The sequence below is a fragment of the Sminthopsis crassicaudata genome, chromosome 5 (assembly GCF_048593235.1).
Source record: "Sminthopsis crassicaudata isolate SCR6 chromosome 5, ASM4859323v1, whole genome shotgun sequence".
In the NCBI taxonomy this organism is placed as follows: Eukaryota; Metazoa; Chordata; class Mammalia; order Dasyuromorphia; family Dasyuridae; genus Sminthopsis; species Sminthopsis crassicaudata.
This window is the reverse complement of record NC_133621.1, coordinates 39,756,674-39,828,762: the sequence shown is the minus strand read 5'-3', so window position 1 is coordinate 39,828,762 and position 72,089 is coordinate 39,756,674. Positions and strand designations below refer to the sequence as shown.

The 72,089-nt window shown below is 38.2% G+C and overlaps 2 protein-coding genes across 2 annotated transcripts in view; both read right to left on the bottom strand.

Annotated features, from left to right (window-relative positions):
* Window positions 1–6,018, bottom strand: part of SLC6A20 (solute carrier family 6 member 20) — a 54,188-nt gene extending 48,170 nt beyond the window's left edge. The window contains exon 1 of the mRNA XM_074271329.1: window positions 5,655–6,018. Within this exon, the coding sequence (XP_074127430.1) occupies window positions 5,655–5,784 (130 nt within the window). The 5' untranslated portion in view covers window positions 5,785–6,018. The remainder of the gene's footprint in view (window positions 1–5,654) is intronic.
* Window positions 6,019–22,056: 16,038 nt separating this feature from the next.
* LZTFL1 (leucine zipper transcription factor like 1) lies at window positions 22,057–46,632 on the bottom strand. Its single transcript, XM_074271327.1, has 10 exons — window positions 46,380–46,632; window positions 40,703–40,827; window positions 37,669–37,863; window positions 35,536–35,596; window positions 33,313–33,387; window positions 31,795–31,860; window positions 31,630–31,707; window positions 30,661–30,837; window positions 26,188–26,291; window positions 22,057–24,416 (listed from the first exon to the last, which is right to left on the bottom strand). The coding sequence occupies exons 1-10, from the start codon at window positions 46,380–46,382 to the stop codon at window positions 24,398–24,400; spliced, it is 903 nt and encodes a 300-aa protein (XP_074127428.1). The 5' UTR covers window positions 46,383–46,632; the 3' UTR covers window positions 22,057–24,397.
* Window positions 46,633–72,089: the final 25,457 nt, after the last annotated feature.

Genomic DNA, 72,089 nt, shown 5'->3' with positions numbered 1-72,089 from the left:
TATCCAGTTCAATCCAATCCTGACCAAGAGATTTCCTGATTCCTCTGTCTCTGTCTTTGTTTCTGTCTGTCTGTCTTTTTGTTTCTGTTTCTGTCTCTGTATCTTTTTCTCTTTCTTTGCCTTTGTCCTTATGTCTCTGTCTCTGTCTCTTTCCCTTCATGTGTGTGTCTCTCTCTTTCTCTGTCTCTCTCCCTTATTTTTTCTCTGTCTCTGTCTTTCTCTTTGCCTCTTCTCTTTGTCTCCATCTCTCTGCTCTCCTTTCCTTTCTCTCTCTCTCTCTCTCTCTCCCTTCCTCCTTCTCTTTGCACCTCTCCACTCTCTCCCTCCCTCTCTTCCCCTCTCTCATTGTCTCTCTGATTTCTCTCTCCTCCTCCTCTCTTTTTCTCTCTACCTGTCTATTTTTTGTCTCTCACACACATATATTTTCCATGAACCACATCTTCAGAGATGGAGAAAATAGAGAAAATCAGTCTTATCTATAAAGATAGAGTCCATAATACATGCAATGAAAGCATTTAGGATTTGGAGTCAGAAGAAATGGGTTAAGATCCTTTCTGTTTTGTAAAAAGCAAATCATTTCTCATCTCTGTACCTCAGTTTCCTCATTTGTAAAATGAAAGAGTTGATTTAGATGAACATTCAGGGCTCTTTTAGCCCTCAGTTCTAGAATCCTTCCGCTTCAAGGTATCATTGACTTTAGACATTTTTTTTATTTGTCATGGGCCTCCTTAGCAGTCCTTGAAGACTATGGACTCCTCAGAATAATATTTTAATGCATAAAATAAAAAGCATCATATTACAAAGAAAACCAAGAGTTAGTACAAATAAAGATGTCATTTTTTTTCTCATGCAGTTCAAATTCAGTCATTTTCAGTCATGTCTGACTCTTTATGATCCTTTTTTTTGTTGTTATTTTTGTTGTTGTTGTTGATTTGTTGCAAAGATACTGGAGTGTTTTGCCATTTCCCTTTCCTGTTCATTTTTACAAATAAGGAAACTGAGGCAAACAGGGCTAACTGACTTGCCCAGGATCACACAGCCAGTCATCTCAGAGGCAGGATTTGAACTCAAAACTTCAAATCCAGCTTTCTAGGAACTATGGTACCCTCTAGCTGCCCCTGAAATCTATTCACAGACCCCAGGTTAAAAACATTTGGTCTAGAGGTATAGGAATATCACTCTTCCCCAGCCAGCACCAACTCCAGCATGGACAGCTCCATCATGTTTTCCCTTGGAAATAACCTTTGCCAGAGACCTTGCTTGAAGCCATGTCCTGAGGACCTGCTGACTTGACCAAAAAGGGATTTGATGAAGGCTTGGTTAGTTGATTTTTTTTTGAGGTCACACTGATGTTCTTTATTTGGAGTTTAATCTCCAGAATTAACATTCCTTCCACTGGGTTGGGCCTTGGAAGGCCTGCAAAGAGATGGAAACCCAAGGAAACGAACCCTGCTCTCTAATCCGTGTTATTCTGGGATTTATGTCCTGGCTGTGTGGTTCACAAACAAGTCCTTTGTTTGGAGGGTGGCAATAGGCAAAGGCTCACTCTGCAAGGCTTGCCACAACCTTCAAGGTTCCCCCATCTCTCCTGTGGTCCACTTATATGGACAAAGAACGGGGTTGCAAGGTCTCTGGGTTTCAAATTGTAGTCACAATAATAGCTCAAATTACACAGGCAACCTAGTGTAATAGGAAGAGCAGGTCTCAGATCTAGGAACACTTGGGTTCAAGTCCCCACTCGGGTGCCATGTGATCCCAAGTGAGCCTTTTAGTAATCTAGGCAGCGTTCTAAGACTATATACATAGCAGACAAATGCTGACCTGTACTGGGAGAGAAAGTTGTCTTTTTTCAACCACAAGTTTCTGTCATCAGGGAAATCACAGATCTAGTCCCAATCCCAGAAGTCTTTAACCTATATATATATATATATTTTTTTTTTTGGTCTCTGGGCAGACTCCTGAAACCCATAGACCCCTAATGTTTTTAAGTGTATAAAGTAAAATACAAAAGATATTAATTATATTCAAATGCAATTGTCAAAATATTTAAAAACAAATTACCAGCCCCCCAAAGTATTCATGGACCCCAGTTTAAGAACTCTTGCTCCATCCTCTTTATATGATTCTTTATAGATTGCTTGCAAAGCATTTCCCCCATATTTTCTCACTTGACTTCCATTATTCATGCCTGTGCCATATTTTACATTTGAGGAAATTGAGGCTCAGAGGGAGTTAAAAGACTTGCTTGAGAATTATATAAGATTTTGACTCAGGTCTTCCCAATCCCAGTCTTGCTTTCTATCGACACCATGGCTGCCTCTCAAAGCAAATCACCTATCTGCATATTACTTAATTATGAAGTAGGAGGACCAGGGACAACAAACATGATGATTCATACTTAAGTAACACTTTGATGAAAGATAATTTCAAGATCATGGTTCTAGAACTAGAAGAGACCCCAAAAGTCATCTAGTCCAACCCTCTCATTTTACAGATGAGGAAACAAGGATCATGTAGATGAAGCAACCCAAAGTCACACAACCCAGGTCTTCTGATTCTAGATTACCATGAATATTACAAATATCATTACCTTCATTTTATTAAAAATAGGAAATGGAAGATATTTACATGCAAGGGCAGGGAAAGTAGGGGCATTTATGGCCAGGCTGATACTTCCACAAAATAAGCCTTCCATATAAACCAGAAAAATCAAATTCATCAAGCATTTATAAAAGCACCCACTATCTGCAGCACTTTATGCTGGATGCTAGAGAGAAGAGATGGATTCAGACAAGATCCTTGCCTTCCAGGCAGAGGAAAAGATCATGACTTAGATGGGGCAGAGAAGGAAGAATCAGAGAAGGCTTTCTGTAAGAGGTGGTACTTGAATATCTAACAACTTTGCAGGATAAAAAAGTTCCCATCTTAGCTTGTGCTGGATGAGAGAGCCTCAGACGTTGTGCAGAAGAACAATCCTACTTTCCTTACTCTTTCCCTTTTCTCCCCAGACCTAATGAATATTTGAGCTGGAAGGGATTTTGCTGATAAATTGGTACACCCCCTTCATTTTAGTCACTTCAGAGAGATAAGGTGACTTGCTGGAGATAACAAAGCACAAGAGTCACAATTCCCACTAAGGTTTCCTACCTGCTTATCTAGTGGTATAAGTTCATTCAGCCATTCATTCTGTATTAATTTCTCTCCAAAGCTAGGCAAGAAGTAATTGCTTGTACAAAGGTCAGGTAATCTCCTTTCTTTTAAGAACAGAGGTCTTGGACTATTTCCATAAGCTTATATTACCTTCACCTGCATATTAACAACAGTGAACTACTTTGCAGAAAGTACAAACCAAAGGTTTCCACATAGGTGTGCATCTTAAGTGCTTTCCCAGAAAGGAGCCACGATGTCTGGAAGTTTCCTTGGTAGCATTCTTACTCAGAATTTTATTTTAATGCCTCACAAAGATGGGCAAATAGAGCCATATCTCCCTGGATTCATTCACCCACAGGTGCAAATAACAGAGCATTTAGAAAAACAGTGTGTAGAGTAGTGGATCATATCCTTTTGGCATTGTGTGGGTGTTTAACCATCATGGTGGTGGAGAAAGATGGTGAGGAAAACTAAAAGAGAGGGGCAATCTGATTTGGAGATTTCACCCTGAGACCTTTTATTGTGTTGCTGGGCCATGGAGAGCTCGATTCATTTCACATCAGGATAGTAAATCACAGAATCAAAGGTTTAAACTGGAAGAGACCTTGGAATTCATCATATCTATGAGTTTTTAATCTTGTTGTTTCATGGAGCCCTTTTAAAATATTGTTTTTATAAATGCATAAAATAATATACAAAGAAAACCAAGATGTAATTTTACGAAAAGCCTATGGACCCCAAATTAAAAATCACTGAGCTACATAAAAAAGGGAAAAGGACCCACAATATTAAAATGTTTGTAGCAGCCCTTTTTTAGTGGAAAGGAACTGGAAACTGAGTGGGCGCAAAATCAATCGGGGAATGGCTAAATAAGTTCTGGTCTATGAATGTTATGATATATTATTGTTCTATAAGAAACAATCAGAAGAATGATGTCAGAGAGGCTTGGAGAGACTTACATGAGTTGATGCTAAGGGAAGTGAGTAGAGCCAAGAGAACATTATGCAAAGCAACAATAAGATGATGTGATGATCAATTCTGATGGACCTGGCTCTTTTCAACAATGAAGTGATTCAGGCCAGTTCCAATGGACTGGTGATGGAGGGAGCCATATGCACCCAGAGAGAGGACGGTGGGGACTGTGTGTGGATCACGACATAGTGTTTTCACCTTTCTTATTGTTTGCTTGCTTTTTATCTTTCTCATTTTTTCTCTTTTTGAGCTGATTTTCTTTTCAGCATGATAAATATGGAAATAAGTACAGAAGAATTGCACATGTTTAATATATACTGGATTGCTTGCTATCTAGGGGAAGGGATTGGGAGAGGGGAAGGAGAAAGGTTTGGAGCTTGAGGTTTACAGAGGTGGATGTGAAGACCTATCTTTGCATGTATTTTGAAAAAAAACCAAACATTATTAAAATGAAGTCCAATAACAAAGAATCCCCGATCTAGTCCAGACACACATCTTACAGATAAGGAAACTGAGGCTTGGGGACATTTATGACTTGCCCAAGGTGACACAGATGATCAGTGGCACAATTGGAACCCATATCTTCCGACTTCAAATCCAGCATCGTCTCCACTGCACCATACAACTTCCTAGATATCTGTAATTACCTGTGCTTTTCAAATACAAAAGTAGTGTTGAGATCCCCTGCTTTAACTTTGGAAAAGATCGTGGTTACTTTGTAGCCTCGGTTGTTCACTGAAATGTCGGAGCATTATTTCCTCGCCTTCTGGAGCATCTCCTCAAAAGGAGGGGAGCTGGACGGAAGGAGCTCGGGAAGCTCTGCCTCCTCAGGGTTCCAGAACTCCCCAACTCCACCAAACTCCCAGACTCTCTACTGAATTTTTTAAAAATTGGGCTGAGATCAAAGCAGTTCATTCTCTTTCTCCAAGGCCGGCAGCAGGCTCTAGTGCCCGCTGGCCAGGGTCCTGGAGGCCGGGGGCCAAGTTTCAAAGTTGGGAAGGCATGGTAGGAGCCAACACGATCCTCCCGAAAGTAAGGGTTTCTCCACTCCTTCTACTGGCCATTGTCATGTAAATCTCGGCCTCCTTACTCTGCTCCCGAGAGCGACCTGGCTGCCCGAGTCCCGAGTGCCCGAGCCCGGGCTCTCGGCAGAGCAGAAGCTTGGATCTCCCGGGGAGCGGGGGAAAGTGTCCGCGGCCCCGGGAAAGCCTTTTCGAGAGTCGCTTCCCCCCTTTCTTTTGCAGAGAGCTCAGCTGAAAAGAATGAGAAAGAAGGTTTTGGTGGAAGTTTATTTAGGGAAACTAAAGACCTCCGGGGGGAGAGGAGAAAGGCGGAAGGAGGCTGGAGCAGGGACACCTGTACTGCGGGACTAAGAAAGAACTCCCAAATAAGCACAACCACGAGGCAAGCGGCCAAACGCGCTTCGGAGAGCCGGGCTCCGGGACGGAGAGCCGGGCTCCGGGACGGAGAGACGGGCTCCGGGACGGAGAGCCGGGCTCCGGGACGGAGAGCGGGAGCCCCGCGTCACCTACCTCCTCCGTACATTTGGCACAAGTAGGGAAATCTCCAGACGTTCCCGAGCCCCACTGCATAGGAGATGCAGGCGAACACGAACTGCAACGGGTTGTCCCACTGAGGCCGGGCTTTCTCCACTTCCACCATGGCGGTGCCCGGCGCTCGGCCCCCGCTCCCCGCGCGCTCGCTCCGTGCTCCCGCCGCTCGCTCGAGGCTTCCCGGGCCGGGCTTGGCGAGCGTCTGGGCTCCTGCAGCCCCCGGGCTTTGTGGTGTCAGATGCTCCGCCGGCCCAGCCCGAGCCGGCCGGCCCAGCCCACCAGCGCCCGAGCAAAACACACTTGCCAATTGTTATCAAGCATTTTAATTACTAATCTTATTAACGGGCACGCACTGGAGTAGGAATGCTGGTAAATGGGTTATAGACCCGCACTCCACCCAGACGGGCCCGCCAATGCTCGGAAAGGGACACTCGGGGAGAGGGCTGGCTCCCTCCCCTTGCCCCCTCCCCCCGGCTTTGTCCGGAGAAAAACCGCCGGGGCCAGTTGGAGTTTGGGCTGTTCCTTGGCCCGGCTGACAGGGGACAGAGGAGGAAATGAAGCTTGGCAGAGTCCACTCTCTTCCAGCATCGGGCCAGGGCAAGCACTTCGGGGGCTCCCGTCCCTGGGGCATTTCATGGTAGCGAAAGGTTGTCGGGGAGACACGTCCCTTCCACCCAACTACCCTAGTGCAGACGGTAGTGCAAGTCTTATTAGACCCATTTTAGAGATGAGCAAACTGAAGTTCTGCTGTCATACGGCATCCAAGGCAAAGGGCATCCCCGGAAGACAAGTCCAGGACTTGCTCCAGCAGCTTCTAAGGTTTACAGAGTGATTCCCTTACAACCATACTGTTTGATCAGTAATAATAATAATAATAATAATAATAATAATAATAATAATAATAATAATAATAATAATAATCTAGTACTCATATAGCATTTAAAATATTTAATTCAAATATGTTTACGTATATTGGATTTAACATGTATAACATATATTGGATTGCTTGCCATTTAGGGGAGGAGTGGGGAGAAAAAGGGGAACATTTGGAACACAAGGCTAAGCAAGGGTCAGCCTTGTGTTCCAAATGTTCCCCTTTTTCAGTGTTGTCCGATTATCCGTGCATATGTTTTGAAAATGAAAAACTTTAATAAAAAAGAAATAATAAAAAACGTAATTATTTTAAAGGAACTTGACTGTCACACTAACTCTGTGAGTCAGGTGCCATAATTGAGTAATCCCCATTTTAGAGTATCCTCCTTTTTACAGGTTGGGAAAGTGAAGCTAAGAGCCATCCAAATCATTTGCCCAAGGTTAGTTGGATGTCTCAGATCTTTCAGATTCCCATCCACGTATTCTACCCACTGTTACCACCCAGCTCCCACTAACATGATTAGCCCTTCATCTCTCTAGGGAAGACACTTCACAGGCTCTCAAGTTAGAGATGACACTGCTCAAATCTTTTATTTTCAAACTTGTTTTAACCCTCGTAGAGGCTCGGTCTTCACACCTGCAAAATGGGAATGAGCATTCTTGTCTTATAGACCTCAGAATCATGCTGATGCTCACATGAATTAATGTGATACCTAAATGAAATACTTTCTTTGCAGATTGTTGTTGTAATTTCGGATTCTTCATGAGTCTCTTTGGGCTCTTCTTGGGAAAGATCTGGAGTGATTTACCCTTTTCTTCTCCAGCTCATTTTACAGATGAAGAAACCAAGGCAAATAGGGTTAAGTAACTTGCCCAGGGCCGCCCAGTTAGTAAGTGTCTGAGGCCACATTCGAGCTCGGGAAGATGAGTTTTCCTGACTTGGCCCTCCATCTACTGCAAAACTCCTTGCAGATTTCCAAGTGCTTTACTAGGAGTCCAAAGCTTAAATCTGCCTTAAGTATTTTGGGGCACCCATTGCAGGTGAAGAGGACAGCTTGGAGTGTGGAGGCAATAAAAGGCAATTGGTAATGAGGAAGAATGGTGAATATTATAGTCAATATATATATTTTTTTCCCGAGGCAATTGGGGTTGTGACTTGTCCAGGTCATACAGCTAGGAAGTGTTAAGTGTCTGAGGCCATATAGTCAAAATTTCAAGAAGGGATTAGAGCTTGTTTTGTCCAACTCCTCTACTTTGGAATAAGCAGTTTTCCCTTGCTATCTTTTGTTTCCAGATTCCCTCCCCAAATCAGCACTGACCTTCTCTTGCAATAAAGAAAAATATTTAAGGAAAATGTACTGATAGCACAATGGAGTCTGAATAATACTTAGTATAGTGCCAGACACATAATAATAAAAGGAAAAAGGAAAAAAATACTAGCAGTTCCTTCCCTTTCATGCAAATAAATACATCAAGTATAAAAACAAGAAGAGCCGGCTCCACTGCATAAGAGATGCAGGCCAACAGGAACTGCAAGGGGTTGTCCCATTGAGGCTGGGCTTTCTCCACTTCCACCATGGCAGTGCCCGGTACTCGGCCCGAGTACTTAATACATGTTTATTGAATGATCAACTCTGCAACAAATTCACCCAATTCTGTGCCCATGGTCCCCCACCTCTTGGGCTTCATTATCTTGGGACCAAGATTGATCATTTCACTTACTCAAAAATGACTTTCCTTCAAGTGTCCTTTTCTAATAAAACAATATAATAACAGTATATTCCCTGAGGCTTTTGCTTTCTTAATGCAAAGTATCTGGAAATCTACCTGCCAAGACAAACCCAGGAACTATATGAACATAACTACAAAACATTTTTTTAAACAAATAAAGTTGGATCTAAACAATTGGAAAACCATCAGTGGCTCATGGATAGGCTAAATTGATATGGTAAAAATGACATTTCTACCTGATTTTGCTTTCTTTAGCTTCTCATCAGTTCATCGTGTGTCTCCTCTTAAAAACAACCCTCAAAAACCCAGGTCTCCCGATTCCTCCCTCTGCTCTGTGCTGTGCTGCTGGGGGGTGGGGAACAATTTGTTTAGAAGAGAAGGTTCCTACAGGGGAAATGAGTACAAATTCTTCCCTAGGGTTCACAAGGGCCTCCGAAGTTGGGGATAAGCCACATGGGACATTCTCTCTGGCCTTTGTGCCCACCTCATCTGATAAAGGATAAACAAGCAGATCTCTGTGTATGAAAGCCAAATTTATGGGAATGTCTGATTCCCAGCAGAGATAGGGAAGGGGAGGCTTTGCCTTTCCCCCAACTATGCAGTATGTAGCTCTGTCGTGTGGGTGCCATATCTAGAATTCTTTTTTTTTTTTTTGGTTTGTTTCCATGTGTATTCCTAGTGCTCAGGATATAAACTTAATAAATACGTTACCTAATCTAATCTAACCCAGATTGCCATAATTACAATAATCATTAATCATATGGGACAATAAATGGTAGATCATTTGAATTCTATATTAGGTCAAAGTCGATCCAATAAGAGATAAGAGATAAGAAATCTCCCAGAGTTTTTAAGGATCAATTAATCTGGCCTTTTTGATGTATTAATCAATCAATCAATTTATTCTTCAGTCATGTCCTCATTTGGGGTTTTCTTGGCAAAGATTCTGGAGGACTTTGTCATTTCCTTCTCCATCTCAGTTTACAGATGAGAAACTGAGGCAGATTGGATTAAATGACTTGCTCAGAGCCACACAGCTAGCTCAGCTTGCTCAGAGCCACACAGCTAGCAAGTGAGTAAAGCCAGATTTAAACTCAGGAAAATGAGGCTGCCTGACTTCAGACCTGACACTCTATCTAGTCCACCATCTAGCTGCCCTTATGAAACCATTAGCATTTAAGTGCCTACCGGGTAGCTAATTGGCATGGTGTATAGATCACTGGATTTCAGCCCGGGAGAAGAAAACTCGGGGTTCTAAGCAGTGGAGGCGAGGAGGGGTGCATTCCAGAGAGGTACAAAGATCAAGGTCTGGGATGTGTTAGCCAAAGGAGGGGCATTATTAGCCACAATCCATCCAGTGACCTCATCTTTTACACACTTCAGTGTGTTTGGTCTTTACTTTTCTGCAGGTTCACAGATCCAGTGCTGAAGGAAACCTCAGGCCATCCAGTCCAAACCCTTAGCTTTACAAATGAGGAAACTGGGCTCCAGAGAAGTGACTGAGAGACCTATTTAAAGTCATTCTGGTAATATTTGGCAGGAGTAGAGCTTAATCCCAGGCTCTCTTACTCCAGAATTGGTGCTCTTTCTCCAAATGATGTTGCAATGGGTCTTCAAGGCATGATGGGTATGTTCAGGCCTATCCTTTATACTTTAATTTCAAGTAACAATGAAAGAACCATTGTTTCCAGCACCTCACCCCACCTCACAATATTTATTGTATAAAAGTCATTTTTCTATTTCTACTGAGGGCATCATCCTTCCTCACCCAAGTTTACAACTTTTTCTTCAGCACCCATATCCAATCAATTATCATGACTCATTTTCTATCTCCAGGACATCTCTTACATCCATTCCCTCTCCTCCCATTCACAACTGACATTGACCACCCTACTCTAGATCTTCAGTACCTTTCATTTGGACTTTTCTAATAACTTCCTAACTGGTCTTCCTGTATCCAGGATTTCCAACCAATACGCCACACAACTGGCAAATTGTTAATTCTTTAAAAAAAAAACCAGGAACAAGTATTTTATTTTTCCAATTATATGTAGATAACTTTTATCATTCATTTTTTACAAAATTTTGAGTTTCAAAATTGGCATCTGTATAGCAGAGATTGACCAGTCACTGCCCTGCTCTAGAAGCTACGGTGGATCCCTATTGCTTCTAAGATAAAATACAGTCCACTATTTGACATTTAAGCCCTTCATCATCTGGTTCCAACAGATTTCAAAATACATTTCTCTACATACTCTGTGCTCCATCCAAACTGGACTATCCAACTAATAGTCCATCTTTCTCATACACTGAACAGTCCATCTTTTACTTCCACAGCTTTTCCCCATGTAAAGAATGGAGGGTAATCTCTGCTTCAAAGGCAAATGACAAGGAAGAAGCCAAGGTCAAAGTTGGGTATTGCATGGTGTAAAGGGCTAGAACTGAGCAATGCACTTGGATAATGAAGCACGTGAGACTAATTGCCAATTGGACAGTTCCCTATTAACTTGTTTGAAGGCTGACCCTCCCCAGCTGTTCTGTGCTGACTTGATTGGTGGGACAAAGAGGGGGAAGTGACGGGTGTGGGAGGAGCAGGAGGAGGAAAAGGAATTGAGACGAAGAAGCTGACTCAGTCTCTCCAAGCATTTGAGGGAGGAAGGTGTGTGTGAGGTTGCTAGGCCTAACCCCCTGACCTTGACCGTAAAAGATCAAGAATAAAGACGTTTAGTGATCCTGCCTCCAGCTGATTTCTGGGAAGACAGAGTTCCAGCAGCATGGTTAATAATCAAGATGGTACTTTCTCATCCCTTGAGTCCAGGTGAAGTTGTTGGTCTAATTTTTCATTTCACAATTATTTGATGCAATAAGATTTTGCCATAAAATGGATGGTGATGAATTGATCCAATCAATCAGAAAGCAAACAGTAACAACCCAGAAATAGCCTTTCCAGCTGTCTTCTAGTCCTGATTAGTGACTGATTCCTTCACACTACTGCTTTAAGAAAAGCCCTATTCATGCTTCACTTCATTCTAAACTCTCTGACCATCTTCTCCACAACCTTACATGGATCTTGATAAAACCTTGGGTGCTCTCCCCTGCTCCAACCCTTTCTTTCCACCCTCTGTTCTGGAAATATGATTGAAACAACTCTACCAAAGTTCTTGAATGAAGTGCATTGATCTACTTGCTCCCTCATAGCCCCATTCACCATCCCTGTAAGTGTGACCGAAAGTTAGAGACACCCGCTGATTAAGTGGATAGAGTGCAGGGTCTGGAGTCAGTTTCCTCATTTATTATATAATACCTTGACCACAATAAGTACTTATTAAATGTTTCAATCAGTTTGCAAGCTACTATGTACCATGCACTATATAATGTCTAAGGATACAAAATTCCTGCCTTCATGAAGCAGACATTTTAATGGGAGAAACAACATGCAAATAATTAATATTAATATTAATAAATAATATTAATATTCTATATATAGAATAGATGGAAGGTAATTTCAAAGGACAAGATTATAGCAAAGGGGTGAGGGTGGGTGTCAGAGATAGAGGCTGGGAAGGGCAGGAGGTAAAATTTGAATCGACTCTTGAAGGAAAACAGGACAACTGAGAGATAGAGGTAACAGCTGAGGGGAAGAATTTTTCAAGAATGAGGACTGGCTAATGCAAAGGCAAAGAGAGAGGAGATAGAATGTTGTGTTCAGGGAACTACCAGTAGGACAGTATAGCATAGCTTCCCTGGAGGGATATAAAGTATCAGAAGATAGGAAACATAGTTAATGGACAGGATATGGAGAGTTTTCAGAGCCTGGAGATAATAGGGAGCCACTGAAACGCTTTAAAAAAATATATATATATTATATATATATATGTATATATATATATATGTGTGTGTGTGTGTGTGTGTGTGTGTGTGTGTGTGTGTGTGTGTATGTATACATATATATATTTAATTTATTTTTAATTTATGGAAGAAAACAAACATTTCCATAACATGGTATAATAAAAGAGAATTGCATATCATATGAACCCAAAAATCTATTCTATACCACTTGCTATTTCTTTAAATAAATAATAAAGTTTTCATATAAGTTTCTTTTTTTCCTCCTTCTCCTTCCCTGTCCTAGAGATGGCTATTATTAGACACAAATTTGTGTACACACACACACACACACACACACACACACACACACACACACAAAATTATTCTATAACCAAACTCTGAAAATAAATGACCAAAGTTGTTCTTAAAACAATATTTCTATGATTGTATACCACCTTCTCTTGGTTCCACTCATTTTGCTTTTCATTATTTTGTAGAAGTCTTAAATTTGTTCCCACCTTGGGAATTAATTACAGTTCTGAACCATAGTATTAACTCATGGGATTAACTCATCCAGGCTCTACAGTGGGAAAAGACAAATTACCTTCGAGCAAATACACATAACTCTATCTCTACCTATGTCTTTCTTTCTCAGTATGCATATATATATATATATATATATATCTTTTGGAGACTATTTTCTTTCTTTTAATAGTATTTTATTTTTCCAAATACATGCAAAGATATGCACATTTGCAAAATCTTGTGTTCCAAAATTTTCTCCTTTCTTCTTCCCTTCTCCCTCCCCAAGACAGCAAATAATTTAATATAGAGTAAACACATGCAATTCTTCTAAACATATTTTCATATTTGTCATGCTACACCAAAAAAAAGATCAAAAAGGAAAGAGACACAAGAACTGAGGGAAAAACAAGCAAACAAACAACAGCAACAACAAAAAGAGATGAAAACACTATGCTTTTATCCACATTCTGTCTCCATAGTTCTGTTTCTAGATGTGGATGGCTCTTTCCATCCCAAGTCTATTGGATTTGCCTTGATTCACCTCATTGTTGTAAAGAACCAAACACATCACAGTTGATCACATAATATTGTTATTACTTTGTATAATGTTTTCCTGGTTCTTCTCACTTCACTCAACATCACTTCATGTAAGTCTTTCCAGGCTTTTCTGAAATCAGGCTCCTCATCATTTCTTATAGAAAAATAATATTCCATCACTTTCATATATTATAACTTTTTTAGCCATTCCCCAACCGATGGGCATCTACTCAATTTCCAGTTCTTTGTCACTACGAAAGGGTTGCTACCAACATTTTTGCCCACGTGGGTCTTGGGACCACTGCATTTTAAAATTTTCATTATTTTTCTTTTTAAATGATTCCTTATACATTTAACTTTAACTCCTGAAAATCTCCCTCTTTAAATTAAGGACATGGATGATCACATCATAATCACATAATTGCTTATGAGATCTGCAGGTGATATGAGACTGGAAGGAAGAGTGAGAATGTTGACTTACTGAACCAGGAGCCAAAAAGGGCACGACAAGTCTGACTAATGCGTTTCTTCATCTGAAAAGATGAACTAGAATAAGAGTCAATATAACCATCCGAGTTTTGGTTCGGTAAACACTGATGCAGAGTGGAGGAGACATGCCCAGACTTGATGGTTTCTAAGGTCCTTTTGGTTGTAAATGTAGACTATGACACCAGTCTATATGGAAAGTCTCTCATTTCAAGCTCCCATTCAGTCTAATGGAGAGACCAGGTGCCTTCTTAGTGTTACCTCTGGCAAAAACCCTCATGGAGGCACTCAGAAAAACTGAAATGGATGAACTTGAGTTGGACTTGTTTAAAGAACCTTCTCGATTTAAGAACCTGGGATGTTATTAGATTTTTACCAATTTCCTCAAAGAAAGCTCTGGTGTGACGGTGATTTTCTAGACACATATCATTAACAAAACAGTTGGTGTTCCCCATTATCCCCATATCTACTTAAGAATACAAATTTATGCAAGATGATCAATTATGATAGACTTGGTTCCTCTCAAAAATATAGCAATCCAAGACAATTTCAACAAATTTTGGATGGAAAATGCCATCACATCCAGAGAGAGAACTATGGAGACTAGATGTGCATTAAAGCATAGTATTTTCAACTTTCTTTTTTTGTGGCAAAAAAAAATGGGTTTATTACTCTGAGAAAATAACTCCGTGGGCAAAATCTTGTTAGGATTTTTTGCCAAAGCATAGTACTTTCAACTTTCTTTTGTTTTGTTTTTCTTTCTTGTGATTTTTCCTTTTTTTGTTCTGATTTTTCTTTCCCAACATGATTCATATGGAAATATGTTAAAAGTGAATGTACACATATAACCTATATCAGATCGTGTGCTAGCATGGAGACGGGAATGTAAGGGAAAGAGGGAGAAAGGAAAAAATTTTGGAACTCAAAATCTTACAAAAATGAAAGTTAAAAATCATCTTTACTTGTAACTGGAAAAATAATATGCCACTAAAAATCTTTTTAAGAATACAAATCTAAAGTCAGAGAAAACCAGCAGATACCATACCACATATATCATCTTTCTTCCACAGTCATTTAATATTCACTTAAATTCCAGCAAAACAAAGAAAAATCATTTTCTTTACATTATACTATAAGCCTGACAAAGTACTTTACACACAACAATCCTGAACAGATTAGTACAGATATTATTATTTTCATTTTGCAAAACTGAAGTTTCAGTGAGGTAGAGTGACTTACCTATGGTCACATAGCCTGTGTCAGTGGGATTTGAACACACTTCTCAGTTTCACATAGCGTTGTAATGTAACTTGTGGTGGCAGCTAAGTGGAGCAGTGAAGCATGGGGGAGGGAGGGAGGGAGGGAGGGAGGGAGGGAGGGAGGGAGAGAGAGAGAGAGAGAGAGAGAGAGAGAGAGAGAGAGAGAGAGAGAGAGAGAGAGAGAGAGAGAGAGACAAAGACAGAGAGATAGAAACAGAGACAGAGACAGAGAGACAGCAACAGAGACAGAGAGAGAGACAGAGGGAGACAGAGAGAGAGAGACAGAGAGAGGGAGAAAGAGAGAAAGACAAAGACAGAGAGAGAGACAGAGACAAAGAGACAGCAACAGAGACAGAGAGAGACAGAGAGAAGAAAAAAGAGAGAGACAGACAGACAGACAGAGATAGAGAGAAGACAGAAACAGAAAGACAGAAAGAGACAAAGAGACAGAGACAAAGAAACAGAGAGAGACAGAAAAAATCATTCTTTTAGTTTTGGGAATAGCTTCCTTATGATAGCTGGGAGCCAAACATGCCTTCAGCCAACCTTTATTAAACATCTCTGCAGAAGAAAGGTGACGTGGGCTAGTGGACAGAACACTGGAGCTGGGGCAGGAAGGCCTGAATTCAAATGTAGCCTCAGATGCCAGATGGGTGGCCCTGAATAACTCACTCAATCTGTTTTCCCATGTACCAGATAATAATGGTACTTACCTCCCAGGGTTACCGTGAGGATTGAATGATGCAACACATTTTGTAAACTTTAAAGCTTACATAAATTGAGGAAAGATGCTGAAGTTGGGACAAAATTTAGGTCAGATACAGTCCCTGCCCTTGTGGAGTTTCCAAGTCTATTGGAATGAGGTGGGGCAGACACACAACTAGCAGGATGCAGCATCCCGTGAGAGGTAAGTGCAATAGAGGAGTATGACTGGAAATACAAGGGGCTTTCCCTGGGGAAAGCTTGTTCCTGATAGATGGGGAAATCAGGGAAAGCTTCCTGAAGGAGGTAGTATTTGGGTTGGGCTTTCAAGACAGTCAGCAGCCTCAGAGTCATAGTTTTCGTTCGGCCCTAAAAGATTTATATGTTGACCATCAGTACACCTCAATGATCTGTGGATTGGACCATTTCCAGTTTCTTGAAGATGCTCTTTTAAATTGTCTTCAGATCATGATCCTCTTTATTTTCTTAAGGATAATCTGAAAAACCTATTACACTCTCCAGGGATTGGGGACTAGGTGTTTCAGAAATCCCAAGCTCTTTCCTTTCCAGGTTCGACTTCCTTGCTATGTTCCAGCCCTTCCTCTGAAGGCTCTGCAAGCCTAGAACTTGACACACTGAAAGTACTTTTTGCCCACTTTTCCCTCTGATTTAGTAATGTCCTGATAAAAAGTACTTAAACAACAGGCTCTTCAGGAGGGAAAAAAAGTATCATTTAATCTGCAATTTTAACATTTCCCCCATAAGTTTCTTAAATCTAGAAAATCAACAGAACAAAGGCCTGGAGTTCTCTCATTCCCCCCCCCCCATATTATATTACACATCTTGTATTCCTACCTCCCCTTCAGAAGAACACAAGTGCCTTGAGGCAGGGCTGCTTTGATTTTTGTAACCTCAGAGCTTATCCCACTGTTTTTCATTCAGCAGGTACTTAATAATTGTTCAATTGAATTGACTCAAGGACAATTTTTAATTTATATTTTCCATGAGACACATTTTCCTGGTACTGTATATCCTTGCTGTTGCTTCCAAGTGGAGTTATGATTGATAGTCGTTCATTTCCCAAATATCAAAAGGACATTGAACAAAGATGAGTATTGGATGTGGAATCGAAATATGGTCACTCCCTTGTGGCCACCTCCAAGCAAGTCTGAATTTCTAAGTTATCTTTCTATCTGTATGATCAGAAGGGAGGAAACTCTCGGGGTGAGATCAGGAGTGTGGGCTTTGGAGAAATTCTTGAAAGGAAGAGCAAGGTCATGGGGGTCTTCCTCACCTTCCCCTCTGATCCATAGAGTGGTCAAAGCTAAAAGGGCAAGTGGGGGATGGAGTGTTTGTTTTTTTCTTCATCACAAATACTCTTGAGAGAGGGAAAGAAAAAAAAGATTGTTACAAAGAGAAACTAGATCCATCATTTACTCGTCATATAATTTCAGGACAAATCAAGCATATCTCTGGGTCTCAGTTCCAGGTTTATGGAATGAGAGGATAGGGCCACGGAGATGATCGCTTAGACATGGGCTTTTGTTCTGACCCTGGTGAGTACAAATTGTTTATAATTTCATTTCTTCCTCCACAAAATGGTGTGATCTGTTTATATAATCCTTTTGGTCAAACATTCTAAAACACCTAAAAGAGGCTGAGAAAACAAACCCAGCATTCTGTAAGTCTCCAATTGGCCTGAAAGGCCCAGGAAGAGAGTCTAAAATGAAGGCTCTGTGGCTTTGGACGAGTGAAAGGTGGCCGTGTCCTAACAGAGGCTGGATTTACCTGAGGGGTCCCTGGCCAGGAGTTTGGCTCCTGATTTTTCTTGGAGACTTTAGAAAAATGAACAGGCAACTTCATTCATTCCACTTAAATCAGCAAGAATGCTATTTTTGGAAAAGCTTATAAACGATCCTAGTCAGAGAGTTTTTTATGGGCAAAACATTATGGAAAGACTAAAATAAATATTTCCAATAACCATGAAAATAACGGATGCCCAGGGCCTGAAAGATACGGGTGTGTGGGGGGGATTCAATTCACTTCCATCGGAACCAATCTCAACTAACCCTTATTAAGTACCTTCTACTGCTGGGTTCCCCCCCCCCCAGGCAGTTGGGGTTAAATGACTTGCCCAGGGTCACCCAGCTAGGAAGTGTTAAGTGTCTGATGCTGGATTTGAACTCAGGTCCTCCTCACTTCAGGCTGGTGTTTTATCCACTGCACCACCTCGATGTCCCTACTGCTGTTTCTTAAGAGTATCTACTGCACCAGTCCATGGGATACTAAGACAAAAAGGAAGCAGTTCTTGCCCTCAGTGGGCTTAAACTCTACTGGGGCTGAGACAGAGAAGGAACATTTATACACAGAGAAGACACTGACAAAATCAGTAGCAAGTCTAAAAGAAATTAGAAATACCCTTTCTCCATCTCTACATCCCTTTACATTGGGTCCTAACCTGGACATCCTGTAGGCCCCTGGAGAGAATAGCTTTCAATATTTTTAACATGAATGGATGCCTTATGTTCTCAAAAATTACGGGTGGGCACAACAAACAGTGGCGGCTGCTGCAAGGGGATAGTGCTGCAGGCCAGGGGAGCTCATCTGAAATCTATTTGTTTACTTGAATGGACTCAAGGACCATTTAATTTATATATTTCCATAAAACACATTTTCCATAGTTGTCGTTGCAAACAAATCCAAGTGGATTTATGATTGATAGTCATTCATTTGGCAAAAAATGAAGAAAGGCATTGAGCAAAGATGAGAATTGGATTTGCCAGCAGAGCTGGCTTAATTAGAAATTATTATGATTTCTTTCTGAGTCCACTCCAAAGACAACCTACATTAAAGGGGCCACAGGCATTCGTTAACAAATTTGAAGGAAACAGCAGGTAGCAGGAGATTAATCCTTAAATTCTTTCCTTGATTTTGACCAAATTTCTGTTTGTTTTTTCCCTCCAGCACAGGCAATTAGAATTAACTGGAAACTAATTTGTATGAAAAAAATAGATGTCAGATACCTCCAAAAATATTTGGGGGGGTGTCAAAGTGCACTAAACCATGTAACTTAATGGCTCGGGCCCTGCTGGGATGCTTTGTGTGGTGAGGGCTACCTGATGGACTGAGACAAGGCCCTATTGTGGGGCTTGGGGTTCACTCTCTTATTTCATAGCAGGGAAGTGGATTTCTCTCCCAATCCCATGTTTGCAGAACACACAACATGCACGCCTCATTTCGCACGCACAAAAATGGTTCAACTAAGATTTAATGGCTTGAGACTCTGGAATCTAGAAAATTTCTCTCTCTCCTTGTGCCCCCTCCTCTTTCTCCCTCCATCCCTCTCCACTACTCTTTTCCTTTCTTCCTTCTCCCTTCTACCTCCTTTCTCTCTTTCTCCCCCTCTCTCTCTCTCTCTGTCTCACTCTCTCTTCCTTTCTTCCTCCTCCCTTCCACCCCCTGTTTCTGTCTCTCCCTCTCCATCTCTCTATCTCTTCTCTCTTTCTGTCTCTCCTCTTCCCCCTCCCCTACCTTGAGATAAAGGGACAGTGACAGGGCTGTTGGCCCACAGGGAGATGAGCACTTCCTACAGGGTCCTTGGTAGCCAGGTGGGCCTCGATCCTGGGAGCCTGGATTACAGTAAGAGTCTGGAAGCTCCTGAGACAAGCAGGGAGAAGCAGGGAGGCGCAGCGATGCCATTATCCCCGGGAGTGGACGTTTGGATTTTGATTATTGTTATCCCCAGGAGGCCTCTGTGGCAGCAGGCCCAGGCCGAACTCTTCCATCCACTTCTTTCATCGACAAAGCCTCCATTTATACAGTCAGAGGCCAAGTTTTGTCAACTCCTAAAGCTGTTTCTCCCCTCTATGAGAATCCGCCCGTACCTCACTTCCTTGCTTGTCTATTAGCTAAACTCCTTTTAGGGGGAGCCTGCCGGCCAATGGCAAGACAGCAAAATCTTTGGCTTTTATTTGGGAGACACCTTGAGACACTGACTGTACCCCGGTACACTTTTGGGGTATTGATGGCCCTGTACAGGAGGGTACCTGTACCCTATCATTTGGTGCCCCAGTACGGGGAAAGTCTGGCTATATATACCCCATAGCCCATCGCTTCCACCTTCAGGATTCTACCTGCGGGGGGAGCCCCCCCAGCTCTCACTCGGAGGCCATTTACTTTTATTTTAGACAAAATTCTAACACTCTTGGCTACAGTTTGGAGGGGCTGGGTGCTCTGAGAAAGGGGAATGTGGAGGCTGGAGGTGGGGGGGAGGGAGGGAGTTGGAGAAGAGCAGTGATTGTCCTTCAGGGAATCTTAAATCTCCGGTGGGCCTCGAAGGCAGTTTTCATTAGCCACACTGGAGATGATCTGTGGAAAATCTAAAGACCTAAATGTTAGAGATTTTTTGGGGGGAGGTCACAGAGAGGGAAAGGGGGCAGAGGATGCCTTCCAGGGGTACATGCGAATCCTTTGCCCCTTGCCACTGTTGTTCCTGCTTCCCCTCCCGGTAAGACATCAGTGGGTGGTGAGGGACTCCCCTCTTCCACTTCCGCTGGCTCTAAGCCCCGCCCTTCCAGTGCCCAGCTCACATCCTAAGCCACCACCACTGCCTCCCTGCTCCCCTCTCCATCTGCTGTCAAGGTCGGCCCATTTTACCCCCACAGCATCTTTACAACCCTGACCCCGGCCTGGTGCAGGCCCTCGCCGCCTCACCATGGCAGTCTGCCTGCCTCATTTCTCCCCACGCCAGTCCCCCCTCCACTGGGTGTGCTTGAGGTTTAGCACCAAGTGATGAGGTGGATCCGGCGTGCCAGATGTTAGGGTTTGGTGCCAGATATTGGGGCCTCGTACCAAATGTTGGGACTTGGTGCCAGATGTTGGGGCTGGCACCAGATTTTGGGGTTGGGGCTTGATGCCAGATGTTGAGGTTGGTGCCAGATGTTGAGGGTTGGCACCAGATGTTGGGGTTGGAGCTTGGCGCCAGATATTGGGTTTGGTGCCAGATGTTGGGATTGGCACCAGATGTTGAAGCTTGGTGCCAGATGTTGAGGGTTGGCACCAGATGTTGGAGTTTGGTCATGTAAAGAATTCACAATGGCCACTCTCTCTGGCAAAAGGTAGGTTTATTATGAGAAAAAGCTACAGACAAAAATATGTCCAATAGGCACCAGGAGTGGTAAGTATGAGAGCTGGGAGAGCAGCTGGGAGAGCAATAGGGTCACTGAGGAGAGGAGCATTAAAGGCATATATATGCCATGGGGTGGGAAGGCTCCATTGACTGGCCAGCTAAGTCCACAGAGGGGCTCAGCCCCCTAAGAGAGTTATTGGCTATGAGGACACCCTGAGGAATGGTGGGGGACGAGACAACCCAGGCAGGGGAATGGAGAGATGAAAGATCCCTGAGCAGAATTCGTGGGGGGGCTAACCCCCAAAGGGGATCAGCAAACATGGCGTAAACCATAGGCAGCTTGAGAGGGGAGATTTAACCTCGGGGTCGACATGACTTGGATTTCAGACTGGACAAGGCAAGGTAGGGCTGCCCAGAACCTCAAGGCCGAGCTGGTCCCCTGCGGGGCCCTTCCCTGCCTGCCCCAGGGAGTGATTTTATCAGTCTCTCAGGCTCCCTGGGGACCTCATCCTCCTGGGCTGCCTGCCCTGGCCCCCTCTCCTGCTTCTAGTCCTTTTGTACCTGGCACAGTCTCTTCCCCTTACCTCTCCTTTCACTCCAGTGATACAAGACTCCCGTTTCCTCAGCTCTCCCTTGGGCCTTTTCACTATCATCTTTCCTGGAATGCTCTTCCTTCTCAAAGCTCCCTGGCTACATTTAAATCTCAGCTACAAATTCCCCTCCCACAGGAAGCCTTCCCTGATCCTTCTCCTAAAACCTGCCCTGTTAGACTTCTATTTTGTTGTTAGCTTGTTTGTACATAGTTGTCAATTTCCCCATTAGACTGCAAGCTCCTTACAGGGAGGACTATTTTTTGCCATTTTTTCCTCTCTGGATTCTCAGCAGTGCTAGGCACACAGTAAGCACTTAAAATGCTTTGTAAGCACTTAAAATGCTTTAACTGACTAGATTCTGTGATCATTAATGCATCCACCTTAATCCAAAGTCCTTTTGAGTATTAACTGATAGACTACAGTAATCTATCATAATCAAATTCTTGCAATCCATTTTATCAAAAGCGGCATTCACTGACACAAGACTTTGTCAAGGGCACAGGATAATCACCTATGTGAGAGTTTATCTAATCCACTCATTTAACACGTGAGGAACCTGAGGGTCCAGAGGAGTTAGGACCTGCCCAATCTCCAAGCAGAGTGGGAGAAGCCCTAGATCTGAACCTCTGGTGCCCAGCCCAGTGCTCAGCCCTCTCCAGCACCCCTCTAACAGCTTAGGAAGAGCGTCATCAGCTTTAGGGGATATAAAGGAAGAACTCTTTTCCTTTAAGAGATGTAATATTTATTGAATACACACAGATTAAAGATGTACATGATATGAAACAATAAAGATAAATATATAGTGAACAGAAGAAATTTACACGAGGACTCCTTTACTTTTTGATTCTGTCTACAGAGGTCTGAGTCATTACAACTGAACAGAAAACTTATCCTTTTAGAGTAGATGCTGTGAGATTAGGAAGCTAGGAATAAAATAAGCATTATTGTTGAGTGGAATGTCACTCAAAAGGCTGATCTAATGTTCTTAAAAGTGGAAAACACAGAGACCTAAAAAAGAGAAACTTCTTTGTTAAATGAAACCTCTATCAAAGCTAAAATTTATGAGGAAAATGAGAATTTTACATTTTATTTTGCTAGAGATTGTCAAATACAGAATTCCAGCTCAGACTACAAAGCAGTAGTGATGTTCTGATCTATGCCAAATAGCAAGTTGATTAGTTTACCTTCTGGTGGGTGTGGTGAGATTGGAAGAGTACAGAAATAAAGTGTTTTGTTGGCCGTTGGATGCGACATTATGTATCATTATGATGCTTCAAAGAATTATTACCGAGAAGCTAGCAAAATAATCAAAGTAGGGCTCAACAGTTCTACATGGGACCGCCACACACATATCCACACACATACCTTCTCTTGCCATCGGCCTCAAACCATCTTAGTAAAAGAATTCAGTCCCAGCTTTGGAAAGATCAAGTTTTTGTTCCCAGGTCAGCATCTAGGCTTTACTGTAAATTGTTAATAAGTCTTCAGACAATATTATAAAGATGTGTGCTTAGTGTTCAACAAGAGAGTTCAAAAGGACATTGGGAAGAGTGGTAATATAAGAGGCCAAAATCCAAGATAAAAGCACATTGAAAAGTCTATTTTTCTTCCCCTTTGCAAATCCCTTAGCAGTTACTTTGTACTCTTCTTGGGAAAGTTCAGCTAATTTTTTATAAAAATATTTTTACATTTTTCAAAACAAATTAGAATACATTTTGAGACTAATATATGAAAACACATTTCTTTCTGGGAGAAAATGATCGTTTTGAGGCAGTGTATTATCTCTCTTCAGGTAGTGTTTATTAGGTGTGAGTGAAACATTTGGTTTCCTTAAGAGCTAATTTACCTTTAAAATGTGACCAATTAACTTGCTGAATAACCAAGTATATTCATAGGAGTGGGTTCAACACTGGATTTCTGTTAATAAAAATGCTCCCTGGGCCTTATTCTGATGTTGTGCAAATGATCAGAAACTATTTTTCGAGATGATGTAATAATATGTGCACACAGTGTCCGATGATCAATGCAAAGTCATCCAGCAAGAGGAAGAAGAATTGGAAGTATGTTTCCCGGATTCTGACACTGCGTGCACCCTACGTAATGTGGAGTAAAAAATTTGGTTCTTAGGCTGACTTTGACAGCATATATAATATAGTTTGGCTTTTTTGGTGTAGTATAGTTTTGAAAAAAATATTCTTAGCATGTAGTTCAAGAGAAAATTCTAAGCACCAAAAACTAAAAATGATCTTATGTTTTATTTTTCTAATAATTACCAACACTCTGACAGAGCTCCAATTCCTAACTGTGATCTGCAGAGCTGACCTATCTCTTTTTTGGAAAAAAATAACTGAAAAGGCTCTTGCTAAGATCTCTCACAATCCCACTAAGGATCCTACCGGGACATCATAGACGCTACCTGGAGTGTGAAACATGTAATTCATGGAGACGAAAGATGGCTGGTTTAGATTTTTAGACTTCCAATGACAGATAGTCTCCTGCTACAAAAAGTCCATAAAAATGCTTTAAATTCAACTTTTAATAAAAATAAACTCAGTTATTTGGAAATAACTCCTTGTACTTCTTTTTCCCTTGGGGAATGCATATATGTATGTTATCAGCTTCCTTAATAGTTATACAAAAGATATAATTTTTAACACTTATGACAAAAGGGCAAGATTCTTCTTCCCTTTCCCAGAACAAAACCTTTTCTATACTGAGAAGGAACTCTCACTATTTTCAAAGGAAATTCTATGTACAGAAGAGACTTTTTATTACCTAAGTACCTAAGAGAAACTTTGGATGTGATAGTGATAAGAATCACTGCTGTTTTCTTTCCAATAAAACAAATGAAAACAGAAAACCTTTTTCTTGAAAAGCAAAAATTAACAATACCCCTCCCCCAATATCGCCTAAAACAAACCAAAGGTGGTCCAACTCATTTTAACATTAGAAAAAGAGGAAAGTGGGTCCAGGCCCTTTCAAGTCCACATTTGAAGATCTCCACATCTACACTGTCACTTTCTGGCAGTTTCCAGACAGATCACAGAGTTTTCATATTCCTCAATCTTCAGTTTCATATCTGAGATGAAATGAAAATTCAGATTATAGTGCTGACTGCAGTCATTTGGATTTGGAATTAGAAATAACCAAAATATATTTTCACCCGAACTGTATTTGCCAAAATTATTTTTAATAGTAAAATACTGGAGAGGGAGCTTCAGCTATCTGATCTGTAGAATGGGGACAGTGATACAACTTACCTCCTAGGTGATTTTGTAAACGTTCAATCTATCGTTTTTGATCGTGACGATTAAAGAACTTTTGTTCTTTAAAAAAACATTTATACATTTGTGTCTATTCCAGTGGAACAAAAGTTACAGAGCATAGAACAAGTATCCAAGCTGCCTGAGACAGAATGGAAAGAGAAGTGGACAGAGAGCTAGGTCTAGGGTCAGGAAGCCTGGGATTCAGATCCCATCTCAGACAGTCTTGCAACAAGGGGCAAATCCCTTAAGTTGTCTTTTAGTTTCCTCACTTGTAACATGGGAATAAATCAGAATAATAAAGAGCATTTATAAAATAAAAAGCTGGCATTGATCAGTAACCTCATCTGATCTAGCCATCCCAAGAGAGCCGTGTTCCTATCGCTCCCACAACCAAGATGAGGAAGAGGAGGACTGGAATTCAGACCTTCCTCATCCGAAGTCCAACACACTCTGCACTGTACCAATGCATGAATGTAAAGCACTTTGCAAAGCTTCCACTCTATGAATGTCACATGGTAGTTATTAATATTAACTACCTTGTAAGGATGACCATTTGCTGACAATGAATGGGAGATTGGACCAGATGCCTCTAAAATCCCTTATAAGCCTAAGGCTTCTAGAATCATCTGGGAGTCTGAAGAGTACCTGTTTGAGGGCCTTTCTGAGATCCATAAAACTTACCTGCAAAAGGCTACCTTTGCTCTGGATATGCCTCCCACTACCTTTTCCTGTAAACTTTCTCACCCATGATTCAATGGGGGGCCTCCTTACCACTTCCCGGTGACATCCTAGGGGAGCCATTGACAGACATGGCCCCCACTAACTCAGAAGTTCGAGGGGGCAAACATTCCGAGGGTCTGGCCCAACTTGAATGGGCCTCTGATCCTCTTCCTGCCTGCACTGCAGGCCCTGGTCTTTCCTAGAGGTATCCTTAGTGGCCCTGCCCATCCCTTCCCCTGGAAAGCTCAGGATCTCTCCAAAGTACATCCTGGGGCAGCTTGCTCTTCTGTGAAATCCTCTAGGCCTCCAAACTACTGCAATGAATTCAGTCAGTCTAGTATTTAAAACATGGAAATGTGGCCAAAGACTCTTTGCCAATGCAGGTTAAACTTTCTATGCACATGAGTTTGTGAATGGAAAGGCCAGGCTACCATGCACAATGGGAGGCAGTTAACAATTATCTTCTTAAAGAAAAGATGTGTTTCTACACCAAGAACCACAGAAGTTACACAAGCAAACATACAATGCTTTCAACATCGCACAGCTCGCAGCGTTAATTCTGGCCAAGGTTCACCTGTTTTTCTCAATAAAAGTCGACTTGTCTAAAGCACCGCCATAAATCCCTTCTGTGGGCAGTTGTCTGTCTGTAGGCACATTATCAGAAGCAATGTGAAATAGTGGAAACAACACAGACTTGGAATCACGGGGCTTGTGACTAAATTATGTCACTTATCTGTTTTGGTTTTTTAACCTATGTATCTGACAGGATGCTCCTGGGGGGGACTTGCACATGCTGTGGAAATGTGGAATTACTGACCATTAATAATTAAAGGGAAAATCCGCCCAGCCCAGAGAACCCCTTACTTTGCCAGTCTTTTCCTCAGGTCTTTAATTTGCTCGTTCTTCTTGGTGAGAATCTCCTTCAGGCTGCGGTACGCTGCTGTCTGCTGGAACTTCTTCTCCAGCTCCTGCTTGTTGGAGAACACCAGTTATGACTGATTATGACTAATTTAATTATTTTTTCTTGTTTCTAACTCAAACATCAGGTATAGAAATAGTAAGATTAGAGTATTCAAAGTTAAAATCATTTTGTTTCCTAATTACACACCGACAAACTAGCAATATTTCTCTGATTATACTGCTAGCAAATGACTCAAACATGCTCTTTCCCTAGATATGGAAAATTTTAAACATTGAAGAAATACGATGGGGACTAGAACTAGGATGGCACTGTTGCAGAAAACTGTCTCGGGAGGAAAGTGCTTTTAGGGTTGGGAGGAAAGCCACCCTGGTGCTTTCTCAGAGTCCTGAAGAGCTGCTCCCAGACCTGAGAGGTCCAGGGAGTGGCCCAGCCAATGGCGGTGAGAAGTGGGCCTGAATGTAGGTGTACGGGCACTCAGGGCTTCTTGGGCTGCATCAGCATGCTACCTCTGAAAAAACATACACAGACATACACACATAAACATACACACTGACCCTTCCAAAAACAAAGGTCTTCATTTTTAATATGAATTATGAAAATTGTATGTAGATGACTCTTTGCCTCTTGGTATCACTGTGCTTCAACTATCACACAGATTGTCACCACCCCCTGACTTTTCAGGAAGGCTGAGAGCCCTTAGGGGAGGTGGGGAGCTGAACCAGACATTATCAGCAGGTTCCTTCTGGGCTCTCTCCCATAATTAGGAATTATTATTTTTCCCCTTTTCTACTCCTCATTGAGAAATCAACCAGAGTCAGAAAACTTAGGCAGAGATTTGCCAAGGCCAAGCTCTAACTCTGAGGTAACAGATTCCTGCTCAGTGTCTTATTCAGATCTGGGAAAATGTTTTGTTAAACATGTGATATGGAAATTGATAAATCTCTTTTAGCTTTGGGTGATCCAAGCCACATACCCCAAGACCCTCATTTTAATATAGCCCACATTCCATTACTATTTTTTTCAATTACATGCAAAACCAATTTTTAACATTCATATTTTAGGATTTTGAGTTCCAGATTCTCTCCTCCTCCTCTTCTCATTGAAAAGGCAAGCAATTTAATACAAGTTATATATGTGCAGTCATGCAAAACATATTTTCATATCAGTCATGCTATAAAAGACTAAACCCCCCCCAAAAAATAAACTTTTTAAAGTATGCTTCTATCTGCATTCAGACTGCATCAGTTTCTTCTCTGGAAGTGGATAGAAATTTTCATCATGAGTCCTTCAGAACTGTCTGGCATCCTTATATCATTGACAATAGCTAGCTAGGTCATTCACAATTGATCATGACATAATATTGCTGTGTATAATGATCTGGTTCTGCTCCCTTCACTTTTCATCAATTGATGTAGGTCTTTCCAGGTTTTTCTGAAAGTATCCTGCTCATCTTGCACAATAATATTCCACAACTTGTTTAGCTACTCCATAATTGATACCCATCCCCTCAATTTCCAATTCTTTAGTGCCATAAAAAGAGCTGTTATATTTTTGTAAATCTAGGTCCTTTTGTTTTTGTCTCTAAAAAAATCTCTTTAGTATACAAGCCATTTTTTCCCTAAAGGATTATTCTCAGTTTTGCAAAGTAGGCAACTCTTGGTTGTAATATGAGCTCCTTTACCCTTTCAAAAAGTAGTTTTATAGTTCTTTGAACATTATTTCAAAATGCTCCCCAAAATGGTTGGATCAATTTACATCCACTCACAGTGCTTTAATGTCCCAATTTTCTCACATCCTTGCCAACATTTGTCATTTTGTTTTTCTATCATTTTCCTGTTTACCTTTTTATGCTTCTCTTGAGTCTTGCACTTGAAAGTCAAATTTTCTATTCAGCTCTGGTTTTTTTACTAACAATCCTCTGAAAACAGTCCTAAATGTTACTAAATATTAATGTCCCCCCCAATCAAGTTTTGCTGGGTGAGTAGTTCTTGATTGTAATCCTCTGCCCTCCAGAATTCCATACTCCAAGCCCTCCAATCCTTTATAATGTGGAAGATGCTAAAAATTATGTGATCCTTACTGTGGCTCCATAATTTTCAAAAGTTTCTTTTGGGCTGCTTATAATATTTTCTCTTTGATCTGGGAACTCCAGAATTTGACAGTAATATTTCTGGGAGTTTTCATTTTGCGAGCTCTTTTAAGAGGTGATTGGTGGATTCCTTCAATTTCTATTTTACTTTCTGATTCTAGAATATGTTTTCCTAGATAATTTTTTGAATATGATGTCTGCATTTTTTTAATCATGGCTTTCAGGCAATAATAATTTGTAAATTACTCCTCTTTGATCTATTGTTATTTCTAATAATTTTCCATTTTATTCTATTTTCTTTCATTCTTTTGCTTGTTTTATTGCTTCTGGATATCTCAAAGTTATCAGATTCTACTTGCCCAATTCTAATTTTTAAGGAATTATTTTCTTTAGTGAGTTTTTATAACTCCTTTTCCATTTGGCAAATTCTATTTTTTAGGGAGTTCTTTGTTCAGTGAATTTTTGTACATCTTTTCTCATTTGGTCAATTTTGCTTTTTAAGGAGTTCTTTTCTTTAGTAAAACTATTATATATATATATATATATATATATATATATATATATATACCTCTGTTACTATTTGGCCTATTCTGTCTTTTAAAGTATTGTGTTTTTTTCAGTATTTTTTGTGTAGAGGGCCACAGATAGTGGGGGAACTCTGAGTGACTTATAAGACCCTTCAGCCCAGAGGGAACCTGCTGACACAGTCTGGTTCAGCTTCCCACCTCCCCTAAGGGCTCTCAGCCTTCCTGAGAAGTCAGGGGGCGGTGACAACCTGTATTGTAGTTGAAGCAGAGTGATACCAAGAGGCAGAGAGTCATCTACATACAATAGCAAGTTGTTTATGTTGTCCCACATGCGCAGTACATAGTTAGGGCATGCATAGTGTTGCTTTGGTTATATAAGGGAATTAGGGCATATAAAGGGGAAAAAATCTGGAATAGATGGACTCCATATTTTGACCATCCTGGTGGGTCTTCTGCCTTTATCACTCCTCCACTAAGACCAAGGATTTGGGTTGGTCCCGAGATCCTCCAGAGAGCTAGTCTAGAGGGTATATTTTGGCACCAAAGTGTAGGGGCTCTGGAAAGCATACATTTTTGTGCTTCCTTTACCAAGCTGATTTTTTTTCACAATTTAATTTCTTTTCCTATTTTTTCCTATACCTCTATTATTTAATTTAAAAAATCCTTTTTGAGCTCTTCCCAGAATTATTTTTGGACTTGAGAATAATTCACTTTTTTGAGGCTCTGCATGCAGCAGTTTTAACTTTATCTTCTTCTGAGACCATAGTAACTTTCTATTATCAGACTCTTTTGTTAGTTTGCTCATTTTTCAGCCAATTTCTTGACTTATAATTTTGTGGTTAAGTTGAGTTCTACTCTTAAGAGTAGAGGAGGCCACTGTCCCAAGCTTTAGGTTTTTTGTACTACTGCCCTCAGAATTAGTTCTGGGGGTCTGTAAGTTTTCAGTTTTTCCAAGTGATATCATCTAAGGAGAAGTGTGGTTATTGCTCTTCCTGGATGTGCTCTGGTCTATGATGACCATAAGCATTCTTCTCTGCCCTGGAACTGTGATCAGGGACTCTGCTTCTGCTAGTGTTCTTTTTTACCCTGATATTGTGATTCAAAACCAAGTATGGGCAATGCAACAGAGCGCTACTCCCAGTCTCAGCAACAGGTCCTCAGCAATCTCTTTACCATTTATGGGCTGAGAGCTGAAGAAGCCATCAATCATTCAACTATCCCCTGAGGAATGGTTTGCTCTGGATTGTGTTTCACTCTCACCATAGAGAAATTGACTTTTCCTGACCTCTAAGTTGTCTTGAGCTAAAAAATTGTTTTACCCTATTATTTTGTTGGTTCTGCTGCTTAGAATTCATTTTGAAATATTATTTTAAATTGTCTGAAGAGGAATTTGGGAAAACTCAGGAGAATCCCTATCTTTACCCTTCCATGTTGCTCTGCTTCAAGGTTAATTTAAAAATTATGCCAAAGGTATAGAAATGTGCTGACATTTGAGTCAAATCCCATTATTTAGCCTTCTGCTTAATTATAATGCATAAACATGTTAAGTTAGAAAGGAAAATAAAAATATTGATTATTAAAATTAATGTAGACATGGGAGGATAATTTCACTTGAGTTGTTTTGTTCCAGAGAAAAAAGGGCTATTAGTTAACACTTTAGCATGACAAATTGCCAACTCATATTCCTCTGACCTTTAGAACTTTAGAATATGATCCCATTACTTATCTTAGCTATATTTCTCTAAATCTGATACAAGATATAAAATGAAAACAAAAAGATAAAAACTACACACTCTGACCTTTTCAGCCACACTTAATTGTTCTTGAACCTTAAGTAGGTCATGCTTCGTTGACACTAAATTTTCCTCCAAAGTCTTCTGATTTTCAGAAGTATCATTCAGTGTCTTCTGAAATTCATTCTTTAGAGCTGCAACCGTATTTTCCAAGTCACTAATATCCTTTGATCTGATTATTGCCTTTAAAAAGAAAGAAACCATAATAAATTTTATGTAGAAATCTGAAGCATGATTGTATCTTAAAATATCATACAACAGCAAACAAAATGATACTCTTTGTCCTGGAACCCACAAATATACAGAGAACACCTTCTTAACCATTTTTGTATAATTATTCCCTCTGGTAGTCATCTGATGAAATCTAATGACACTGTGTTTTGCTAATCATAATTGGAAGAAATGCTAAATTTCAGTTAAAAGACAAAGTCAAGATGTCATTTTTCCTATCCAACTTCATGAATCCTTCAACTTTTATCAAAAGACCCCTTAAAGTCTGTGGACCTCTAGTTAAGAACTCTTGGATCCAGAGGAAGAATCTAAGCCACTGGATATGCTCTCTATGAAAGTATCATGGCAGAGAACAGGATAGATCACAATCTGTACCAATGATGGTACACTCTACATCTACTGAAGTACATGGGCTATTAGGAGCATGTGATCATAGGCTAGAGATGGGAGGGACCTTAGAGGCCAGGGAGATGGAGGCCCTTACAAAGGCTGCCCAGATATGAATAGTCATAGGTAGGATCTGGATCCTTTGAGCTGGCTGAAATTATGCCTGCCCCCCTGATGTGTGGAGGAGCCTAGGGACATGAGAGCTTGAAGGACAGAGGGATTGGAAGCCAGAAGGGGCAAGCTCTCTACAAGGATCAATTTGGGGCATGCAAAGTGGACAATGGGTGTTCAAGGGCAGACATCCAAGACAAATAGGTCTGAACAATGTGGGGAAAGGGTATTTAGAGTGATCTTTACCTTCGTATCTCCCTGGACAATTTGTAAATCTCTCAGTGCTCGCTCTAGTTTTGATTTTTCATCCAGTGCATTTGTAGCCTATGATAAAATAGAAACAGAAATGTAGTCATGCAATCTGCAATTAACTTTTTTTTTAGTAATTTTGTTAAGAAATCTTAAAGTTACCTGCAATTCTATAGTCTTTACTCTTGATTTTAATTTTTCATTTTCTTCCTGAAGTCTTATAATTTCCTTTGTAAGTAAAGACAAAGAGTGATAATTTTTAAATTTAATATTTTTAAATACTTGAAATTATTTTCCTAATTTAAAAAATTCACTTTATAAAATGTTTTCATAGCTTAAAAAAAATACCCAAACCCATATATATGGTTCTATCAGTCACAATACTATTCTCCAGGACCCAGGCTAGAAATTCCCTTTCATGTCCACTATCACCAGCATGCACCTCCCACTACAGGCTTTCCTCATTTCACCCCTGGGTTACAGGTAAAAGTCTCTCCTTCCTTGCTGTTTTGTTCATCTCCATGGCTTCATTCATGACCTTTGCCAATGCCAGATTAAGATATCTTAAAACTGCTGATACTATGACATTCTCCTGACTATGGTTCCATATTACATAAATCTAGATACTACTGTTGAGAACAAATGGGCAATTTTGTGGAATTCAGAGATTAAATGAATAAAATAATTGTTTTCTCTGGAACTTATCCCCTGCCTTTCATAGTTACATTTACATTCAAAAGGGATTCTCTTAGTGTCACAAAGCTTCTAATATGAGTTGGATGAAAAAGAAACAAAATAAAATGAATGTTTAAAGAAGTCTTTAGTTTTTGGGGTTTTTTTGTTTTGTTTTTTTTAAAGCAGGTAAAGATCTTCCTAGCCAGAACACCATGAATTCTCTACATGGTCTTCATAGTCCTCTATAATATGGTCTTACTTCACTAATCAAATTTTATTTTCCACTAGTCCCCAGAATAAAATCAGTCAAGTAAGCATACTCTGTGTACTCCAGAACATTCCACCCCCGTGCCTCTGTTCATGCTGTTTCTTCTGCCTAGATGGCCCTCCTTGGGCTATCCAAATATTATTTATCCTGTAAAAAATGCCTAGCTCTAATCCTCCCTCCTCTGTACTCAAAAACCCCACGAACTGCTGCCTTTTCTAAACATTTCCCGCACGTGTTGTCAGAAACCAAATGGTCAGCACTTGCTTGTCAAAATGATCAGCACTTGCTTGTCTCCTAATCGGCCCATACTCATTGGTTCTACCTCCCCAGCTACACTGTTAACATCTTTGGAGCTGATTATTATATTTATGTAGAATACTGGAAAAATACAATACATATTGACTGATGATTTAATGACTTAACAAAAAAGTGAAATACCATCAAGAACAAAAGAAGAATAACCTCATGTTATCATAGCGAAAATATAATGTTCAGATGTTTATGAATAATGTCTCCAATTCTGATAAGTCATTTTACTGAAAACAGATTCCCCAAAATACTTTGATCACCCCAAGTCTTATTAGGTATATTTCCTCTTCTGAGCCATTGGGATACTATCTGACACATTAGGATCACAAAGATTCAATATGCCCATTGAACTCAATATATGTCTGACTGCCAAGGAGTGACCGGGGCAGCAAGACTAGAATTAGTTGATTTAAAATTCACAAACTTACCTTGTTTAGAAGCTCTGATGTTCCCCCTTCATTAAGTGGAACAAGTCTTGATGGCTTCATGTTCTCTGAATTAGACTAAAAATTTAATTTTAAAAAATGAAGACAGAATAGAATAAAATTGTCACAATCTCCAAAATTGTGATCCTTCATAATAATATATGATAATAAGTCATAATACTAGCTAATATGTTTATAATGATTTGAGATTTACAAAAAGCTTTACATACACTGTCTCATTTCACTCTCACAACTCTTTGATGTCAATGTCATCATTATCCCTGCTTTACAGATGAAGAAACTGAGACTGAGAAAGGGGAGGTGATTTGCTCAAATTCATACGGCTGGGAAGGGCCCAGGTCAGGATTTGTGCTGAGGTCTTATGGACAAGCCCAACACTCTAGATCTCGGCCCACCCAGCTGCCCAGGGGAGACCAGAGGTCTGTCATCTGAAGGCCGTCCTGGAAAAATCTGCGCAGATGCATCCTGGCAGGGGTAGCTGATGGAATTTCTGACACAGAAATCCTCCTAAAGTGAGGAGCAGATGCAACCAATGCACTTTGGTGAAGAGAATGTCCACATCAGTGATATCTCTCAAATCTTGAAGAAGTGGTGGGACCAAGGATGAACAGGGGCAGGCGCGTCATTGAAGTGTCTGAAGGACACTTGTTAGAGGGAAAGGCAGGAAAGAAAGAAAAGGAAACAGCAGCCCAAGAGGTAGATGGGCTAAAGGCACGCCAACCACTGCCTAGGTCCCTCCCTGGCCCCACGAGCCTGAAGCCTGGGGGGTGATGAGTGGGGGGGACTCGAGGGTCAGCGACTTGCTGGGCTCCCACCCTTGTGTCTGAAGGAAGGGCCCAGGGCTCCAAGCCTGGAGCAGCTCATTTGCTATTCTGTCTCTGTGCCTCTGAATGGGCTCACCCCTCGGTCTTTCCTCTCTCCTTTCCCCCTCCCCTGCAGGCCTTTTCCAAGTCTCACAGCTACCCTCCCCTGCAGGTTAGCCTCCATCTCCCCTAAACTCCTCCTGTATCTTCAGCTTTTCACATCAGAGGTGTCAAACATGAGCTCACATTACTCCTGAATAAGGTCAAACTAGATTAAAATGTTATTCGGAAATATTAAACAACATAAAACAGATAATAGGAACTTGAGGTTTTCCAAGAGGGTTTGAGGCTTTCCAGGATCCTTATGTACATGTAAGTGGCCCTTTTTCTACTTGAGCTTGACACGCTGTCTTCCCCATTCCAGAGAGGGTGGCAGCTGTTTCTAGCCATCTTTGTCTTTCTAGATTGTCTATAACATATTTTTGTTTGTTAACTGACCCTGTGTTGAGTAAGATAATAGGGAAGGACTTTATTTTTCACAGTATTTTTCTCCTTTTCCCCTTTTCTCCTTTTTAGATGGGGGGAGGGGATTAATTATCCAAATCTATAATACCCTTTCATTGTTTAGTTTTGCTTACAAAGCATTTTCATAGAAAAAGAATCTAGCCATAACTTTCAGTCTTGTTATAGCTTTAATATGTTGAGATACAAAATACACATAAGTGAGTGTATGTATGTTTAACCCCCCCCCAGACATATGCTTGGAGAGACGCCCCTTTGAAAAGACAGCTCACTCAGTGGGAAAAGGGCTGTTCTGCACCCCAGAGAAGGCCCAAGTCAAACTATTTCCTCCTCAGCCCCCTGAGGACTGTTCATGTCACTCGGGATCTATGGCCTCTACAGCCACCGCTGGTGATGAACAGCATTATTAAGCTAAACAATTCAATGATTGAGAGCTTTGATAAATTATTTATTCTGTTCTTTACAATATAATTTTGTTCAGTGTACATTAATATTTCAGTTATATGACAGGAGGACGAGTATTTTGTTTTGCCTGATTTTCCAGTTAGTTGACAAGCACATTGAAAGAGGCTTGAGAAAAATAACATTAAGAGATTCTCAGAAGGATAAACTGAATAATTCTGGAGAGAATAAAAAAAAAAATTAGGACCACTTAGCCTGAGTGACTCCATATTACAGTTCTATTAATATAAATTTAATATCAAACTATAACCAAACAATAATATAAAAAATATAAAGTTTATAATTATTACACTTGAACACAGATGACCCAAGGGTTAGGAATAGAAACAGAAAGGGAAGAAGAGAAGCAAGGATTGAGGGATGGGGAGGAGGATAAGACAGAGTAAAAATACTGAGGTACTGAATAATCCAACTTTACCTTTTTATTTGAAGTGGCAAACTCTGCTTTTTCAAATTCTGCAACTTGTTCTAATAATTCTCTTAAAGAAACAAACAAAAATGCTTATATTTGCAAGAAATAATTGTTATAATGTCCAAACATTTAAGAAACATACAAATCCTTTAATTCACAAGAGTATAAAAGACAATTTTCTCAAAGTTTCTTCACACAAAACCAATATAGACTAGCTGACACAGACAGCCTCATGACAGTGCAGGGACATAACGTCACTCCTCGAGTAGAACGGGATGAACAAAATGCTACCAGAGAAATGAGTTCATACACCAAAATTTTATGTAAATAGAAAGAAAAGCAGAGAGTGAGCAGCAGGCCTGGGTGGGGGGGAGGGGGGAAGATATTCCTAGAGGGAACTTCTAGGGGAGGAAACTCCCTTCAACCATACAGGCAGGTTTACTTCTTTGCATATTTTCTTGGTGGATACAGGAGCAGGTTTGCCATTTTCTTCTCCAGTACATTTTACAGATGAAGAAACTGAGGTAAATGTGATTAAATGACTTGCCCAGGGTCACACAGTCAATACTTCTCTGAGGCTAACATTTGAATTTAGGTCTTCTTGACTCTAGAACCTACACTGTGCAATGTGGTGCCCCCAGTTGAGATGCTATCATTATCCCTATTTTATAGATGAGGACAGTAGTGGATAATAACTGAGTAAATGACTAATTTGTTACCAAAAAACTGTTTATGCATCAAAAAACAATCAAGACTACATAATCAAAAGAAATTAACTAGAAACAAGATTAGGTAATCTGATTTCTAATTTGGAGGCAAGACTGGGGGCCTCTGAATTAGTTGAGGGAGAGTAAACAGGCATAATTCCCTGAAATCAGAGAAAGAGGCGTGCCCCTCCCCTCAAGCAAGTCAAAAGAACATGGAAAACATAACTGACTCAGTTTGGGGTCAGTTTCATATAAGCCACATGACTTGCTTGAAATATATAATTGTGAGAAAGCTCCTCGCCATCAGTAGGGATCTGACCAGGATTCTGGTCAGCATAACCGAGGTCCTTGGGGAAAGCTCAAGCAGAGAGAGGAGGTCTAGTTTCCCAGCCATTCAAGGGTTGGTTCAAATAATGCAGTCAAGTTTTCTCCCAATGCCCATAACTAAATGAAGTTTTCTCATAAGACAGAAAGTGGACTAGACCTTTAGTTGAAAAGGGATTTTAGCTAGCTCCAGAATTGAATCACAAAATGGGAGTCAGTGTGGTTCATTCAATGTCCACAGAAAACTGATGCTTGTCTGGTGTCTGTGGCCAAATTTCAACTCAGCTCTTTCAGAACGGTGCTCTTTTCACTGGACCACTTGGTTGTCTAAAGAAATCCTAATGATGGCTGGAAATCCATGGAACATTAATGCAGGATCACTACGATTAATTGTAGATTATTTGCATCCAGACGACATCCTCTGAGCTAAATTCTAAGTTGAGGCAGATATTCTGTCTCCCTTTCTTCTCTCTCTTCCCCTCCCCCTCCATTCCAGGCAGTTTCTTCTAAATTTTTTTGTCACAGTCCCTGTACTGTCTCTCTCAGCATTGGATAGACCGGAGGTAATTACTTATGTGTCACGCTATACAATGATTAAATTCAGTCAAAGCATTTATTTTATCAGAGATCCCAACAAGATCACTAGTATCATTGAAAGAGATGAAGAAGATTGGCAATTCTGTGTAACTGCACTAATGTACCTGCATTTGATAAAAAACCAAAACAAACAAACAAACAAAAAAAACTATTTATCTATCACTTTATTTTTAAGGACAGTTTCCTAATTGATAGTTTCCTAATGCTACTCATTAGAAAACAGAACCTCTGAAACAGATGTCATCTTTTATATAGTAGTTATCTTTAGAAAAAGTTTTCAAATATTTAATGACTATTATCTTTTAGATGATTTCTGTATAAAACACACATACTGCTTGTTTCTCACAATTTAAGAGATTAATCTAGTACTTATGCAAATATTTTCCCCTTGCCCAGTTTCCACACACGCACACACACACAGAAAATCAGATCAACAAAATGATAATATCATCTTTCTTAAGGAAATGCTATAGCTTGCTATGCTAACAACCACAAGTATAAATTATTTTACCGGTTTTCCAGCTCTGAGATGTCTGTCTGTAGTTTAAGATACCACTTCTCTGCCTGTGAAAACAGCTGCCGAAGAAGTAACACATTGGTACAGGAAGTATTGATGAGCTCAGACTCTACTTCACTATGTACCACAGCCTGTAATTCATTCAGAACTTCAGTTACTTCATCCATGGTGAAAGTCTCATCTACTAGCCTAAATTCAAAAAAGAAAAGAAAAGAAAACGAGAAAAAACTATTTTTAAATAAAATCACCAAAATGATCAAGAAAATTGAACTGAAAATAATGTCTTCACCTCATGTCATTTAGCACAAGTATGGATAGGTGCTTAGTATTAGTTTGAAATATCTTATAAACAATTTTCTAAAAAACAACAATACTTTTAAGATTTCCTCCCAAAAAAATGAAAGGAGGATAGTACAAGTATCATTAATGCAGTTAACCAGCATTTATTAATCTCCTCCTCTATCAGGCACTATGCAAAGCACTGGAAGACAAAGAAAGAAAAAACTCAGTTCCAGCTCTCAATCTGTCCATCTATGGCCTATAGGGTCTTAACTGGGGCCTTGAATTCAGTCTTTGTGGCTCTAGGATTGTACTCTTTCTATTACTAAAATATAAAAGAATGTTGAAGAATGATTAGTTTATCTCATCAATTATTTGAGTAATTCCTTAATACATGTACATATTTAATAATGTATCTCGGGGTAGCTAGTTGGTGTAGAGGATAGAGCACCAGCCCTGAAGTAAGGAGAACTTGAGTTAAAATCTGGCCTCAGACATTTGATACTTTGTACCTGTGTGACCCTGGGCAAGTCACTAAACCCCAATTGCTTCAGTTAAAAATATATATATATATCTGCAAACTTAGAGATATTTTAAAACCCATTACTTTTCTTTCTTCAGTTCAGCTTTTCAGTTGGAAAAAAGTTCAGTATTCTCTCAATTGAGTCTTATTTTTATTATTTTAACTTTTAACCTGAGTAGTTCAGCAGGGGTTTTTGGTTGGTTTTTTTTGTTTGTTTGTTTTGTTTTTTTGTTTTTTTTGTTTTTTGCTGTTTTCTCTTCCTAAATAAACAAGAGTATAAACCTACTTCAGTTCTGCTATGTACATATGTTAAAAAAAAAAAAAAAAAAAAAAGGTTTTGATTTTCCTTTCAGTAGCTTAAAGATCCAAAGGCAGAAAAGGAATACATTTTGAACTTTAGTAACAAAATATAGCCAATTAAAACTACAACTTTCCTTCTCCCTTTTCAAACAAAAAAGGACTTCTTAGGGAGACAAAAATCAGTTCTCACATTTAGCTCTCCTATAAAACTTGGGTAAGAGCCTCTAGAAAACCCGTGAGCACCCTTTCCTATGCTTCAGAAAATACAAACCAGAAGGAAAAAAAATCCCTAAAGTATTGCCCTTCCTCTTCCCTAAAGCTATCTTTTCTCTAGTTAGAGGGATAAAGAGAATGGATTCCCTTACTCCTCTTATTCATCAAATCTATAAATATTAGCTGTTGTAGAGCAATTACGCTCATGCTTTTTCAGAATTTATGAGCCCTTATTATCTTGTCACTGAACTGATTTTCAAAAAGGTTATTCAGGAAAAACCAAGTTGTCTCAGGGTATTGTCATGTTGTCATAATTTGGGTTATCCACCAAATGTATCCACCACCCTTATTTTGACTATGTTTAATGATTTACTTATCCAATGGAAATCAGATATTTCCCTTACACGAATTTCCTAAATGAGACATCCCATGAAGGACCTCACCATTTTAATTTTAACTGCTCTTGATAGAAACCTCTCTCAAATGAAAGAGAGCACATTGACCATTTTTAATGTTGCTTAAGTACATCAGGCCATCAGGAAGAACATCAGTTATCATACTATGCTGGTCTGGAGCACATAAGGACAAACTTTGGGAACAGTGAAAGATAAGTTATTGCCTGTCTTGCAGCTTTTTCTCCTACAGGCTCGGGCACTCCTCTGTGCCCCACAGTGCACTTAAGAGAGGTGGCTAACTGATTTATTCAGTGATTATTGTGCTGCTCGGGCTGCTCTAATCTGTTCAAGATAATAGACTGCTGCATGTTGCTAATACTGGGCTGGCTTTTTAGTTTTCCCATTGCTGACTACCTGTGGGACCCTAAGAAAGTCACTTCACCCTGTCTGCCTCAGCTTTTCTTCTATAAAATGGGCTGGAGGGAAAAAAGACAAAACACTCTAGTATTTTTTCCAAGGAAACCTCAAATAGGGTCATGAAGAGTTAAATATGACTCACAATAAATGTCCCACTGCAGGAAATCATAGTGCTGGCCTCTAGCTGTCAGCCTCCCCTTATCTTATCTTATCTACCACTTATCTTCTGGTTTTAATATCATGTAGGATCAAAGACATGACAAAATAAGTTGTTGAAATTGAAACAAGACTTAATCTGATAGTTTTGTTTTTATAAAAGAGGCTACTGTGAGGGTGATTATTAGGAAATTAACTAGATTAAGAAATCAAAAAGCACTAGTATTTTTTAAGAGAACCAACAAGCTTCAGAAAAAGAAATTCTTTTAAGCAACAAAATGCCTTGGGCTTTATGACAGCTGTTGATTGCTATGCACAAGCACCTGAACCCACTGAGTGCTGAGATTTTCAGAAATCTGACCTCTGGATAAATGGGTGCTAATGGTATTTTCAATTCACTTTATTTGCTTTTCCTCATGTACTTCATTGGCTCCCATTAATCTTCCAGATCAAAAATTAATTTGTCATGAGCTTTAATTTGCCCAGCTACAATAACAATTTTTATTTTTTGTTACATAAATGTTTGATTTGGTAATTTTGGTTTTGTAATTTCCTATATCTCATTAATACATCAACTTTAGGCTATTATTTTCTAGCACACTGCTATAAACAATGCAGGTCATCCCTAATGATATTCCTGGAAATACCACAATATAGTGCTAGGAGCAACAGCCTCCCCTTCGCCAATACAAAGTTTCCAGGCTCTTCTTGGATTTAAAATTATTTTCCTATTGCCTTTTGGTACCTGCTCTCCTTGATATCCTGGAAGCAGGAATCTACAGTCTTGAGTCTCAAACCTCTTTTTGAACGAGCAAATCGCATGTAATTGATTATTTCATTTTGATGGTGATCATTTAGACCCAATTCCGCCTGAAAAAGAGAAAAGCAACACTTATTTATTACTTCTGAAATTGATTATAAATTCCATTAAGTATAGGATTCTGATAATACAGCAGATTTATAGATTTCCATTGTACAACTACTTTACAGAAAACTCACTTAATGCAAAAATATTTTTAAAAAAATACTATGGCATACTAGAAAGAGATGTGTACTTCAAATTCAAAGAAATGTGGGTTAGAATTTCACCTCCTCTGTTTACAAGCTGTGTAATCATGGCTAAAGCACTCAACTTTTCTGCCTCTTAATTTCCTCATCTGTGGATTAATAATACTTATAATATTAACTTCATAGGGTTGTTGTAAGAATCTCATGAGATGATACATGGAAAGCAGTTTGTAAACTATTCTATAATATTATCTATTTTTATAGATTAAGATGAAAAGGATGCTCTAAAATAGATCATGCAACTACTTGCTTCAAAAAGAGGAGTTGACAATGTCATTAGAAAAAAATAATTGAAACTATAAAACATAAAAAAGAAAAGCAAGAGCACAATGGTGACAGATTAAATTAGTGGTTAACAAATTTTTACTTGCATTTACCAAAACTATTACCAAAAATGTAAGAAAAGTAATACTATAAACCATAGACAATGTGATGCTATCAAAGTTTTTGAGGCAAATTTCAGCATTTAAGCCTGGATTTATAAGAGGAATTAAGTTGGAATGTAAAAACACTATAAAAGGAATGAAGTATAATTCAAAGCAAAGTAGTTAAAAGGAGGAAAAAAATAAAAACATAAACAAATAGAAAATGAAGTAATATAAATTCAAGAGCATTTTAAAAAGATCAATCAGAAAGCCACTAGTAAACAATCCAAAAAAGGAGAAACATAAGACTTAAGATCAAAAATTAAAAAGCAGAGTTTCTCAAATACTAAAAAAAAAAAAAAAAAAAAAAAAAAAGGATAAGTGGGGAATATATTACACATCTATATGCTAGTAAGTTAGAGTAATGAAATGGATGACTATTTGCAAATATATAAAATAATAAAAACTAATGCAATAGGAAATTGAAAACAACTACTTTAGTGGATGGGGAAAAATAAGACAAGCTATCTTTACCACCCAAAACCCCAAACTTAATCCTGAAGAGTTCCATATGTTACTTTTTCAAACTTTTAAAGAACAACCAAGTCCTACAATGTATGCCCCAAAAGAAGAAGAGATAGAAGGTGTAGTGCAATGTCTTTCACATGGCAAATAATTATGTTTTTTAAACCACACAAAAAATTAACTGTAGACAGTACACAAATGTAGACAGACAAAAACCTAAATAAAATGTAAGATAAACAGAAACACATTTAAAAAAAAGTAGACCTCACAGATTTTATGATAAATATACAAGCATAACTCAGTATTTACAAAAATATATATTTAAAAAATGCTGAATTCCTCCCTGAAACAAAAGCTCATCTTGTTATTTGGCCACAAAACATGGGATACTGCAGTCTCTCATTTCTGTCCCTTTCTGTATTCATTCATATAATCATACTCATTCAGGTTTTCATCACTTCTCTTTTTTAAAAACCAATTTTTTTATTTTAAATAAATAAAAAATGAGAAAAGAAAAAAAATGTCATATACATCTAGGAGACCTAGGAAAGGATTCAATATAAAACAATAAATTTCTATTTCAGGAAAACATATGTAATAAATACTCTATTGTTTTCAGAGTTGCCCAGATTTTTCTTTGCTTCCTTGTTGGTTTTCTGTGTACCTTTAAATTTTTTTCCTTCTACATATATATACCTATATACACATATAGTCATACACATATATTGACTATCCTATGTTCTTTCCTGTGTCATGTTTCTCTAAGGATGCATAGTATTTTCCTTCATATAACCAAATCTTTTCATGTTTTTCTAATTCATCCAGGTCATCATTCCCTACACCACAGTAGTATTACAACCCAATCACATCCTATCTGAGAGATTATCTATAAAAGTCCCCCCCCCCCCGGTTTTCTGTGTTTCTTTTATTCTTAGCTATATAGGTTTTATTTAAACAAGAAAATTTTAACTTAAAATAATAAAAATTATCCTTTTGTACACTTCCAACAATGCCCTCCCTTATAATTTAAGATCTGAAACTACCAAAACTACTTCCTTTACTTTTTCTTGGTCTCTTTAAAATTCCTGACCTTTTGCAATTCCAAATGAACTTTTATCATTTTTTCTAACTCAGCAAAATACTATTTTAGTAATTTAACTGGAATGATATTGAATAATTAGGTAAAATTGTTATTTTTAAAATTATATTGGCTTTACCAACCCATGAACAATAAATAGTACTTTGATTATTTAGACTTGAATTTGTTTTTATAAAAAGTGTTTAATGTTTATGTTTAAACAATTCCTGTGTCTGTTTTGGCAGATATACCTCCAGGTGTTTTATCCTGTCAAGATATTTTAAGTGGTCTAAAGCAATTAATGGCATTGCTAATACAATTTCTCTATTTTCACTTTTGATTAAATCTATTTTAACTTTGTTTGAAATCATGATTATTATCCCTGAATTTTTTTTATAAATTCTCCTGCCTCATCACTTCTCAATAAGCATAATGAAATGGCTCAGTCATTTTTCTCCCTATTGTCTCTCACCTCTTCAATTCCTTCTCTATTTACCAACAAAACTGATGCTTTTAAAGCACAAGTTTAAGTATCTGCTTGAGAAGCTTCATAGCACTTATTGCTTTTTTGCTAAAGGTTCCCTCCAAATACATTTCTATTTAGCATTTAAATTATTTTACAAAGTGCCTCTCCCTATCTTTCCATGTCACATCCCTTTGCACTCGACACAGTCCTGCTGGCTGCTCCCATACATCTATTCCTCTCCATGTCTGTCCTCCAATGTCTAAAATACTTTCCTTCCTGATTTCTTTCTTGGAACCCCCAATTCCCTTCAGGATTCACTTAGCCCAAAGGAAACTTCCTCTCAGAAGTCTTTACTGAGCCCTCAGTCAATAACATCCTCTAGATCCCATCAAAATCAGTATTTTTGTTTTGTATACAATTATTTGTAAACATGTCTCTATTTTGTATCACCAGTGTCTGGCACAATGTCTGGCATCTAGTAGATACACAGATACTTTTTAACAGACTGAAAATATATTATTTTAATAAAGACAAATCTTAATTTTTAAAATTAGGCATTATTGAAGTGATCCTGAATTTGGAACATTATAACTTCATCAGTAAGAGAGCCTAGCCCTAGGAACTGTTTTGATTGGTTGAGTGAGAAAGCTATATCCTTCCCAACATTCCTGCCATGTCCCCCACCAACTCAATTGTTTGCCAGTGCCCTGCACGTACTCCTCAATTTGCTTTTTCTGAGCACAAAAGTTAAATAAATATTAGCACAGCTTCAGGAAAAGGGGGGGGGGGATAATCCTTTGCTCTTGGGCTCTGCTCCCTATGTCCCAGATGACACTTCCCTGGCCTCCATCTCCTTAGATCCTTCCTGATCAGAAAGTAGCTTTCTTGCTTTTAATTCCTATCTCCAAGATGAGCACCCTGCATGGCACAGCATATCCTAGCTTAATAAATGCATTTCATTCATTTCTAGAGCGTCATGGGCCTGAGTCTTCCACTTTGGACATGTCCTCCAGTGGCAAGGCACCTCGCTCTGCTACACTGATGACTTTGTAAAGCCCTCGAGGCTATGACAGCACAAATTCAGACATGTTGAGTTAAAAATGCAATATAGTCGGCTGGAAATTTCTTTTTTTTTCTTTTGCTGAGGCAATTGGGGTTAAGTGACTTGTCTAAGGTCACACAGCTGGGAAGTGTTAAGTGTCTGAGGCTGGATTTGAATTCAGGATCTCCTTATTTCAGTGCTCCATCCACTGTGCCACCCAGCTGCCCCTAGACATTTCTATTAAGTACTTGGTGATGAGGGACTGAAGCTCAGGATAGAGACAAGGGCTGAATATTGTATATAACAGATTTGGGAGTCATCTTCAAAGATAATATTTGCAAACCATGAGAACTGATAATATCGTTGAGACTAAACAGAACAAGGTCCTGGGGTTTGCACACACATGGTGAGAGGGCCAAGGAGACTGGGGAGGATTAGCAAGAGGCTAAGGAAGAGGAGAGGAAGTGGAAGTGAGGGCATAGAACAGCTTTTTTTCTAAGCCTTTGGCACTTCTCAACCTTTTGCAACCCAGTGTCCAGTCTCATTTCCACTCTCGAGTGGCCACTGATCTCTCAATTGCTAAGCCTGAATGGCTCTTCTCAATCCTTGTCCTTCTTGACCTTTCTCCAACATTGGGCACTGTGGACAGTTTTTGGGCCTTCCTCTTCTTGGTCATCTTCCTCCCTTTCCCCAATGTGGCCAATCCCCTTGCACACATTCATTTTTTCTCCCCCCCCTCCTCTCTTGGACAGCTCCCTTTCTCTCAGTGCACACAGCCACTGCCCTACTTCAGGCTCTCATTCCTCCCTACCTGATTACTCCAAGAGCCTCCTCATCCCGACTCCCTGATTTTCCACTTTCCGTGGAGTCTCTTTTCATTCCAATCCATCCCCCACACAGTTGCTTAAGTGTTTTCCTAAAATCCAGGCCCTATATGCGCTCAATGAACCAGTATGCACTCAATGAACTCCAAAGGTTTCTTATGATCTCTTCAACTCCCCCTTTGGGATTTAAACCTCTGGCTCCCCTCTTATACTGCAGTGCCTTCCAGATGCTTCTTCTACATCAGGCTTTTCTGGACCCCCTGAAACCAGAAGCTTCCGCTTGGGGACTTTCCACCTACTCTTTCTCTGTATCTCTGTACCTACTTACACACAAGTCATCTCCCTTTCGGCTGAGCACCACGTGCCCTATCCTAGACACTTTTCTGAAATGGGAATCCAAGATTTTGGAAATTTAATAATTTTTATAATTTAATAAATAATAAAATTTAATCCTCCTTTAACATTTTGAATCCTCCGTTATGTTCTGCTGTGCACGTGTCAACTTTTCTTCTATTTTGTATTTGAGTTTTAAATAATAATAATGATGAGGAGGAGGAGGAAGGTGCGCTGGCTGAGGGCAGGCGCTGCCTGGTCTGCTCTTTGTGCTCCTGCCCCCAGCAGGGCTTGGCGCACTGTCGGAGCCCCGAGCGGGCTTTGAACGACCGCTCTGAACTTGCGCCCCAAACTTTCCCTTCTTCAGCTTGCTAACACTGCAGGTTTATGGGCGCTTTTTTGGGGGGAGGGGACAAACGGGGGCGGAGTGGGGGAGGGGACATTCTGGGCGGCTCCTAACCCTCTTTCTCCGCCTAGCTCAGGCATGGGGGAAGGGATGCATTTCGAGTCAGGAAGGAGCCCCTGGCACGGGAGTGGAGACGTGCCTCAGTTTCCCCCTTTGTAAAACAAAGGGGCGGGCCTCGATGAGCACTCCAGGCCCCGATCTCCTCAGATCCGTCCCAAGGACGTCAGACGAGGCGGCCGCTCCAGGCCCGGCAGGGATGTTGCCCCCGGCCCCTCGGGGCGCCGCCCCCGCGGGCTCGGGCAGGCTGGCACTCACCATGGCGGGCGGGCGGCGATCACTCCGAGGGGAAAGGCCGAAGACGACAGCGACAACTCCGGGGGCTGGCGGAGGCCAGGGAAGGGAAGCTGTTTAGAAGCCGCCTGTTGCCATGGAGAACGGAGGCTCGCGACCCCGCCGTCCCTGCGCCCTTATTGGTCCCGAGCCCTCACATGAGCGGAAATGATCTGAACGGACTGACGTCTCCCTCCGCCCAGATCGCCGAACCGGGCGCAGGAGCGATTTTTCTCCCAGTTGCGCGCGCGCGCGGGCAGATCTTTCACTCTGGGAGAATCGTTGCTAAGGAGATTGACAGGCGCGAATGCCACACGCATGCGCATAGGAGCATTCGGCCCTTCTCGGTCCCCGCGGGCGGGTGGACAGACTCCCTTTATCCTCCAGCCAGGGCACCGGCTGGGGAAGACGCCACGTACTTCGCCCAGCCCCCCGGGCCCATGTGCCGTATTCCCCCGGAGAGCTTGTGTCTACGTGGTTTCCCCCTTTAGAACGTAAGCCCCTCGAGGGCAGGCGCTTTAATTTCTGGCGCAGTACCTCTAAAGCTCGGTACGACGTCGGGCCCGCGGCCGGCGATTAGTAAGTAACGCGTGTGTTGATTGGTTCCTCCAGTCCGGGGAGTAACGGTGCGCCAAAGGATGGGCTCGGCTCTCCGAGGCCTGTTTTGCGTAAATTGTTATTTCTTTATTAAGTAGCAGCTAAAAAATCTTCAGGTTGGAGCAGCTCGACTACAAAACCAAGACTTTTAAAAAAAAAATACAGAAACTAGTTAACATTTAATAACAGAAGATGCGATAAGCTTCAGTGGAGAGAGCACCCACGCTAATGAAATTACAGATCTTTGAGATAACTGAGCAGGGGGTCAAATGGTGGCTTCCAGAATGTTTATTGTTAACCCCTTTTTGTAAGAAAATATTCTTTCCCCCTCTTCATAAACATAAACGCATATTAATGAGCTTCTTAACTTGCATTTTATTTGAAATAGAATTTGTAATAATAGTAACACAAAATATTAAAAGTAATCAAACAACGGCGATATGTTGATTGTAGTTCTTTTGTCATTTTCATATTTATAACTCGTAATAACGTTGTGGTTGATGGGTTATTGGGGGATTCACTTTTTCAAAAATGAGTTTGGCCACTAGGGGGCAGTGAATAGTGTTAAATTTATTATTCAGAGCCCTATTTTTCATAAATATGCCGTTTTGATCAGTATCAATTTAAGGATTTTGCATTATTTGCAGCCAATTAAAATTATTGACTAAATATTCAAGTTTCAGATGAAAATTTTTGTAATGAAATATATTTTTTATCTATGATATTGTGAAGAAAATAACAATTTTAAAAAATTTTACTTTGATATTGGCCAAAATGAATGACATCAATAAATGTAAGGTATATTTTTTTTCTTTAATATTTTACATTTGTTTTGACAACTTCAGATTTTCTTCCTTCCTCCGCACTCTCCCTCCCATTGAGAAGGCACATGTGAAGTTATATAAAACGTTTCATATTGTGAAAGAAAACATACGTCTTCCCCTCCCCAAAAAGCCCTCAAGAAAAATAAAGTTTAAAAAAGTATGCTTCCGTCTTATAACAGATATTTTGATGTGCTTTTAAGTTCATGCAAAGATTGTTTAGCTTTGATTTTACATAACTTAAATCAGCTTCACATGCACCTCAGCAATGCCATGACTATATGTTAATGATGACAGATGCAGATTCCACCAGCCTGAACTTAGTCAAGTTTGACCTTTTTTGCGTGTCCTGGTCACTAATTTTTGAGCACTGTTTACAGTGCTTTGAAGCAGATTTATGCTTTTGTTGATTTTGATTTGAACTTTCTCTTCATTGAAAAAAAAATGGATTTATCTTAGAGTTGTACTATAAATTTTCTATAATTTTAATAGTATTTTATTTTTTCCCAAGCACATGCAAAGGTAATGGTTGACTGAATGTTGAATTCACTTTTGCAAAATCTAGTGTTCCAAATTTGTCTTGCTTTCTCCCCCTCTCCCTCCTTTCTCTCTAAGACAGCAAACAATCTGATAGTTAAACGTGCAATTCTTCTAAGCATATTTCCATATTCATCATACTGCTCAAGAAAAGTCAGATCAAAAGGGGAAAATGAGAAAAAAGAAAAACCAATATAATAACAAATAACAACAATAAAATAAAAGGTAGTCTCCATAGTTCTCTCTCTGGATGTGGATGGCACTGGCCATCCTACGTCTATTGGAATTGCTTTGAATGACCTCATTGTTGACAAAAATCAAGTCCATCACAGCTGATCATCACATAATCTTATTGCTGTGTGCAATGTTCTCTTGGTTCTGCTCACTTCACTCAACATCAGTTCATGTAAATCTTTCCAGGCTTTATATTAAAATTGTACTAAAAAGACCCAATAATGTTGGCCACTGCTTTGCACTTGCAGCCTCTATCTTCAGTAGGGGAGGGGGTCATCTGTCCTTAGGAGGGACAAGTTTCACCGTTTGGAAAAATCTGCTCTAAATTGCATGAATTTTGAATTCACATAGAAGCAACACAGATAGAAATAAAGGCTATAAAGGAAGATTTAATTTAAGCCTAGGGGTATATACAGTTGGACTAATTCAGTATTTCATAGAAAAGTAAGATTGTTTTGAGGCTGTTATGAAATATCTGAAAATCCATTGCTCCCAGGAACAGAAAAAAATCACACAGCAGCAAAAATTCAGTGGAGAGCAGTAGTTAGCAGTTTGGAACGGCAGAGGACCATAGTGAACAGCTTAGATGCAGGTGATCAGCATATGCTAAGCAACTGAGAGAAGGGCCCCAAAGTATAACAGCAGATATATACAAGGTAGCCCAGCTTGATTAGAGCTATGGTTTCTGCTGATATTACTCTGACTACACATGCTCCCTGTATCTCTCCCCTTATTTTATTGCAGTATTATTTGGTATGTATAAATTTAATGATCTTCTTTTGGGAGAGCATCACATTTGAGAGAGATCATTTTTTTCCCTTATTAAAATACCAGGGGAAAGGGAAAATAATTGCAACAGATAGTACTAGAAATTTAAAAATATATATCATAGTGGCCATTTCTAACACAGATGTCTCTTACTGCACTTTGAATCTAAATCGCATCTCTTTCAGAAAAAAGTGGATAACATGTTTTATCATAGTTATTCTGGAAACATAGTTGATCATTGCATTGACTAGAGTTTTGAAGGATTATACTTGTTTTTCTTTAGTGTTATCTTTGTGTGAACTATATTCTAGAATCTGCTCACTTCTCTGCATCACTTCATACTATCTAAGATCCTTGGAAATTTGAATCATATTCCATCATATTTATATACCACAATTGTTTCACCCATTCCCCAATATTTTTTCTTTTTTTTTTCTTTAATTTTTCGTTAGGAATCAGGAAGTTTGTTTTGCTTATGACTATTTCCTCTTGGAACATATAAATTTAAAATTGTTACATTCTCATTCTGAATAGGACCTTTCAGCATACTATGTTTCTCTTAATGTTTACTAGTTTGACTTAGATTTTATCTTGCATAAACAATGCTGTTTCCATTCCTTATGATTAGGTAGAAAAATAATAAATTTAATATCTGTCTTCCCTTTATTTTTAAAAATGAAATCCCAATTTTTGTTAACAAAATATTTTCTCTTGTCAATAACAAAAAGAAGAAAAAGAAAACTATTGTAACAAATATGTATAGTCAAACAAAACTAATTCCCAAATGGCCTGTGTCCAAAAATGTATATGGCTCAAATTGTGTCTTGAATCTATCATTTCTATAAAAAGGTAGATAGCATATTTCATCCTCTGCTTGGTCCCTCTGGGTCCCCTGGAGTTCGCTTCAAATCTTTATCAATTTTTTTTTTGCTTTCAATGTGCTTATAATTGTATACAAATATTATTGGATTCTGACTTTTAATATACTTTACAATCCCTCACTCTTTTAACAGACTGGCTATCACCAGTTGTTTTTATTTAAATTTTATCTTAGGACACTGATGAATTCAGACCTGTGAGACAGGTGAAACTGATGACTTTGCTTAGCTCTGCCTCTCTTAAATCTAGTCCCTTGTCAGTCAATATATAATCCTCATGATGTCATTGGTCCTCTTCAAAAGGGAAAAAAACACTAACAAACCTTTATTAGCAAGTACAACCCATTTACACTTAGCATTCAATTTGATAAATTTAGCTTTCATCATTCTTTGTTTAATTCAGTGGATCAAAAATGAATTACAAATTAATAAAACTCTAAACAAAATTCCTTTATCTTATACTGCTAACTGTATAGATTTATTGAAATGTGAGTTTCTTCTTTTATTAAAGAATGATCTTGGGATCATTGTAACTCATCTCTTTCTCAGCTTCTGGACTTTTCCTCCCCTTTGTTTCAATATATTGAACTACTAAAAAGTTTCTTTTGTTTATCTGACATAGCTTTCTAAAACATTTAGTGGTTTAACCAGCATATTATTGAAAGATTCCTGTTAGCACATAGTTTATCTTAATTTGAGAAATATCAATTGTTTTGAATATATTTTTATACTTGAAATCCTAGTTGCTTTTCAAAACACTTTTATTTCTTTGAAATGTACGTCTTTCCTAGAACTCTCTAAAAAGTCCAAATGTTTCACAAATATCCATATCTTAAATGCAGAACAACAGAGTGAATTTTGCTAACTAGATGACTCTGGGTTTGTTTGAATCTTCATTCTCCACATTATTTTGCACATAAAATATTATTCTCTGATTGTTTTTCCTCTGTAAAAATGCCATAAACTTTGTTGATGACATATCTGTCTTATAGCTTACAGGTTGTTGTTCTCTTTCTCTCTTCTTCTCCAATATGATGGAATATTAGATTTTAACTACAGTGTATCTATGAAAGTTACTGACTTTGGATTGGTTTTTTTTTTCAGGTGAGAATATCATGATTTTTTTTCTATGTGTATGTATTACTTGGTTTTTAAATGATTTCTGGAATAGAATGCTCAATTCCTTTTCTAAATTCTCTGCTATGTCAATAAGCCTGAAGTAAAGCCTCAGATTTTTCGTCCTCTGAATATGTTATTTATATTTACTTGGATTCTCAATAATTGTATCCTGAGCTTATTTTTCTTTCTCTATATTTTCTAAAATTTTTCTGTTATAGTAAATTTTTTATTACTTCAACTGATTAAAAAATTTTAAGGAAATTTCATTTTCCATATTATTCATTAACATATTCTCTTAATTAAAAATATGTTTATGATCTGGTTTAATTTTTAAATCTGGCTTTAGTGTTTCCAATGATTTTTTTAATGTAAAAAGTATATTTTTTCTAAATATATGTAAAGATAGTTTTCAAAATTCAGTTTTTATAGGATTTTTATTTTCACATTTCTCTCTCTCCCTCAATCCCCCAAACAGCAAGCAATTTGATATGGATTATACCTATGCAATAATGTTAAACTCTATTAGTTATGTTGTTAAAAAAAAAAAAAAAAGAACGGAACAAAAAGAAAAAAAAATCAAAAAAATTAAGTGAAAATAGAATGATCAGACTCCACCAGTTATTTCTCTGGATATGGATAGCATTTTCCACCATGAGTCTTTTGGATTTGTCTTGGATCATTGTGTTGCTGAGAAGAGCTCAAAATCCAAAAAAGATATAACCATCATGCCCTATCTTGGTCTGCAGATAAACCAGATAAAGCTAAAGGACCCAATATCATCAATATGCTCCTTTTAAAATATATATTTAACAGTGATTTGAATTAGGAAGATCCTTTTATTTAAAATATAACAATTTTTGATTCAAAGTTTTTATTTTTATTAAAGCAGTTTTTTACTTCATATAGAGTTAATAGGAATTGCACTACTTAAAAATATCTGAGGGAGATTGTACTTTTCTGAAAGACTCAAGGTATAACTTTTTCCCTATTTCTTTTCAGATCCCTCAAAATTAAGTCCATTTATTTTGTTTATTTTTTTTACTCATTCTTATTGTAAGGTATCATTTGATGAGGATTCCAAATCACTATTTTTATAATTTTGCAAGCTTCCAATTGAAAAGAATTTCTTTTATATTGTAAATTTCCTTATTTCATCCCATAAAATATTTATTTACCCTGAAATAATTTATAAGTCCTGCTTTTTCCTCTCTCAAAATTTCAATATTTTATACTTTCATAAACCTTATCCTCATTTTGAACTGCTCTTTTATAATCTGAGCACATTTGGTTATTTATGACTATGATCACTGATGTCTTTTCATGGCATTCAGGCTGGCCTCCCTTACTTGCAAAGGTACTATTACTACAAGTTGCTCAAAATGGCCTTGGTGTGTCTGTAATCAATCCTAATGCCATGAAAGCTACTAAGGATCTTTTTTTTCTATTAAAGGATTACCATCAGTCCCCACTGAACTCCAATCTGCAGCTGGAATCATAGTGCCCTGCTTCTTCAGTCACAGGTGTAGTTGCCAGCAGCTTTGTCCTTTTTCCTTCTATTTTTATGAAAACTAAATAATTTCCTATATTTTTAGGGTTGGAAATAGGGATCCCTGTTCTGAAGAGTCATGTGGTTCAATGCTTTTCAGCTTTTATGAGAGGCTTCTAAAGATCTTGTCACAGACTTGGTGTCCAGGCTCATAAAACTAAGACCTCCTCAAGGAGGCCCTAACTGGTGGCATCCTCTATTAGGTGTGAAATTTTCTACTTCACTGAATCTCTCCTAAACGTATCTCATGACTAATCAAACAGTTCTTAAAATGTAAACTTCAGTTTTAAATCAATTCCAAGTCATTTAAAAGTTCCTTTTTAAAAAGGGAACTTGTTTTCATTAAATTATACAGAATTTGCTATTATCTCATAAGCTCATCAAAATACTTTATAAAGACATCCATATCATAATTTTAGAAAAGAAAGAAAATCATTATTTTCTCACAAATTTTGCTTCCAATGTTTTTTTTAATCTTACTTTTCACCTAGTTCCTATATCTGTCATTCATCTCAACAGTCTGTAGTATGGTCAGTGTTGAAAACAGAGAAAAAGAGAGATTTGTCCTCTTAAGCCTTTTTTGGAAAGCTTTTTTTTTTTTTTAAAATAGCACAAAACACTAATAATGTAGACAAAACAGATATTTATTTCCAGTACTTTTATAGATTTTCCTAATTATATGATGCCCCTTTCTATCTGAAATAAAGAACTTGGTATTCCTAAACTTAGTTTTTTCATTTACAAAATATAGGCACACACAGAACATCTAGCAAGACAACATTAAATCAGGCCTGAATTTCTGTTTTTCTTTTAGGGAGATTTCTAAGTTCTTTATTAAATATAGAACTTATGATCATTTTGTGGTTGGGGGCCTGCTTTTCAGCCAAAGATAATCTTTCTGATTCCTAATTATGTTAATGCTCTTAGAATCTTATACAAAAAATAATTAATAACGAAACAAAATCGCTTTAGTTTAATTTGCCAGTTGGGTTTTACCCATTTAAAGTGTACTTTCTATTTAGAACAATCCCTAATAGAAAGAAAAGCTGGTTAAAATTCTATTTTTCTCTATTTTTTTGCCAAAAAAAATGATTATAGGAAGAAAAACTGAGAATGATGAAGAATTTAGCAATACCAATAGTTCATTTGTTCTAAGCTGATTTGGGGAGATTGTTCAATAAAATTCCATAACTTTCTAAGTAATAAAAGTTCCATGCTTTGGCCCAAAACCAATTTTGTATTCTCAAACCAAAATTAACACAGCTTAATAGATCTTTGTTTAGTCGTCCTCAAATAGGGAATCCATCTTTATCCCAATGGTAATCCTATAGGATGCATTTCTTTTCTTATACTTGGCCCCATCTCTCCTGGAGATGTCTCCAACAAGGACTGGCACTCCTCCAAGGAACTTCTCCTGAGAGAATTGGACCAAATTCCTAATTTAAATTTATCTCATCTGAGAAGCTTCTCACTGAAGATGCTTAGAAAACTGTCCCCTTTTCAGTTATGATTTGAGGGAGGCAATATGCTATCCACCTGAGTTCTGTCTATGTGGAAGTCCTTTACCTACAGCTAACACTGTTATGTTCAAGGATTTGTTCTGGCAAATTACTCAATACTTCTAATTCTTAATTTCTGGATTTAACCTTTAGGTCAACTAGGACCTAAAAGGTCCTTTATAAGGGAATATTCAGCAAAATTTATACCTATTTTCCTTTAAAACTTCCAAAAAATTCAGCTCTAGTTATTAATAACTGACTTAAGCCTAAGCAAAGATAAATGAAAACTTATTCTTTTTCTCATCTCTGTAAAAGTAAACTGAACCTTCTTTTGAGGTCAGAAAAAGATAAGATTAAATCATAGGGTGGTCACATGTCTTGACAGTTTACTGTTGAGGTGGGGAATCTCTCCCCTAAGGCTGTCAGGTAATGGTCCAAATTCATATTGCCTCAAAGTGATATCAGAGCACTAGAGTGGGGAATCACTCCCCCAAGTCTTACCCATCAAGGGACTGATCATAGGGTCCTTTAGATGAGTTTCTATCTTCACTGGGAGCCATCAAAAGTTCTTCCTCAACCAGTTTGAGAGATTTCTCTACTGGTGATAAAAATGGCTTAATTATTACTTATTAAAAGAATTTAAAGGCAAAAAAAAAAATCTATTTTAACCTTGCCAACAGGAAGTTTTAAAATTAGCCAGGTGGCTAGCTGGTTGAAATGAGGAATTAGCAATGGTCTTAACAAAATAAAAGTTAAAAAAAAACAAAACAAAACAGGGTGTGTGTGAGAACAACAGTAACAGTATTAAAAGTTAAAATTAGGGCCACATACTTTTTATTTAAAAAAAAAAAAGAATTTGAGTGCTCTGGAGCATATACATTTAAACTAATTAATTATAAATTTAAATAGTCCCTTTTAATACAACTGGGGATTCCTTAAAATTAATTTGGGGTAAATTAAGGTAGATTCACCAATCTTCAATTTAGAGAGACTACTTACCTGAGTACAGACAGTAAGGAGAGTCCAGCCTCCCATAGCCAGTGTCCATGGGGAGCTCACTTGGTGTGCATTTCCTTTTTGGGTTCCTTGTAGAGGCTGGTTTAAAGAAGTCGAGATCTATGCATCATAATTCCATCTCAGGGTACCAATTATGTGGGAATTAAAACTTTCCAACCTGCAATAAGAGACTGAGGCAAAGTTCTGAGCCAATGACACTTTATTAAAGGGTCCATGATCCCTTATAATAAAGTGGACCATAGAGGTGGAGTCAAGATGGCAGAATGAAGGAAGAAACTCGCCCAACCTCTCCCCCAAACCTCCCCAAATTCCTTTAAATAATGACTCTAAACAAATTTTTAAAGCATCAGAACACCCCCAAAATGGAACAGAACATTTGTCCAATGAAAGCAACTTAGAAGATCATCAGAAAAGGTCTGAGACACCAGGGTGGGAGACCAGCATGCTGTCCCAGTGCAGGCCACCCAGCATAGCCCCAGATCCAGACCCAGACCCAGCCCAACCTCTGAATCAACAGGTATTGGTGGCTTCTAGATCTTCATAGATACCAAAAAGGATCTAGAAAGTCAACAGAAAAGTTCTGTGGAACCAGGGTGGGAGCCCAACATGCAATCCCAGGGCAATTCCTGCTCAGCCTCAGCCCCATTTTCATCCTGGATCCCAATGTCAGTGAGGTGGGACCTCTGAATCAGCAGCAGTGCTGGGGGCTTTTAAACCTCTAGGCCTGGGGTTAGCAGGGAGGACTTGGAAGGTCAGTAGAGATGGTCTGTGGCAATGGAATGACAGTTTAGTGTACAATCCCAGTACAAACCATGCCAGTACAGTCCTGACCTCTAGCCCCAGTTGCCCCATAGTCACCAAAGCAGACCTCTGTTGCTTTAACACCTTAGATATCACAGCTTTAGAGGGACAGGGACACTCCAAACAGCTCTAGGGCAGAAAAGAATGCTTGTGGTGAGATTCATAGAAGGAAATCTGAAAACAGCTACACAAAACCCCCGAAGCTTGGGCCAGGGCAATCTCTACCCTGGAGACAGAGTCCTACTTCTGTAAAAAGTAAGTAATAGGATAGGAAAATGAGTAGACAACAAAAGAAGTTTCTGACCATTAAAAGTTATTATGGTGATAAGACAAATCAAAACACACATTCAGAAGATGATAATAAAGTCGAAGTTCTTACATCCAAAACTTCAAAGAAAAATAAGAATTGGGTTCAGGTCATGTAAGAGCTCAAAAGGGATTTTGCAAACCAATTGAGAGAGATAGAGGAAAAATTAGGAAAAGAATTGAGAGTGGAGCAAAAGAAAATACAAAAAGCTAAGGAGGAGAAGGATGCCTTAAAAAGCAAAATTGTCCAATTGTGAAAGGAGATACAAAAACTGAGGAAAAGAATTTCTTAAAAAATAGAATTGAGCAAAAGGAAGGTAATAACTTTGTGAGAAATCAAGATACAATAAAGCAGAACCAAAAAAAAAAAAAAAAAGAAAAACAAAAAATAGAAAAAATGTAAAATATCTTATTGGAAAAATAATTGCCTGGAAAATAAATCCAAGAGAGATAATTTAAAAATTATTGGTCTGCCTGAAAGTCATGATCAAAAAAAAAATTCATATGGACATCATCTTTCAAGAAATTATCAAGAAAAACTGTCCTGAGATCTTAAAACCAGAGGGTAAAATAGAAGTTGAAAGACTCCACCAATGGTATGAAATGAAAACTCCTAGGAATATTATAGCCAGATTCCAGAATTCCCAGGTCAAGGAGAAAATTATCCAGAAAGAAACAATTCAATGAGAGTGGAGACACAGTCAGGATAATACAAGATTTAGCAGCTTCTACAGTAAAGGACTGGAGGGCTTGGAATATGATATTCTGGGAGCAATGGAGCTGTGATTATAATCAAGAATCGCCTACCCAGCAAAACAGTATAATCCTTCAGAGGAAAAAGTGATCATTCAATAAAATAGAGGAATTTCAAACATATGTGATGAAAAGGTCAAAGCTGAAAGGAAAATTTGATAATCAAATATAAGACTCTGGAGATGCATAAGGAAGTAATCAGGAAAGTGATATATCATCAATAAACTTTTTCTGTTTACATTCCTATATAGGAAGATGATATTTGTAAACCATTAGAACTTTCTCATTATTATGACAGTTGGAAAAATACATATAGACAGAGGGCACAGTGTGCATTGAATATGAAGGGATAATATTTTTAATGATGAAATTAAGGGGTGAGAGAGCAATGTACTGGGAAGGGAAAGGGAGAAGTATAATGGTACAAATTATCTGCCATGAAAAAGAAGCAAGAAAAAGCTTTTATTTGAGGAGAAGAGGTGGAGGAAGGGGGAGTGTATAAATCTTACTCTCATCAGAGTTGGCTTAAAGAAGAAATAACATACATACTGAATAGGGATATAGAAATTTATCTTACCCTGCAGGAAAATAGGGGAATGGGATATGGGGAAGGGAGAGAGGGTGATAAAAGAGAAGGCATTTTGGAGGAGGGAGTGGTCAGTACCAAAACACTTTTGAGGAGAGACAGGGTAAAAGGAGAGAGAGAGAATAAAAGGAGGAAATAAAGTTGTAAAAAAATTTCAAAGCAATTTTCTCTGATCAGGTATCATTTCTCAAACATGGAGGGAACTAAGTTAAATTTATAAGATCCATACTCTAGTTGATAAATGACCAAAAGATACGATCTATACCCCAAAGGCTATAAAATTCATGCATATCCTTTGACATAATAACACCAGTACTAGGTGTGAATACCAAAAATGATTCAGAAAAAAAAAGGAATATATGTACAATATATTGCTGCTATGAATGTAGCAGCCATCTTCTCAGGATAAAAAGAAAACAAAACAAAACAAAACAAAACAAAACAAAACAAAACAAAACAAAACAAAACAAAACAAAAACAAACCTGGAAATTGAGGGGATGTCAATCAATTGGGGAATGGCTTAATAAACTGTGGTATGTGTTTGTGATGGGATATTATTGTTCTCTGGGAAATGATGAGCAGGAAACTCTAAGGGGAAAAAAAAAAACCTGGAAAGTCTTCCATGAGCAAAAGTGAAATCAGTGTGTTGTATACAAAATAATAGCAACATTCTGAGATGACCAACTGTGAATGACTTTGCTATTCTCAGTAGTACAGTCATCCATGACTACTCTGAAGGACTTATGATGAAGAATCCATCCTATCTATACCCAGAAAAGGAACTTATTGTGTCTAAATACAGATTGAAGCGTTCTTTCTCTCTCTGTCTCTTTATTTTTAACTTAATTTTTCTTGAGAATTTTTATTTTCATTAGGGTGGGATATCTATTTTTCCTTTCACACCTTGACTTTTATGGAAATGTTTTGCATAACTTCACATGTGGTTTTTTAATTGTGGGTGGGGATAGGGGAAAGAACCTAGAACTCAAATTTGTTTTTGTTTTTTTGTTTTTTAAGCTTTTTATTTTCAAAACATATGCATAGATAATTTGACATTGACCCTTGCATAGCCTTGTGTTTCAGATTTTCTCCTCCTTTTCCCTCCCCCTCCCCTAAATGGCAAGCAATTAGCATTTAAACATATTAAAATATATGTTAAATCTAATATGTATAAACATTTATACAATTCTCTTGCTGCACAAGAGAAATAAGATCAAAAAAGAAAGTAAATGAGTAGGAAAATAAAATGCAAGCGAACAACAACAAAAAGATTGAGAATATTTGTTATCTTGTGTTCTACATTCAATTTCTACAGTCCTCTCTCTGGGTATAGAAGACTCTTTTCATCACAAGATCATTGGAATTTGAATCAATCATCTCATTGTTGGAAAGGAACTCAAAAATTTAAAAAAAAACAAATGTAAAAATAAATTTGTTTTGCATGCAACTAGGAGAAATTATTAAATAGAAAAGCAATGAGAATCAGAAAAAAAATGATCCTCACTTCTTCCTCATGATCTGAAATCCACTCTTTCAGAAACTTATTTTTAGAGGTTTGATACAGAGGATGCAGAAGAGGCAGGGTAAATTACAGAATCTCATTGGTTGTTAAACCTTTCTCTTAAGGGATAAAAATCACATGCAAGCATGGGGATATTGGGTTGGTGAAGCATGGGGCATCACCACTGACTAAGTGGTCATAAGATGAATATATGAGCCACTTGCTCATGCTGGACAAAAGAGAATGGTCCAGAGGTATAAAAATAAGTTGGGGAACTTTCCAAAGCATCAAAACATCTCCTCTTATGCTGGATTTTGACATGAAATTAAAACAAAACAAGATGGAGGTATCTTTGTCAGCATTCTTGTGGTTGTACAAGTGAGTCTCATATCTTGGTAAACAATCAGCAAACTTTAAACATTAAAGTTTCAGGCCCATCTTTTATAAGAACCTATTTAATTATCCTTGCATAATTTATGTAAAATATCATACTGCATAATACTGAATGGTATTGAGTAGGAGTCGAAATGAATGATTTCTCATAGCTGATGATTTATATGAGTTTATTTTATATCTTGTGACTTTGCTAAACTTGTTAATTATTTTAAGTAGTTTTTTGATTGATTCTCTCAGATACTCCAAGTATATATTATATAATCTATAAAGTGTGATAGCTTTATTTTCTCATTGCTGTTTCTAATTCCTTGATTTTTTTTCTTTTTTTATTGCTATAGTATACATTTGTAGTACAATATTGAATAATAGTGGTAATAATGGTTCTCTTTTTTAATGATGATTTTCATGTAGTCTAATATTATGGGAGCAACCTGCTAGTGGCTTCTGGGTGTTATGGGAACTACCACACCAGATCTAATTCTTACCAGCAGAATAGATTCCTTCATGTGAGAGGATGCAAACTATACAAGGACACTAAGAGGCAGTTGCATTATCTGACCTCTGTTGCCTCCAATTTATTTTATTCCTAATTAAGAAACAATATCTACATCAGTAAAGGCTGATTTGCAACTCCTTCAAGTATGTTATGATTTAAAGCTGTGAGGGCTTTTGGAGAACCAACCTGACCCTTCACACTTAGGCATGGTCCTTAACAGTCTAATCATTTTTAGATTCTCTCTTTTAGATCTATTAACAAGTCAGTTGTTTTTCCAGTGAGCTATTTTACATTTTCTTCTATTTTTTCATTTTTTCAAAATTTTGTTTTATATCAATTTTCATTAGGGAAATTGGTCTATAATTTTTCATTTTCTGTTTTGGCTCTTTCTAGTTGAGATATCAGCACAATATGTGTATCATAAAGGGAATTTGATAGTACTTCATTGTCACTTATCGTTCCAAATAGTTTATATATTATTGGAACTAATTGTTCTTTAAATTTTTAGTAGAATTTATTTGTAAATCCATCTGGAGATTTTTTCTTAGGCATTCATTTCCCATATTTTCTAAAATATTTGAGCTGCCTTCTAAGAGCAGGATGGGGGAAGGATGGGTGCCAGTTTGCACCATTCTCCCCAACAGGCCACGGTAGTCATTAGCACTTGGCTAATCACTTCACTTGATCTTTCCTTATCCCAAGTAAACAAGTACCCTAGCTCAGAAGTGTCCAGATATCTCATGAGTTCTAAGAGATCTGAATATCCACAAGCATTTTAGGATCTCTAACCCCTAACCAAAGAAGATTCCCTTCTACGCCATATCCAAAAAATGGTCATCTAGCTTTTGCCTGAAGATCTTAGTGGGTGTGAGCAGGTAGCAGAAATGCACTACCTCTTCAGATACTTCATACCACTTTTGGACAGCTCTGAATATGAGAAAGTTTTTTTTTTAATATCAACCATAGAAGCTTTTATTTTTGTCAATTGGTCCTAATTTTGTTCTTTTGAGTGAAGCAGAACAAATAATTGCATGTATATATTTATAAATTTATATTTTATAACTTATAAGTATATATAGCAAGTATATTTATGTACATGAACATACATACATAAAGACATAAAAGTTGAATCCCTCCTCCACATGATAACCCTTCAAATACTAGTTATCATGTTCTCCCCCAAGTCTTCTTCAGTGGTGGGGGGTGGGAAGGCTGCAGATTAAAAAAAAAAAATTGTTATCAACTCTATTTCCTTGGTCTGATCCCCTCACTTCTTTGGTCCTCAGTTTGTTTATCTGTCTCTAAAATCTTATGAATCAACTCACTTATGAATCATTCCCACTTTATTCATTTACACATTTAACTGACTTTAAACTATTGAAACAAATTCTATTAGGCAATTGACCTAAAAGCCATAAGAAAACTAAGATTATTCTTTGGGTTGGTTGAAGTTTGTGTTTCTGGGATTACTCAAATGTATTTGCAACATAGATGTGAATAACAGATATTTCACTGGCGAATATTTTGTGGTTTGAAGTTGTTCAGTGTTTTGTGAAGTTGAATCAGTTTGCTTTTTGAAATATGTTTTATAAAATATTGATCCTTGTTCTTTCTTGGTTTGATGAAAGAGTATGTAATTAGAAAGATATAGACAGAATTTTAGTGTGATTCTATATATGGGCTCCATTTTAGGTGGCATTCTTCCTCTATTTAAGATAATTAAAATTTTTCTGAGCAAAAAAGGAGAGCAATATCTCATATTTTATTAATTGTGACAAAGATTAGAAGTAGATTATTTTTTCCATTTCCTAAAAGTCTTTGCAAATGAATACATTTATTTCATATCTTTAATTCCTAATGAATTTGTTTCATGAAAAAGCTGAATCCATGATGCAAGCTGTTTTTGGGTGGCCACTAAAGTAGAATATCTGAGCTGCTAGGAGGGTGACCACACCCTCCTTTAGGTAAGACCTCTCAAGATCACTAACCTTTAAAAAAAAATTTTGTTTTGTTGACCTTTATTTTTTTTTCCATTTGGGGATGTGAATTTGTTTTGAAAGGCAAACAAGGTCACCTGTGTACTTTTCAGCACAGCTCACCCTCAATAAGACTAGGAGCAACATTTTAAAAACAAAAGAAAACGCAATATCAGCATCTTATATCTGGATATTTTTTTTATGAAATGAAGCAATGCTATAGAAACTGAAGCCCATTTCAGTCCTGTTCATGTGTCTCATTCTAGTTCATTCTACTGTTCCTCTGAAAAATCCCGTTATAGTCTCAATGAACTCATGGTAAATCCCCAAACTTAAAAACAAAAAAACAAAAAACAAAAGTTTTCTTTTATTTTTAGTTCTCAGTTCTTTCCCTTCTACTTCCACATCCCCCATTCTTTGAGAAAACAAGCAAAACAAAACCCATTATGATGTGTATAGTCAAGCTTCAATCTGCTCTATGAATCTATTACATTTCTAATTGATGGCAGATAACATGTTACATCAGGAATCCTCTGGGACAGTGGTTGTTGGTTCCATTGTGTGATCAGAAGCCTTTCAACATTGTCTTTTATAGTTTTATTATTATATAAAGTTTTCTGCTTATCCTACATATATACTAGAAAATGGCATGAAATTGAGAGTTGTTTTCTCCTACTAGAGATGCATAGCATACAACTTCAAGGATTAAAAACTGGAAAGCATGTTAAAGATCATCAGAATCAACCTCATCATATATAGTATATGTATATATTAAGTATGTGCATAAATGTATATATGTAATATATTCATATATGTGCACATACATACACCAATCATGTATATATACACACACGTGTATATTATGTATGTGTAAGTGTATGTATTAAGCATATATATGAATGTGTATATATTAAGCATGTTGTGTACATGTATATATGACACATGTTTATGCATGTGCACATATACATTGCTAAGTATGTGTGTGCATATCTGTGTGTATACACACATGCATATTTGTGACTCTTCTGTGGCCATTTTTCTGATTCTGGGTATGGTTTTTCCCCCTTCCATGCTTCAAAGCTTCCCAGTTCATTCTGTATTAAGAAGAATAAAACGGCTCGAGAAGGGGCCAGAGAAAACCCTATGAGTGCTGTCTGAGCGAGTCTCTCACGAGCTCATGGATTACATGAGGCATTCGGGCAGGTCCCCTGTTGAGAGAAGACTACTCTCAGTTCTTCTTTCGCTTCATGCCCCTGAGGAAAGTCTGTTTCACGGGGCTAGAGGAAGGGGGTCAGAGGGAGGAATGTGATTGCTGATCTAAAAGTGGCCAAGCAAGGAAGGGGTATACTCTAAAGCATCTGAACTACCTTCAGGACATCTTTGCTTTTCCAACATTATAGGTTAGTTTCACTAAAAACCGTAACCTACACATCAAGATTAGCCAGGGAAGATCAAAGAACAAAATCACTGTTTAAAAAACAAAAACAAAATTAAAAAAAAAAACCAAACCAGGGTCCTCTGGAAGTATTTGAGCTGTTGGTCATGAGAAAGATGTGACATTTTGACTTGTCGGGTCAAAGGGGTAATAAAAATACATTTTGTTCCATGCTACTCAGAATACATATTACATTTCCCCAGCTTCCACCCCTAGATCTGGCTTGGTCAAAACTTTGGTGATCTGAGTATTCTCTATGTGATACAGATTAAGAGAATTGTCAAAATAAAAATGAAGAAAACATCGGTACCTGAAATGATATTATGTAAATACCTTTCTTAGTAAACATCTTAATTATTAATTTTACACAAAAATTTTTCAACATATTCTTATCTCTCTATATATTGTACTCTGTATTTCTTCTAATAGATACCAGATACCTCTTCATTCTAGAAGCTCATTCTAACCCTGCAATTTACATGTAAAAGGACCCAAGCCTTGGGGACTTCCCCTCTTCCCCCCTCTCTCCCTCTCCCCTTTCTCTCTTTCTCCCCTTTTCCCCGTCTTTTTCTCCCCTCTTCCTCTCTCTCCCCTCTCTCTCTCCCCCCTCTCTCATTGGATAACTCTTCCCAGAACCTCTATCCCTTAGGAGCTTTTTGGACATAACAGCATCACATTTTTCACTAAATGCTGAAGGGGTATGAAAGGCAATAAATCTATCTCTGGGGAAAATTCTATTTCATAGGTTTAACGACAGTAAGTTAATAAATAAATGACACAATTACCACTCATAACTAGGGCATTACTAGGGTGTGGTTACTAGGGGTTGTTCCCAGGGTGTCTAAATTTTGAAATTGCTGACAGTATTGCTGATTTTTTTTAAGCATCATAGCAAAACCCAGCTAGCACCTAGTTAGAATTACTAAACTGTAGTATTGGGAGGGAATCAATGGCCATCTAGTCCAAATTTATAATTGAAAAGAAATTCCCATTATAATGTCAAGTGGTCTTCCAGCCTTTGCTTCAAGATGCCAAATGATGGGAACCTTCTTCCTTCCAAGGTAGCCCATTTCATTTTGGGTCAGTTCAAATTATTAGGGAACACAAAGCCTACATGTGTCAATTTTCACTTCTTGGCTGAATCATTTCTTCTCCAAGTTAAATACTTTCAACTCATCCTCTACATTCTGATTGCCTTCTCTGGATGCTCTCCACTTTACTCATGCTCTTTCCAACCCTTGGTGCACAGAGCTGACCAATAGTTTGTTATAATGGGAAACTTCAAGATGTTCCTTTGACCAATGGCCACATTCCACATGACCTCTTCCCTACTCCATCCCTATCTCCTAGCCCTCCCAGGAGCGAGCTCCCCAGAAATGTCCTCACAGCCTCCCAGATGAGATTCCCTCCTCTCTTTGCCCTGCTACCACAGGCAAACTCTTTCCTCTCCATCCCCAAGCTTCCCCCATCTCTCAGCACCTTGTGGGCGGGGGTTTACCCATTTTTATATGTTCTGGACTACTTCCCACAGACACAAAAATTGCTAGCTACAATTCCAAGAACAGCTAGACATCAACAACCTAGTCAAGCATTAGGAACATTATAAGGTCATCATTTTTATTACACTGATACCCAAACCAGTGACAATGCTAAGTGGTTCACCAATTCCATGATTAATCAAATCCTAAAATAAGCATAAATCTGCCAGGCAAACATTTTTGATATTTGCACTTAACTAAATAAGCACAGGTAGCCACAACAGACTGTTGAAGGAGGGTTGTAGGCTCTTCAGAAGACCTACCCGAGTACTTTGGGACAACTTGGCTGCACAGTGGATAGAACACTGGGCCTAGAATCAGGAAAACTCTTTGTGAGTTCAAATCCAGCCTCAGACGCTTACTAGCTGTGTGACCCTGGGCAAGTCACTTAACTCTGTGTGCCTCAATTTCCTCAACTACAAAATAAACTGGAACAGAAAATGATAAACCACTTCAATATCTTTGCCAAGAAAACCCCAAATGGGGTCATGAAGTATCGTACCTCACAGAAAAATGACTGAACAACAAGCAAGTGATTTATTATCTTCATATAAGATAGTGTCTCCTCAATAGTTGAGTAAATAATAGAGTTGAATAATAAAGTGCTAGAGATGGGATTTGAACTCATTTAGACTAAGAAAATAATAAATATTGAAACTTTGAGGTTCTTTACCTTTGCAATGTCATAGATACTTTATCATAGTGATGACTAGTAACCTCTTCTCAGAATCTTGCAAGTAAGATGATATTTGTAATATTTTAGCATAGTCCCTGGAATGTAGTAGGTACTATTATTATGTAGGCACTTAGCCAACATGTTCTTTTACAAGCTAGGGTTGGCAAGAATTTCACAGCTTTATTAGATATTTATGAATTAATTTAGATATGAAAGGCAAATGAGGCTTATGGGGAGAACATGAAATGTGAAAAAGAAAAGTTTTATAAATAAGATCTACCACATGGATCAATTTCTTTTAGCAACATCTCCACTAATGCCTAAGATACCCATGTGAAATAGGAATCAAAACAGATTATCCTTCTTTGAACTGAAAGACTATAAAACAAATAGATTTATCTGACTTTAGTTATATTGTAGCCTGACATTAGAATTATATATAGTAGCTTTGTGGTCTTGGGCAAGTCATTTGACCTGTAGGGTAGAATCTTTTATATGGAAATGGAGAAATAAATATTTTAAGTATTTAGAGCATTGTAGTAATAAAAGTATTTTAAAATTAGCAAAGCTATTATAATAAGTGAATTATTGCTGTTCTAGATGGTCTTTGAGGTCCCTTTTAGGTTTTTTTTCTATAGCATTTATATAAAATGAAATGTACTTTTATCATATATTTATGCATTTTATTATATATATATTTATATATTTTCTTATTTCATATATATTTATTTATACATATTTTATTATATATTTTACTTCCTCCAATTCTAATAATAAAATAATAAAGATCTTTATTTAAATTTAAATTTAATTTTTAAAACTATTTTAAACTCTATAAAAAATTATTATTGACATTATTATAAAAATGACATTGTTACATATTACATTATTGACATTGACATTATTATATGTTATCCACATGACATTATTACAAAAAATTGGCATTAATACTATTGTTATTATTTTAAGGAATATAATCATAGAATGTTAGATTATCTAGCTAATGATTATCTAGTCCAACCTCCTCATTTTATTACTGATAATGATAACATAAATAACTAACATTTCTATAATGTTTTGAGGTTTGCAAAACTAATATTTATTCAAAAATATTATCTCCTGTTATCTCATCATTACCTATTTTACAAATGAGGAAACAGAGGTATACACAGTTAAGTGACTCGCTCATTCTCTGGGCATATCTGAGGCAGGATTTCAACGGAGCTCTTCTCAACTCTAGATAGTGCTCAATCCACTGCACTGTCCAGTGGAGAATGAAATTAAGGTTCAGGGAAAATAATTTGTTCAAAGTTATAAAGTTAGGAAGCTTCAGTTCCAGGATCGTAATTAGTTCTTTTGATTGAGTAATAATTCCCATTTGTTGAGGTCAAGATAGCAATTTCTAGTTCAAAATAAACATATGGCAAATTCACAATGGCCGTTCTTTGTCAAAGGGTAGATTTATTTAGGAGAAGAGTTTACAGACAACATAAGAGACAAAATAAGAGACCAGGAATGACAAAGATGATATAGAGTTGGGAGAGCATATAATTAGCAAGAAAAAGACACATTTATTTCCCAGAGGAACTGCCAATTAACTAGGAGAAAGGAAATATTCGGTGAGATGGGATTAAGCCACTGACTGGCAGGTTAGATTAACCAGTTAGCTAGAGTAAGGAGAAAGGTACCGTTAGAGGGAAGGTGCTATGAGGAGGGAGAGAGTAACCTCATACTGGGCTTAATCCTGAAAAGGATTTAGGAAAGGGCTTGGTCATAAGCAGGTCTTTTATAGGGGAAATATAGCTTGGGGTTTCTCAGGTGCAAAGGCAGGAACGCAAGAGGGAGGATCAGAGAGAACTAGATGGAAGGCACCTGGCAGACCAGGTCCCAGATCTGTCTAAGCTATGTCATTCAAGATAGTCTGGGAAAGCTAACTTCCTTTTGGTATGCAATTATGATTGATGGAGTCCATTATGACTGTCTTAACTTAAAATAATAACACACAGTCTGGGAACGCTAAATTCACATCCAGGTTGTCTCAAAGATTATTGTGAACGTCTTTAAAGAAGCTAACTAGATTGGAGACAGGATGGATGAATTAATTAAAGCAGAATCTACTTTTTGGACACTTGGGAATTTTCCCATCTGTACCCTTGTCATACCTTACCTGTTTTGTTTTTACAGTGTTTAAATAACCACAACCACTAGTTCCTTTCGTAATCTAGGATTTGGTTCATTTGGACTGAATAGCTTGAACATTTCTACCCTCTCTTCATCAAACTTGGGTTTTAGGAAGGGAAGAGAGTACATATTTCTATATTGCCTACTCTGTGCCAGCATTATGCTGCACACTGAGGTTACAATAGAAGACCACAAATGTTTCTTGCCTTCAAAGACTTTATAATCTAAGGCAGTTAAACTCAGGCCTTCCTGAATCAAAGTGCATTCCTCTATCCCACTAAACCACCTACTTGCTTTTAATTACCTATTAGTTCTTTTTCTAGTGAAGATGGACCATTTAAAAATTATATTATAGAGATCACTCCTTTGGAAACCTGGGTTAGATTAAATGCCCACTGAAATCTCTTCTGAACCTTCACCTTCTGTTCTTGTCTCAATCTAAAGATGATTATCTGTAGTAGGGAAAAGAGAAGCAAAATAATTCAGTGATTTTTCAGTCAATAAACATAAATGTTGTTAGACCAAGATAAATAATTTCTAGGTTCAAGCGGCTATGCTGATTGTTATCCTTTAATGTGGAAAGAGGCCCCAAAATTATATATTCAACTCTCTTCCCACCAAAGTTTATTGGGATTGCCTTGGATTATTGAACCACTGAGAAGAACCAAGTCTTTCATAGTTGATCATTGCACAGTTTTGCTATTACTGGGTAAAAGGTATTCCTGGTTCTATTTATTTCGCTCAGTGTAATGTCCTGTCATCTTCAATTGCAATCCTTCTCTGGAAGGAGGTTTCTTTTCTGTTAATCCTTTTCTCTGTGAGCAGGTTTCTTGGGAAGCTTCTGGAGCCTCCAGCCAGAGCAAAGGTAGAATATCGAATCTTCTTCTTCCTGAATCCTGGCTCTGAATCTCCTTGAGCTTCTTTGAAGTTCCCTCGGGAAGGCTTGTCCTTCCCTAATCCAGACTGCTCTCCAGGCTCAATGCTGCCTCTTTTTATCCTCCCAGAGAATGGGCTTGTGGATACTCCCAGGGGCTTGTGGGAATTACTTACAACCAATGAACCTGCTGCTTTTAAAGGTGTGAATTCTGAGCTAGAGAATAGTTAACTACCAACTTAGCACTTAGTAAGAACCTAACAGCTCAGCATCAGTTCATGTCAATCTTTCCAGGCCTTTCTAAAATCAGTTTGGTCATCTTTTATTTTTTTTAACTGAGGCAATTGGGGTTAAGTGACTTGCTCAGGGTCACACAGCTAGAAAGTGTTTAGTGTCTGAGACCACATTTGAACTCAGGTCCCTGATTTCTGGGCTCTATCCACTGCGCCACCTAGGTGTCCCTCATCTTTTTAATAGAGCAATAATATTCCATTACTTTCATATACCATAACTTATTCTCCAATGGATGGGCATCTACTAATTTTCCAATTCTTTGCCACCACAAAAAGAGCTGCTAAGATCACTTTTACACGTGGGTCCTTTTCATTTGGAAAATTGTTCAGTGTTCCCAGTGGTCCCCAAATGCTTCCCAACACAAAAAACCAAAGACTCTGTGGTTTTTTTTTTAATTGAAATTCTTCCAGGATTTCTCTAATAATGCTTGTGATTCATAGTACACCACAATCTCTGAAGAATCTGGCTGTGGGGGACCCACCTAGTGAGGGAGAGATGCATAGTGGGTATAAGTGATTTGTAGCATTTGACTAAGAGGCAAGAGAAAAGATGCCATCCAGGAAATGTTAAGATTGGAAAGGGAGATGGGTTAATTTTATCATAGCCATTCATAACCTACAGATTATTGAAAGATCCAGAGAAAGGCCTTCAACACCTCTCTTAGTTTGATCTTTCTGATACAATTCATGGGAGGACTTTGACAAGAATTAGACCAGATGAGAAACCAGAGAGAAGATAAGTGACAGAATCTTTAAAATGAGAAACGCTATGTGCACAGTGCAGTTGTCCTTCTCTTAGAAAACAGAAAGAGCTTAATAATGCTTGTAGATTGAGTGCATGACAGGAGATAGGGCTGAAAAGATAGATTGCTACCCTGACATAAAGAGTCTGAGATTCCAGGATGGGGAGTGTAAATATAATTCAGTAGGCACTAGAGATCCACTGATAGTTTGAGCATGAGAATGAGCAAGAGTGAAGTATCGTGAAATTCACATGGATAAAATAATTGTCATTAAGAAGGCATTCTAATGGCAGAGGCTAGGCATGGACCCACATTTAACACCACATACCAAGATAAGATCAATATGGGTTCCAAGATTTAGGCAAAAAGAACGAAATCATAAATAAATTAGAGGAACATGGGATAGTCTACCTCTCAGACTTGTGGAGAAGGAAGGAATTTGTGTCCAAAGGAGAACCAGAGATCATTATTGATCACAAAATAGAAAATTTTGATTACACCAAATTAAAAAGTTTCTTCACAAACAAAACTAATGCAAACAAGATTAGAAGGGAAGTAACAAATTGAGAAAACATTTTTTCAGTTAAAGGTTCTGATAAAGGCCTCATCTCCAAAATATTCAGAGAATTGACTTTAATTTATAAGAAATCAAGCCATTCTCCAATTGAAAAATGGTCAAAGGATATGAACAGACAATTCTCAGATGATGAAATTGAAACTATATCCACTCATGTGAAAGAGTGTTCCAAATCACTATTGATCAGAGAAATGCAAATTAAGACAACTCTGAGATACCACTACACACCTGTCAGATTGGCTAAGATGACAGGAACAAATAATGATGAATGTTGGAGGGGCTGTGGGAAAACTGGGACACTGATGCATTGTTGGTGGAGTTGTGAAAGAATCTAACCATTCTGGAGAGTAATCTGTAACTATGCCCAGAAAGTTATCAAACTGTGCATACCCTTTGACCCAGCAGTGCTACTACTGGGCTTATATCCCAAAGAAATACTAAAGAAAGGAAAGGGACCTGTTTGTGCCAAAATGTTTGTGGCAGCCCTTTTCATAGTGGCTAGAAGCTGGAAGATGAATGGATGCCCATCAATTGGAGAATGGTTTGGTAAATTGTGGTATATGAAGGTTATGGAATATTATTGTTCTGTAAGAAATGACCAACAGGAGGAATACAGAGAGGCTTGGAGAGACTTATATCAACTGATGCTGAGTGAAACGAGTAGAACGACTTTAATCTATAAGAAATCAAGCCATTCTCCAATTGATAAATGGTCAAAGGATATGAACAGACAATTTTCAGATGATGAAATTAAAACTATTTCCACTCATATGAAAGAGTGTTCCAAATCACTATTGATCAGAGAAATGCAAATTAAGACAACTCTGAGGTATCATTACACACCTGTCAGATTGGCTAAGATGACAGGAACAAATAACGATGAATGTTGGAGGGGCTGTGGGAAAACTGGGACACTGATGCATTGTTGGTGGAGTTGTGAAAGAATCCAACCATTCTGGAGAGCAATCTGGAATTATGCCCAAAAAGTTATCAAAATGTGCATACCCTTTGACCCAGCCATACTACTACTGGGCTTATACCCAAGGAACTACTAGAGAAGGGAAAGGGTCCTGTATGTGCCAAAATGTTTGTGGCAGCCCTTTTCATAGTGGCTAGAAGCTGGAAGATGAATGGATGTCCATCAATTGGAGAATGGTTGGGTAAACTATGGTATATGAATGTTATGGAATATTATTGTTCTATAAGAAATGACCAACAGGAGAAATATAGAGAGGCTTGGAGAGACTTACATCAACTGATGCTGAGTGAAACGAGCAGAACCAGAAGATCATTATACACTTCAACAATGATACTGTACGAGGATGTATGCTGATGGAAGTGGATTTCTTCAACATAGAGAAGAGCTAATCCAATTCCAATTGATTAATGATGGAAAGAACCAGCTACATCCAGAAAAGGAACAATGGGAAATGAATGTAAACTGTTATTTTTACCTTCTGAATCCAATTCTTCCTGTGCAACAAAAAATTCGGTTCTACACACATATATTGTATCTAAATTATACTGTAATATATTTAACATATAT

What these genes read in the sequence shown, in the direction of transcription:
- LZTFL1 (XM_074271327.1), bottom strand. An exon ending in TAAAGACTATAGAATTGCAG is followed by an intron (nt 31,708 to 31,794) that starts GTAACTTTAAGA and finishes ATTTTATCATAG; the next exon opens with GCTACAAATGCACTGGATGA. An exon ending in AATTAAGTGTGGCTGAAAAG is followed by an intron (nt 26,292 to 30,660) that starts GTCAGAGTGTGT and finishes TCCAACAAGCAG; the next exon opens with GAGCTGGAGAAGAAGTTCCA.